Source organism: Eptatretus burgeri, chromosome 17, assembly GCF_056783735.1.
Source record: "Eptatretus burgeri isolate ZD-2024b chromosome 17, Ebu_testis_v1, whole genome shotgun sequence".
Lineage (NCBI taxonomy): Eukaryota > Metazoa > Chordata > Myxini > Myxiniformes > Myxinidae > Eptatretus > Eptatretus burgeri.
Window position 1 is genome coordinate 8,507,794 of NC_140977.1, and position 70,579 is coordinate 8,578,372.

General features: G+C 38.0%; 7 protein-coding genes across 7 annotated transcripts; 6 read left to right on the forward strand and 1 right to left on the reverse strand.

Annotated features, from left to right (window-relative positions):
- The first annotated feature begins 10,758 nt into the window (after positions 1-10,758).
- On the forward strand, positions 10,759-11,477 carry LOC147009231 (uncharacterized). The gene is made up of 2 exons (XM_085863362.1): positions 10,759-10,977; positions 11,069-11,477. The coding sequence occupies exons 1-2, from the start codon at positions 10,800-10,802 to the stop codon at positions 11,365-11,367; spliced, it is 477 nt and encodes a 158-aa protein (XP_085719488.1). The 5' UTR covers positions 10,759-10,799; the 3' UTR covers positions 11,368-11,477.
- An 8,095-nt stretch (positions 11,478-19,572) lies between these two features.
- On the forward strand, positions 19,573-20,931 carry LOC147009232 (perilipin-1-like). The gene is made up of 4 exons (XM_085860897.1): positions 19,573-19,755; positions 19,971-20,053; positions 20,208-20,430; positions 20,532-20,931. Exons 1-4 carry the CDS (start codon positions 19,674-19,676, stop codon positions 20,828-20,830), a joined length of 687 nt encoding a protein of 228 aa, XP_085717023.1. The 5' UTR covers positions 19,573-19,673; the 3' UTR covers positions 20,831-20,931.
- A 3,606-nt stretch (positions 20,932-24,537) lies between these two features.
- LOC147009233 (perilipin-1-like) lies at positions 24,538-25,863 on the forward strand. Its single transcript, XM_085860896.1, has 4 exons — positions 24,538-24,699; positions 24,917-24,999; positions 25,154-25,376; positions 25,462-25,863. The coding sequence occupies exons 1-4, from the start codon at positions 24,618-24,620 to the stop codon at positions 25,758-25,760; spliced, it is 687 nt and encodes a 228-aa protein (XP_085717022.1). The 5' UTR covers positions 24,538-24,617; the 3' UTR covers positions 25,761-25,863.
- Positions 25,864-29,939: 4,076 nt separating this feature from the next.
- On the forward strand, positions 29,940-30,662 carry LOC147009234 (uncharacterized). The gene is made up of 2 exons (XM_085861600.1): positions 29,940-30,158; positions 30,246-30,662. The coding sequence occupies exons 1-2, from the start codon at positions 29,981-29,983 to the stop codon at positions 30,542-30,544; spliced, it is 477 nt and encodes a 158-aa protein (XP_085717726.1). The 5' UTR covers positions 29,940-29,980; the 3' UTR covers positions 30,545-30,662.
- Positions 30,663-47,895: 17,233 nt separating this feature from the next.
- On the reverse strand, positions 47,896-50,063 carry LOC147009235 (uncharacterized). The gene is made up of 3 exons (XM_085862663.1): positions 49,717-50,063; positions 49,408-49,620; positions 47,896-49,311 (listed from the first exon to the last, which is right to left on the reverse strand). The coding sequence occupies exons 1-3, from the start codon at positions 49,828-49,830 to the stop codon at positions 48,688-48,690; spliced, it is 951 nt and encodes a 316-aa protein (XP_085718789.1). The 5' UTR covers positions 49,831-50,063; the 3' UTR covers positions 47,896-48,687.
- Positions 50,064-58,043: 7,980 nt separating this feature from the next.
- Positions 58,044-59,387, forward strand: LOC147009236 (perilipin-2-like). Its single transcript, XM_085862639.1, has 4 exons — positions 58,044-58,235; positions 58,453-58,535; positions 58,692-58,914; positions 58,998-59,387. Exons 1-4 carry the CDS (start codon positions 58,085-58,087, stop codon positions 59,309-59,311), a joined length of 771 nt encoding a protein of 256 aa, XP_085718765.1. The 5' UTR covers positions 58,044-58,084; the 3' UTR covers positions 59,312-59,387.
- Positions 59,388-61,295: 1,908 nt separating this feature from the next.
- LOC147009237 (perilipin-2-like) lies at positions 61,296-64,401 on the forward strand. Its single transcript, XM_085861540.1, has 5 exons — positions 61,296-61,501; positions 63,032-63,227; positions 63,445-63,527; positions 63,682-63,904; positions 64,001-64,401. Exons 1-5 carry the CDS (start codon positions 61,469-61,471, stop codon positions 64,297-64,299), a joined length of 834 nt encoding a protein of 277 aa, XP_085717666.1. The 5' UTR covers positions 61,296-61,468; the 3' UTR covers positions 64,300-64,401.
- The last annotated feature ends 6,178 nt before the right edge of the window (positions 64,402-70,579 follow it).

The following is a 70,579-nucleotide window of genomic DNA, read 5'->3' on the forward strand; positions in this document are numbered from 1 at the left end:
GGGGCGGGGAAAATAGGGTACACACGATGGACATTACAGGGACTTTCAGGAAGGAAAGCAGGGAATTTGAAGGAGGTGGGTTTGGGGTGGATTTATGGAGTATAAAGTCATCATGAAGAGGAGGGTGTTTGGATATGGACACCCAGCAGGATTAAAAACAAAACCTGTCAAAGGGCGGAGGAGCTCCTTGTGAGCCAACGACCATCCATATCTGGTGCCCAACTGTGTCTGCGGACGTCCTCCTGCAGTTGGGTCACTTCTTATTAGGAGGTTGGTGGCAAGATTTGCACTCCGGCCACCGTAAAACCCTTCATTCTGCAAAACGCAAAAACGCAAAAAAATCTGAAAACCCACTCCGTGGGAGTACCTCCTGTGCAGCTTCCCTTCGCAGGGCAGCTCACCGGATGACGGGATTGGGGCAAAGCCTTCGGGACCCCCAATCTTTGATAGGAGGGAAACCACGGGGTAACATCCCTGGGTCAGATTGCGGGAGAGTGTGTCGGAGTGGTGCTGAGGTGTCGTCCACCAGACGGCGGTCTCCTTGGGTTATCCTGAGGCGGTCCCTTCGGGTGGGTGCCTGGAATGTCCTATCCCAAATAGAGGATGATCACCTGTCTCTGTTATCATCTGAGCTCAAGCGTTTGGACATCGGGATTGCAGCTCTCTCTGAGGTTCGGAGACCGGATTGCGGCGAGATAATGGTGGGTGGTTACACCTACTATTGGTCTGGTCGCTCTGATGGTTACCATGCCCAAGGAGTTGCTGTAGCTGTGTCCAATAAGCTGACCCCAATGATAATTGAGGTAACACCGGTCAACGAGCGTATTATGAGATTAAGGATTCGTCACTCCTTAGGTGTCATTTCCCTGGTCTCTGTTTATGCTCCGACTGAGGCGAGTGATCTCACCGTGAAGGATGCATTCTACGCCACGCTCGAGTCTGTGGATGATCAGTGCCCCAGACGCGATACACTTCTAGTCTTGGGGGATTTCAATGCATCGACTGGAACTGATAGGGACGGTTATGAGGTGTGTGTTGGTCCCCATGGGTCAGGAACTATGAACCAGAATAGCACTAAGTTCCTTGACTTTGCAAGAAGTCATGGACTTAGGGTGGCTGGTTCATGGTTTCAGCGCCCACAAGCTCATCGCTGGACTTGGTATTCCAACGCTGGCGGTGTGGCAAAGGAGATTGACCATGTCCTCATTGACGGTCGTTGGAGGATGATCCAGAACTGCAGGGTCGACCGGAGTGCTCAGTTCCTCAATACTGACCACAGGCTTGTTGTAGCAACTCTAAAGCTGCACCTTAAATCCTGGAGAATGGTACCATCCCAGCCGAGGCTGGATGTTGCCAAGCTCAGGGATGAGAGAGTAGCTGAGGAGTTTGCGAACAGGCTGAGTGGACACTTGGGGGGTCTGGGTGCTTTGGGGGGTCCTGAAGAGTTGTGGAGCGCCTTCAAGACCACCGTCCTTGATGTTGCCGGTGGATGCCTTGGAGCTCACCGCAGGGCAAAAAAGAATTTTGTCTCTCAAGGGTCACTGGATACCATTGACCAGAGTCGCAGGGCCAGGCTGAATGGCAGAGCTGAGCTGTTCAGGGAGCTGAGGCGTAAAACTGTAGTGCACTGAGGGTGGACAAGGAGGCCTATGTGCGAGGAATCTGTGAGGGGGTAGAGCATCACCTGTGGACAGGTGATTGTCGTCCCGCTTACAGGGGAATTCGCGCATTATGTTCATCCAAGCCCATCCCTCGGAGCACTACAGTTTGAGCAGAGAGTGGTAGGCTCTTGACAAAGGAGTCTGAAGTGAAGGTCCGCTGGGCCGGTTACTTTGAGCGGTTGTACCAGGCTGATCCCCCAACTGTCGAGTTGGACGTCAAGGGTGTTACAATCCCTGTTGCTGACCCTCGAATCAACTGTGGTCCACCTACGCTTGTGGAAACACGGGCTGCGGTGAACCAGTTGAAACGGGGCAAAACCTCCAGGGATCTGTGGCATCCATGCCGAACTTCTCAAGGCTGGTGGGAATGCTGCACTCGTGTCGTTGCATGCAGTTTTGTGCTCTGCCTGGAACACAGGCATCATCCCAACTGATTGGAAGAGGGGCCTTGTTGTCCCTCTCTGGAAAGGGAAGGGTGATCGCCAAGACTGCAACAACTACCGAGGGGTGACGCTGCTCTCAGTGCCGGGCAAGGTCTTTGATCGGATAATTCTCGATAGGGTTCGCCACCATCTGCTTGAGCACCAGCGTCCAGAGCAGTCAGGCTTTACACCAAAGAGATCAACGATTGACCGTATCCTTGCACTTCGTGTCCTCACCGAACGCAGATGAGAGTTTCGGCAGGGGCTGCTTGCAGCCTATGTTGATCTCTGTAAAGCGTTCGATTCAGTGAATCAGGATGCCCTCTGGAGGATACTTGGTCTTCGTGGGGTGCCACCAAAACTGATCGATCTGATGTCTGAACTCTACTCTGGTACTGCGAGTGCTGTGAAGTGTGGTGGTACCATCTCTGACTTATTTCCAGTTGTTACTGGAGTTCGTCAGGGATGTGTACTTGCCTCCACACTTTTCAGCACTTGTATGGACTGGATTCTACGGAGGATGTCGGAGAGATCAAGTTGCGGTGTGTCATTTGGGAATGTCAAGATCTCGGACCTTGACTTTGCAGATGATGCAGTCATCTTTGCGGAGACTTTAGACATCCTCTTGGGGGCCCTCGAGGTGCTGAATGAGGAGTTGGAGCCGTTGGGATTACGGGTTTCTTGGGTCAAAACTAAGATCCAGGCTTTCGGTGACATCTTTGATGCTGCTGTCCTGTCTGTGTCTGTTTGTGGTGAGGATGTTGAGGTCGTGGAGAGATTCACTTACCTTGGCAGTGATATTCATGTCTCTGCTGGCTGCGAGTCAGAGGTCAATAGATGTCTGGGTCGGGCCTGGGGAGTCATGTATTCACCGGATCATGGGGTGTGGCGCTGCCGGTACCTGTGCGGGAGGACGAAAGTCCGAGTCTTCAGGTCCTTGGTACTTCCAGTCTTGCTCTATGGGTGCGAGACTTGGACTCTGACCAAGGATCTGAGACGGAGACTTAATTCCTTTGGTACCAGGTCTCTTCGGAGAATCCTTGGCTATCGCTGGTCGGATTTTGTGTCCAACGAGCGGTTGCTGAGAGAGACTCGGATGAGATTTGTTACCTGCATAGTCCGTGAGCGTCAGTTGCGGCTGTATGGACATGTGGCTCGTTTTCCTGACTCTGATCCTGCTCACCAGATTCTCTCAGCGAGGGAGTCTCATGAGTGGAGGAGGCCAGTGGGTCGACCACGTGCCTCATGGTTGCAACAGGTTGACCATCATCTCAAGGAGATGGGGATGGGCCTGGCATCTGCCTGGGGGATGGCCAGACGGAGGCCCCTGGAGTACCGGCGGAAAGTGGACGCAGCGACGTGCTGTTCTGGCACATGCTCCCATACCTGACCTGACCTGACCTGAAGTGATCACTCAGCACTGACACGTCCCTAATTTCCATCAATCCAAGATGGCCGCCTCTATGAAACATGTTCAACTTGAGAACATTATTTTGCACCTTCTGGATGGAATTTTTGAATTATCTAAAGTTTTAAAATAATCTCCACATTCAGGAGAAGTTTTTTTAAATGAGCAACTTTTTGATAGCATTTGCCCTTTATTTGCATATATCCAATATGGCTGTCACCATTATGATCATTCAATTCGAGGAAATCTGGCTCTTTTGGTGTTGAAACCGCGTGATTTGACTCCATTTGAAAACTTATTTTTGTTTTTCTTTTTCTTTTTATCTCCGCCACCGAGGGTGGAAGGAGGTTACATTTTCGTCCCTGTCTGTCTGTTTGTTTCTCTGGTGTTTGTTTGTCCGTTTGTTTGTTGAAATTTCAACGTCGAAGATTTTTCAAGTATATTTGTCGGTCGATTTGTTGTTCTGCTGTTTGTTACTTGGCAACAAAAATTTCACCAAGTATGTTGGTCTGTTGCATTTGTTTGTGTGTCTGTCTGTTAGTTTTTTGTCTGGCCACAGTTTTCACGTTCTGAAATGTTTTGTGTGTGGTGACCAGCCAAGGACGGCAACGCTTAATTCTGGGGAACATCCAGATCTGTATCCGGACGTGAGAATTTTTTTGAGTGATTCTTCACCATTGAGAGATAGGGCCAAAAACAATGTATGTGATATCTCCAAAAGTTGTGGACGACTTGTGACAAAATTAGGTGGAGGAGTTGGTTCATTAACGAGAACAAGCCGGTTCGATTTTGGTTTCCTCCGTCCCATCAGTGGGATACAAAATGTAAATTATCCAACCTGGTGGAGGTATCAGCTCCATGACGTGTCGTTCCGTTTCAGACAAGTGTGGCTCGAGGAGTGATTGTTTTTTCTGTCCGTCTGTTTGTCTGTCTGTCTGTCTGTCTGTCTGTTTGTCTGTCTGTCTCTTTGTCACACAATGTTGGGCCACAGTTTTCAAGCAATCGTTCTAAATTTGTTTTTTGTGTTTGTCGGTGACCGGCCAAGGATAACAAGAACAATGGTTAATTTTGGTGAATATCCAGATCTGAGAACTTTTTAACTGATTCTTCCCCATTGAGAGATCGGGCCAAAAACTATATAGTCCTGTGTAACATGATATTTCAAACATGTATTGGGCTCGATATGTTCTCGTGGATCAGGTATTACGTGATGGAGGTATGTACTCCACCGAGTGCCCTTCTCATCTTTACAATTTCCCTGCAAACTGCCATGTTGGAAAGAAGTGTTGAACACTGTTCAGTTGGAATGTTTCCTTGAGACCTTTGACTTAAGCAAACTGCTTGGCGAGCGGGAAGGAAGACGTGTCCGCCTGTCGTATGTGTTTCTTTGAACATCTTTATTAATGAAATAATAATGAAAGCAACTCTCCTTCACAGAGATGACGTCATCATCCCACAAATCACATTCAAATTCACATTGAGATTTTATTAAATAAATCATGAAATCAGAGACATTAAGTCCCACTCTGAGGCCATTTAGGGATGTAAAGCCGGTTGTCTCGTCTGCATGAAGTTGTGCACATGAAAATCCATTCGAAAGGAGAAGGCCAATGTGTACCGGTTCTCTGTCCTGGAGATGTTGAACGGGTCCATATGCTGTTTGAAGGTGTTTTGTGGGAATGGATTCACACATTGAACGACAGAAAATCGATAAAGCACAGGTATGGGGGACCAAACCACAACCTGCCGTGAGCAAGCACAGGTATAACGGGCCAAACGATCACTTGCCGTGTGTAGGTACAGGTATAGTGGGCAAATGACCACCTGTCGTGTGCGGGTTTTCTTTGACATGTTTATGATGACAAGATTGGAATAAAACACATAAACGGAGTCACGTGTAAACATCTAGAATATTCAATGTTTGTGTAAATATCATTGTTTTAATGAATCCTCGGAGTGAAATAAAATGATAATTTGGGTGAAATTCCTGATTGTGAGTGCGCACCGTTGTGACCTCAGAGGACCAGGTGTTCGTGTTTTTGTTTAAAAAGGTCAAAAAATCCATTCGTTTTGTCCATTCCAAAAAATCCATTCCCAGGTCGGAGCGGGTTTGGAGAGATCCAAGCAGGCCGTGTTGGACGGTACAGACTCTCTAATGAAAACCAAGTTTGGACAGGTGGTCATGTCTGGTGCAGATTCGATGCTTTCTCAAGTGGATGGATACCTGCTGCAAGATCAGACAGGTAAGATTGTGAAGTGTGGACATGATGATGTTTTTTTTTTTTTTTTTTTTTTTTTTAATAGTTCTTCTGTTGATACCAATACTTGTACATCCTACAGAAGGTGAGAGTAAGGAAGAGAAAGTTGTCATACCAAGCTCCTCAGCTCTTGACTTTTACCGTCGACTCTTTGCTGTGTCAAGCAAGGCCGGGCGAGAGCTGTTCAGGACGAGTTCTTCCGGGATCCAACTTGCTGCAGAGAGCGGTCGTGTCCATTTAACCGGCATTCTCAAATCTCTCAACACGGTGTTCTACTCGATGCAGAAGACCCCGTTGAACGGGGAAAAACCCGATTCCACTCGCTCTGGTGATATTTGTAAATCGAGTGGTGCAGAGGCTCTGGGTAAACAAAGCAAATGAGAAGGTCTGCAGGTGATTTCTCATTTTGTAAATGTTTGTTTGTGCAGCTTCACATTGGATTTCATGGTTTTGGAAATGGAAATAAAATTCTTGCTGAAGTTTTTTTTTTTTTTTTTGGTCCTCATTTCATTCTTGTCTTGCAGACCTCATCCAACAGCCCGTCATTCATGTATAAACACTTCCTTGTTAGTGAACCCCCCCTCCCAATTCAAATTCAGCACTGTGTTCATCAGGAGGAACCTGAAGCAAAAAAAGATGTTTGAGGGGAGGAGGGATGATTTTAAGTGACTTAATTTGTTCTTTATTATTTAAGGCTGGTGGATGTGGAGTTTTAGAGTGAGCAGGAGTTTATTTTATTTATTTTTGTTATGGTATCTCAAAAGGACTGAGTAACCTATAAAAAATTCTGACGCAGATTTTTTATTTATTTATTTATTTTTTTGCCTTTAATTATTTTGGGCAACTTGGTCTGATCGACAAAATATCTTGACCATCGAATGTATCTTTTTTATGGCATATCTAATTATGACGTCATAGGTGATGTGGTATGGCCTTTATCTTGGAAACAAAAAACCCCCAAACACTTGACCTCTATCTCAAACCATGCAATAGAAAAAAAATAATTCACTTCACATATGTTAATGAACGACCCAGGGGGAACATGTTTTTTTTTATTTTTTTTTTAGAAGTATCCCAGAAAATTTGACAATGCTGCGTGGGAAGAATTTGAAACTTCAGCGTCATCTATGCAACAATTCACTGCAGGAAAAAAATTATGACATCGGTGACTTTTCGGCAGCCATATTGTTTTAAAAAAAAATCATTTTTTAATCTTCAGAATGGCAAGACAGATGAAGGTGAAGCTTTACACACACATTCCGCATACCATCCTTTTACAAGTTTGTTAATTTATAATTGGAAGGTCACATGGTTTGGTGGTCAGATTGAACTTACCCTCAAACGTCTCCAGAATGATTGGTGAGATCAAGGGGAAACGACACAAACGTAATTTACTTGGTTCGGGAACACAAGTTTGTTACTAAATAATTCATAGGTCACATGGTTTGTCAGCCGTATTGGATTGAAGAAAATATTAAATATTTTCTCTGGAATGACAACCAATCGAAGTGAAACTTTGCAAGTATCATCGAACACAATGGTGATATTCATGGTAAAAACAATTATGACATCACATGGTTTGGTGGACACCTTGAAGAGAAAAATGAACCTCAACCGATGAACACAAAACTTCACATGTGTGTTTCCCGACCGCTTGGAGGCAGAATGAAAATTTATGTCAAAGGTCATAATTATGGTTTGTCAGCTTTATTGGATTGAACATTGATAAATTTTTTAAATCTTCTTCTCCGGCATGGCTGGACAGATTCAGGCAAAACGTCATGCAACCTTTCCCAAAGTCATTATTTTACTGACTTTTACTGACAAAAATTGCATTTTTGCCAAAGCACTTCTTCACTTTTGTCTCATATCGGTTTCCGAGCTCAAAGGATGGCTGAGATATTGTCCAGATGAAAGATAAAATAAATAAGTAATTAATAAATCGGTGATAATATCGCGGGCCAAATGACCACCTGCTGTGTGCTGGTACAGGTATAGAGGGCCAAATGACCACCTGCCGTGTGCTGGTACAGGTATAGAGGGCCAAATGACCATCTGCTGTGTGCAGGAACAGGTATCGTGGGCCAAATGACCACCTGCTGTGTGCAGGCACAGGTAGAGTGGACCAAATGACCACCTGCTGTGTGCAGGCACAGGTAGAGTGGACCAAATGACCACCTGCCGTGAGTCGGTACAGGTATACGGGCAAAATGACCACCTGCTGTGTGCAGGAACAGGTATCGTGGGCCAAATGACCACCTGCTGTGTGCAGGCACAGGGAGAGTGGGCCAAATGACCACTTGCCGTGAGTCGGTACAGGTATAACGGGCCAAATGATCACCTGCCATGTGCTGGTAAAGGTATACGGGCAAAATGACCACCTGCCGTGTGCTGGTTTTCTTTGACATGTTTATGATTATAAGATTTAAATAAAACACATAAACGGAGTCTCGTGTAAACATCGAGAATGTTCCATGTTTGTGTAAATATCATTGTTTTAATAAATCCTCGGAGTGAAATAAAATGATAATTTGGGTGAAATTCCTGATTGTGAGTGCGCACCGTTGTGACGTCAGAGGACCAGGTCTTCGTGTTTTTGTATAAAAATGTAAAAAAAAAATCATTCGTTTTGTCCTTCCCTTCTCTGTCACGTGGTTCAGGTTCCTGATCCCCACCTGGTGGTTTTCACCTTTTTTTTTTTTTTAACTCTTGTCGGTCCAGGTAATCCTCCCCCTTTCTCTCCCCCTTTCTCTCCCCCTTTCTCTCCCCCTTTCTCTCCCCCTTTCTCTCCCCCTTTCTCTCCCCGTTTCTCTCCCCGTTTCTCTCCCCGTTTAACGGTTCTCGGTTTGAACGTAATGGCCGTGGAGGTTGAGACCGTCAGTACCAAGGTGGGTTCGTTGGTTCTTCATCTGAACCTGGTGGATCGAGGTCGAGTTCGAGTTCGAATCTGATTAGTTGGGATAACTGGAGCAAATCCCCGGGGATTTAAACATGATTCGTTTGAATTGTTGAAACGTTTTAATGGACGTGAACTGATGGACAGGTGTGGTGGGTTGGGGTTTGGGTCCTTCCTGTATGTGTTACACCCTGAAGTTGTGGTTTGTTCAAACATCCAATTCCAATGTAAACGGTTCATGTGAATGTTCTGAAGGTTTGAATACTCATCCTCCATTAATCTACTAATCCCTCATTTGCAGAGCAAACCTTTCTAATCTTGCCTGACAGTGTTTGGTGATGAGACTCGATGGTTTATTCAAACAGACTCCTGCAGTTTAAAAAAAAAAAAATTGTGTGTGTGTGTGTGTGTGTGTGTGTGTGTGTGTGTGTGTGTGTGTGTGTGTGTGTGTGTGTGTGTGTGTGTGTGTGTGTGTGTGTGTGTGTGTGTGTGTGTGTGTGTGTAAAATTACCTCATTGTGCAGGTCCAGATAACTTTACAATGTTGGCCGTTGTTGTGCAAATGTCACAAAACCATTGGGTTGGTGTTGTCGTACCCGAACCCACACATTGTCAAGAGGTTCAAAGATCAATTTTAATTAGAAATAAATATAGTTGATTTCAAAATTGAAGTACGAGGTGTTAAAACGATTCATCTCCTGAAACATTTGTAGCGATATTTATATATATATATATATATATATATATATATATATATATATATATATATATATATGTATATATGTGTATATTAAACTGTACCACACGTACTTCCCCAACCACTGCAGGGTCAATGTATCTGGAGAAAAAAAAAACTATCACCAAAGGTCATGAACGCAAACATACTTTGAAGATCATCACACAAAACCACACTTGGTGTGAACAAGTAACACATTGTAACTAAATTAAATGTGTAAATTGTAAAACTCTCTGCCACCACCAAGTTATTGGGAGGTATCCGGTCCATTCACATCCCATGAGGCCCCAGCACATGGTACGTGTTACTCACATTGTAGTTTTTGTAATTTGAGAGATGTGTCTGTGTATAAATTATTTTTTGTTCTTTATTTTAAATTGTTGTTTCCACACTTTGTGAACTTTAACAGTTTAAAATGAATAATAAAAAACATGGAAGTGGACCAGTTGAGCCAGTGTGCTGGTGGTTTTACTCTGTGCTGGTTTCATTTTATTTTTCTCCAACAAAGGTTTTTGGGCAGGTCGAATGGGCAGCGTTTATTTTCGTACACATGTACATGACACAGTGTGAGTGAATACAGAAGACATGATGTTCAATGTGTGAGGTTGCCGAGCTCGTGTTCCATTGTGTTTCCTGATGAGTCTCTGCTTGTTTGCTCTGAGGTGTAAAGGCACAAACTAAATGATGGATGTTCATGTAACCTGTACTGATAAGGTGAGGTTGGGGCTTTGATATTTGATTCCCAGGATCAGATCTTTTTCACAAGAATATTAAAAGCTAATCCCTTGCTGTTTCAGAATGTCCTCATTGTTTTAACCTCGTTCTTGTCCACAGAATGTGGTGCAGAGATTGTATTCACTCCCGTTGTTCAGTTCTGCTATGGATGAGTTGGTTCAGTCCTACAAGAGAGGGAAGGAGTCTCGGCCTGTTCTTCTCTCTGTGGGTAATATGGTGGAACAGGGCGTTACGGGAGTAGCTGTGATCGTCTCCAGTGGGATCCAACCAATCGCCAGGATTCTTCATCCACAGAGTGAGTGATTCTGTGCACATCGGACGTATCTGATATTCTGTTTATATATTTATTTTTAATTGTAACTTTGTGGACTTTTTGTTATTTTTTTCCCCATCTATTCTCAGTTAAGTTTGTTGACGAACTCGCTTGCCGGGGTCTGGATCTTGTGGAAGCGAAGGTCCCGATCTTGCAGCAACCTGCCAACAAGGTATCGTGAATGGGGGAAGTGATTGTGAATCTTTCTGCAGTGAAATGTAATTTGGTGGAGACGTGTATATGTCTGTTTACAACTGGAGAAATAAATGAATCTTCCAATTTAAATTCCTCCGTGCAGTAATTGATGGACATGTCCTTGTCCGCAGGTTCTTGATGATGTGAAGAAGAACTTAGAAAATGCCCAAAAACAAATGGGAGTCTTTCTGGATTGGTCCAAGTCCCAGGTCGGAGCGGGTTTGGAGAGATCCAAGCAGGCCATGTTGGACGGTACAGACGCTCTCCTGAAAACCAAGTTTGGACAGGTGGTCATGTCTGGTGCAGATTCGATACTTTCTCAAGCGGATGGATACCTGCCACAAGATCAGACAGGTAAGATTGTGAAGTGTGGACATGATGCTGTCTTTTTTTTTTTTTTTTTTTTCGGTTCTTCTGTTGAGACTAATACTTGTACATCCTACAGAAGGTGAGAGTAAGGAAGAGAAAGTTGTCATACCAAGCTCCTCGGCTCTTGACTTTTACCGTCTGCTCTTTGCTGTATCAAGCAAGGCCGGGCGAGAGCTGTTCACGAAGAGTTCTTCCAGGATCCAAGTTGCTGCAGAGAGCGGTCGTGTCCATTTAACCGGCATTCTGAAATCTCTCAACAAGGTGTTCGACTCGGTGCAGAAGACCCCGTTGAACGGGGAAAACCCCGATTCCGCTCGCTCTGGTGATATCTGTAAATCGAGCGGTGCAGAGGCTCTGGGTAAACAAAGCAAATGAGAAGGTCTGCAGGTGATTTCTGATTCTCTAAATGTTTTTGTTCAGCTTCACATTGAATTGAATGGATTGGGTTTCCTGGTTGTTGGTAATGGAAATAAAATTCTTGCTGAAAGTGATTTGTTTTTGGTCCTCAATTCATTCTCGTCATGCAGACCGTCATTCTGTTTCGGTTTAACAGCCCGTCATTCTTGGATAAACCCGAATTCCTTTTGTGAATCCCCCCCCTTCCCAATTCAAATGGAACACCAAATGCAGTGCTGCATTGAAGTCAGGACGAACCTGAAGAAGCAAAAAGAAAAAAAAGAAAAAAAAAAGGGAAAGATGGTCATTTGAGGGGAGGAGAGATGATCTCGACTGACTTAATTTGTGGATTTGGAGTTTTATTTATTTATTTGTGTTTTTTTTATGGTATCCAGTGTAATGGACTGAGTAACCTAAATTGTTTATCCTTCTGTTTTTGTTCTTCCGTTGCAGATTTTTGGCTTAAAATTCTCGAACCCCAAGTCTGACAAAATATTTTCACCATCGTATGTATCGTTTGATAGCGGACTTGATTGATCTCACAGGTGGCTTGGTACAGCCGACATCGTGAAAAAAAAAAAAATATATATATATATATATATATATATATATATATATATATATATATATATATATAAACCCCCAAAAACTTCAACTCTGTCTCAAACCGTGCAATGGAAAAATGTCACTTCACACATGTTAATGAACTCCCCAGAGGAAGATTTTTTTTTTTTTTTTTTTTTTTTTTTTACTGATGAAGTGTCTCGGTAAATTTGACTGCTGCGTGGGAATGATTTGAGATTTCTTGAGCGTCATCTACGCAACAATTCAGTCGGAGGAAAAAAATTGACCATCGGTGACTGTTCGGCCGCCGTATTGTTTTGAAAAAAATTAAATAATTTTAATCTTCAAAATGGCAAGACAGATTAACGTGAAACTTTGCACACACACATTCCCCATAACATCCTTTTACAAGTTTGTTAATTTATAATTGATAGATAATATGGTTTGATGATCATATTGAATTTACCCTCAAACATCTCCAGAATGGTTGGTCAGATCAAGGAGAAACATCAAAAAGGTATTCTCCTTTGGGAGGGAATATAAGCTTGCTAAAGAATAATTAATAGGTCACATGGTTTGTCAGCCGGATTGGATTGAAGAAAACTATATATTTTCTCTGGAATGACAACCAATCGGAGTGAGACTTTGCAAGTATCTAACACCAAGGTTACTTTCATGGTAAAAAAAATTATGTCATCACATGGTTTGGCGGCCATGTTAGAGAGAGAAATGAACCTCAACCGATTAACACGAAACTTCACATGCATGCTTCCCTACCGGCTTCGAGGGACAATGAAAATTTATGATGTCATAAGTCATAGGGATTGTCAGCCATATTGGATTGAATATTAATAAATTTTTAAATTCTTCTCCAGAATGGGTGGACAGATTTTGGCAAAACTTCATGCACACTTTCTCCAAGACATTATTTTACAAGTTTGTTAATTTCTAATTGATAGATCACATGGTTTGGTGGCCATATTGAATTTACCCAAAAACCTTCAAACATCTTCTCCAGAACAGCTGGTCAAATCAAGGGGAAACTTCACTCACGTAGTCTGGTTGGTTGGTGGATATAAATTAGTTCATGAATAATTGATGGTCAGATGGTTTGGCAGCCATATTGGATTGAAAAAAAATTAAATGTTTTCTCTGGAATCACTTACCCAACCAAAGCCAAACTTGGCAAATATCATCGAACTCCATGCCTGCATATACGATAAAAATTACGTCACAAGTCACATGGTTTGGTGGCCATCTTGGATAGAAAGAGCCACCTTGTCCGATGAAACTTAACATGATCCACTACCCAATTCGAGGGCGAATTTAAATTCTACCAATGGCGCAAGACATCAAATCTATACTTATCAGATAAAGCCTTCAACTGGCATAAGTGACATAATGAAGGCACCTATGACATAAATCTTTCTCAATGGGGAGTTTTTGACATGTTCTGAGTAAGAAAAAAAAATTCCCATGGAGCAGTTTCAGAAAGAGGTCCAATGTTTTTCTTTTCCACCATGGCTGCAACACCAAATGACCTATGGCTTCACAATTATCACTGACAAATCTATATGAGTCACTCATGTTGAAAATTTTGTGTCTCACTCAAGCTGTTACAGAGAAAATGAATTTAAAAAGGAATAAACACCCAACATCACGTGGGAAAGATAATTGGACAACTGGGCCCTGGCCGAATGTTATCACCCAAATTTGGCAGCATTCTGACTGTTGGGTCTGGATAAGAAGATTTTTGAAGTCATTTATATATCCCCCCTCCCACCCCCCAAATTGATAAAATTAGGCAATTTTGACACATTTCTGGTCAAGTGATTGACATGACGAGCAATTTAGCATCCCTACCCTGGTCTAATGTAATAATCCAAACTTTGTCGGTCTGGAGAAGAAAATTTTGGAAGGAATTTGCATGACCACCATTTTTACACACTTCTGACCATGTGATCAGCATAGCCTCCACAATTTAGCATTACAATCCTAACCTAATGTCACCAAGATTTGGTAGCATTCTGACTGGAGGGTCTCGAAGATTTTTGAAGGAATTTATGCGGTTTCCCAAAAATTGACGAAGTTGGCCATTTTGACAAACTTCGGGTCATGTGATCAACATGGCCTCTGCATTTTAACATCAGGAGTGTGTTGTAATCCATCCATCCATTGGGACCATACTCTGTGCAGAGCGTTGGTGCTGCCTCAACAGTCTCCTGGGTTATTGGGCACAATCCTGGATGAATCCCCAATTCGACGTAGGATACCAGCATGCTGGCACTCATTTTGCCCACCTCAGATGGACGACAGGTTGAATCAACCCCACCTCGTATTACTTCAACATCCAAGCAGGATTCGCACTCAGGATCCTCGGATACTAAGCCCACCACTCACCACGAGCTATTAAGCCAACACCAGGCATGTGTTCTAATGTTTTAATCCAAATTTGGTTGCATTCTGATGGGTGGGCTTGCAGAAGAAGATTGTTAAAGGAATTTACATTATTTTCTAAACAATTGATTGTCGGCCATTTTGACACACTTTCGGTCACATGATCAGCATGAGTTGCGCAATTTAACATCCCAACGCTGACCTGATATTGTAACCCAAATTCTGTCGCATTCTGATTGGTGGGTTTGGAGAAGATTTTGGAAGGAATTTGCACGACCGCCATTTTGACACATTTCCGGTCATGTGATCGGCATGACATCCGCAATTTAAGATCCCTACCCTGGCTTAATGTTGTAACCCAAATTTGTAAGCATTCTGACTGGTGGGTTTGGAGAAGATTTTGGAAGGAATTTGTGTGACCGCCATTTTGACACACTTCCAATCACATGATAAACATGGCCTCCACAATTTAACATCAGGACGATATCCAAATGTTGTAACCCAAATTTGGTAGCGTTCTGTCTCTTTTGTCTGGCGGAGAAGATTTGTGAAGAAATTTACTCTGTCGGCCATTTTGACCTAAAGTCTTGTGACCAGAACGAGGTTTGCAATCCCTGTTGCCAGGAAGGAGAGAAACGTTGCTGTGAAATCTCTGCCGTTTCAGCCAAGCGGTTGGGTTGGCGAAGTTGAAAAAGAATATGGACGGATGGATGGACAGACGGTTCGTGATGACAATACCTTATCTGGAATATGAATTCCAGAGAAGCAAATAATGTGGAGACATCAAAGGGGCCTTTGAAGGGGGTATGTCTACCTAAGGTAGAACAAAGGCCAACCTCTGTTTTTTATCATGTATTTATTTATTTTTCAATTCATCGATGCGTCACATTTCTGAAATGGATTGTTGGCTAAAAATATTTTGGGTTTATCATTGTTTTTCAGCCGTTTCCATGGTTATGCTGAATTTTCTTTAAAGTCCTTAAAAAAATTAAGAAATGGAAATAACTTTCCCAATGAAGAACTTACAGACATGGATTTAAGCCAAAATTATGCTTTCTGTGTTTTCTACTTGTTCCAACACATTTTTCTTTTTTTATTTACCTTGTCGAGGCTCATATGAGAGCGAACACACAATGTACAGCAACGGGGGCTTGAGAAAAGAGGGGTGGGAGAGGGAAGGACAAAACAGTGAGGAGCAGAGACATAAGGAGATCTGTGGAAGGGAGATGGATGGGGTGGGGAATACGGGGAATACAAGATGGACACCACAGGGACTTTCAGGAAGGATAGCAGGGAATTTGAAGGAGGTGGGTTTGGGGTGGACTTATGGGGCATAAAGTCATCATGAAGTGATCAGTCAGCACTTACACGTCCCTAAATTCCATAAATCCAAGATGGCCGCCACTATTACACATGTTCAACTTCAGAACATTATTTTGCACCTTCTGGATGGAATTTTTGAATTATCTAAAGTTTTAAAATAATCTCCAGATTCAGGAGAAGTTTTTTTTAAATGAGCAAATTTTTGATAGCATTTGCCCTTTATTTGCATCAATCCAATATGGCTGTCACCGTTATGATCATTATATTCGAGGAAATCTGGCTCTTTTGGAGTTGAAACCGCGTGATTTGACTCCGTTTGAAAACTTATTTTTCTTTTTGTTTTTCTTTTTATCTCCTTCACCGAGGGTGGAAGGATGTTATATTTTCGTCCCTGTCTGTCTGTTTGTTTATCTGGTGTTTGTTTATCCATTTGTTTGTTGAAATTTCAACGTCGAAGATTTTTCAAGTATATTCGTGGGTCGATTTGTTATTCTGTCTGTTTTTTACTTGGCAACAAAAATGTCACCAAGTATGTTGGTCTGTTGCATTTGTTTGTGTGTCTGTCTGTTTGTTTTTTGTCTTGCCACAGTTTTCAAGCAATTTTTCTGAAATTTTTTGTGTGTGGTGACCAGCCAAGGACGGCAACGCTTAATTCTGGTGAACATCCAGATCTGTATCTGGACCTGAGAATTTTTTTGAGTGATTCTTCACCATTGAGAGATTGGGCCAAAAACAATGTAAAGCATGACATCTCCAAAAGTTGTGGACGACTTGTGACAAAATGAGGTGGATGAGTTGGTTCGGTAACGAGAACAAGCCGATTGGATTTTGGTTTCCTCCTTCCTATCAGTGGGATACAAAATGTAAATTGTCCAACCTCTCGGAGGTATCGGCTCCATGACGTGCCGATCCGTTTCGACAAGTGTGGCTCGAGGAGTGATTGTTTTTTTTCTGTCTGTCTGTCTGTCTGTTTGTCTGTCTGTCTGTTTGTCTGTCTGTCTGTCTGTCTGTCTGTGTGTCTGTCTGTGTGTCACTTGATGTTTGGCCACAGTTTTCAAGCAATCGTTCTCAATTTTTTTTGTGTTTGTGGGTGACGGGCCAAGGATAACAATCACAACACTTAATTTTGGTGAATATCCGGATCTGAGAACTTTTTAAGTGATTCTTCACCATTGAGAGATTGGGCCAGAAACGATATAGTCCTGTGTAACATGATATTTCAAACATGTATTGGGCTCGATATGTTGTCGTGGATCAGGTATTACGTGATGGAGGTATGTACTCCACCGAGTGCCCTTCTCATCTTTACAATTTCCCTGCAAACTGCCATGTTGGAAAGAAGTGTTGAACACTCTGTTCAGTTGGAATGTTTCCTTGAGACCTTTGACTTCAGCAAACTGCTTGGCGAGCGGGAAGGAAGACGTGTCCACCTGTCGTATGTGTTTCCTTGAACATCTTTATTAATGAAATAATAATAAAAACAACTCTCCTTCACAGAGATGACGTCATCATCCCACAAATCACATTCAAATTCACATTGAGATTTTATTAAATAAATCATGAAATCAGAGACATTAAGTCCCACTCTGAGGACATTGAGGGACGTAAAGCCGGTTGTCTCGTCTGCATGAAGTTGTGCACATGAAAATCCATTCGAAAGGAGAAGGCCAATGTGTACCGGTTCTCTGTCCTGGAGATGTTGAACGGGTCCATATGCTGTTTGAAGGTGTTTTGTGGGAATGGATTCATACATTGAACGACAGAAAATCGATAAAGCACAGGTATGGGGGACCAAACCACAACCTGCCGTGAGCAGGCACAGGTAAAACGGGCCAAACGATCACTTGCCGTGTGTAGGTACAGGTATCGTGGGCAAATGACCACCTGTCGTGTGCGGATTTTCTTTGACATGTTTATGATGACAAGATTGGAATAAAACACATTAACGGAGTCACGTGGAAACATCTAGAATGTTCCATGTTTGTGTAAATATCATTGTTTTAATAAATCCTCGGAGTGAAATAAAATGATAATTTGGGTGAAATTCCTGATTGTGAGTGCGCACCGTTGTGACGTCAGAGGACCAGGTGTTCGTGTTTTTGTATAAAAAGGTAAAAATTCGTTCGTTTTGTCCTTCCCTTCTCTGTCCCGTGGTTCAGGTTCCCAGTCCCCACCTGGTGGTTCTCACCTTGATTTAACCCTTGTCGGTCCAGGTAATCCTTCCCGTTTCTCTCCCCGTTTCTCTCCCCGTTTCTCTCCCCGTTTCTCTCCCCGTTTCTCTCCCCGTTTCTCTCCCCGTTTCTCTCCCCGTTTCTCTCCCCGTTTCTCTCCCCGTTAAACGGTTCTCGGTTTGAACGTAATGGCCGTGGAGGTTCAGACCGTCGGTACCAAGGTGGGTTCGTTGGTTCTTCATCTGAACCTGGTGGATCGAGGTCGAGTTCGAGTTCGAATCTGATTAGTTGGGATAACTGCAGCAAATCTCTGGGATTTAAATATGATTCGTTTGAATTGTTGAAACGTTTTAATGGAGGTGAACTGATGGACAGGTGTGGTGGGTTGGGTTTTGGGTCCTTCCTGTTTGTGTTACACCCTGAAGTTGTGGTTTGTTTCAACATCCAATTTCAATCCAAACGGTTCATGTGAATGTTCTGAAGGTTTGAATCCCCATCCTCCATTAATCTACTAATCCCTCATTTGTATAGCAAACTTTTTTTAATATGGCCTGACAGTGTTTGGTAGTGAGACTCATGCTGTTATAAAAACAAATTTGTGTGTAAAATTACCTCATTGTGCAGGTCCAGATAACTTTACAATGTTGGCCGTTGTTGTGCTAATGTCACAAAACCATTGGGCTCGTGTCGTAGTTCCCGAACCCACACATTGTCAAGAGGTTCAAAGATCAATTTTCATGAGAAGTAAATATAATTGATTTCAAAATTGAAGTACGAGGAGTTAAAATGGTTAATGTCCTGAAACATTTGTAGCGATATTTAAATATATGTATATGTATATGTATATATATATATATATATATATATATATATATATATATATATATATATATATATATATATATATATATATACATACACATTTTAAACTGTACCACACGTACTTCCCCAACCACTGCAGGGTCAATGTATCTGGAGAAAAAAAAATATGACAAAGGTCATTAACGTAAACTTACTTTCAAGATCATCACACAAAACCACACTTGGTGTGAGCTAGTAACATTGTAACTAAACAAAATTTGTAAATTGTAAAACTCTCTGCCACCACTAAGTTATTGGGAGGTACCCGGTCCATTCACACCCCATGAGGCCCCAGCACATGGTACGTGTTACTCACATTGTAGTTTTTGTAATTTGAGAGATGTTACTGTATATAAATTATTTTTTGTTCTCCATTTTAAATTGTTGTTTCCACACTTTGTGTACTTTAACAGTTTAAAATGAATAATAAAAAACATGGAAGTGGACCAGTTGAGCCAGTGTGCTGGTGGTTTTACTCTGTGCTGGTTTCATTTTATTTTCCTCCAACAAAGGTTTCTCCACTTCAAGGTAGAATGGGCAGCGTTTATTTTCTTACACATACACGTACATGTACATGACACAATGTGAGTGAATACAGAAGACATGATGTTCAATGTGTGAGGTTGCCGAGCTCGTGTTCCATTGTGTTCCCTGATGAGTCTCTGCTTGTTTGCTCTGAGGTGTAAAGGCACAAACTAAATGATGGATGTTCATGTAACCTGTACTGATGAGGTGAGGTTGTGGCTTTGTTTGATTCCCAGGATCAGATCTTTTTTTACAAGGATATTAAAAGTTAATCCCTTGCTGTTTCAGCATGAGACATCCTCTCATTTTAAACTTTGTTCTTGTCCACAGAATGTGGTGCAGAGATTGTATTCACTCCCGTTGTTCAGTTCTGCCGTGGATGAGTTGATTCAGTCCTACAAGAGAGGGAAGGAGTCTCGGCCTGTTCTTCTCTCTGTGGGTAATATGGTGGAACAGGGAGTTACGGGAGTAGCTGTGATCGTCTCCAGTGGGATCCAACCAATCGCTAGGATTCTTCATCCACAGAGTGAGTGATTCTGTGCACATCGGACGTGTCTGAAATTCTGTTTATATATTTCTTTTTATCTTTAACTTTGTGGACTTTCATTTTTTTTTAATTTTTTCCCATCTATTGTGGAGAAGGATTGTGGTTGTTTCAGGCAGTTGTTGAAGTTTTCCCTTCCGCATGTTCAATGTTAAGTTATTTCTCTGATCTTTGAGGTTCACACAGTGTTTTCTCAGTTAAGCTTGTTGACGAACTCGCTTGCCGGGGTCTGGATCTTGTGGAAGGGAAGGTCCCGATCTTGCAGCAACCTGCCAAAAAGGTACGGGGAATGAGGGAAGTGATTGTGAATCTTTGTCGTGAAATGTAATTTGGTGGAGACGTGTATATGTCTGTTTTCAACTGGAGAAATAAATGAATCTTCTTACTTAAATGTTCCACTGTGCAGTAATTGATGGACATTTCCTTGTCCGCAGGTTCTTGATGATGTGAAGAAGAACTTACAAAATGCCCAAAAGCAAATGGGAGTCCTTCTGGATTGGTCCAAGTCCCAGGTCGGAGCGGGTTTGGAGAGATCCAAGCAGGCCGTGTTGGACGGTACAGACTCTCTCCTGAAAACCAAGTTTGGACAGGTGGTTATGTCTGGTGCAGATTCAATGCTTTCTCAAGTGGATGGATACCTGCTACAAGATCAGACAGGTAAGATTGTGAAGTGTGGACATGATGCTTTTTTTTTTTTTTTTTTTTTTTTTTTTTTTTTTTTCTCCTTCTGTCGAGACTAATCCTTGTTCATCCTACAGAAGGTGAGAGTAAGGAAGAGAAAGTTGTCATACAAAGCTCCTCGGCTCTTGACTTTTACCGTCGGCTCTTTGCTGTATCAAGCAAGGCCGGGCGAGAGCTGTTCAGGACGAGTTCTTCCGGGATCCATCTTGCTGCAGAGAGCGGTCGTGTCCATTTAACCGGCATTCTCAAATCTCTCAACAAGGTGTTCGACTCGATGCAGAAGACCCCGTTGAACGGGGAAAAGCCCGATTCCGCTCGCTCTGGTGATATCTGTAAATCAAGCGGTGCAGTGTCTCTGGGTAAACAAAGCAAATGAGAAGGTCTGCAGCTGATTTCTCATTTTGTAAATGTTTGTTTGTGTAGCTTCACATTGGATTGAATGGTTTAGGAAATGGAAATAAAATTCTTGCTGAAGTTTTTTTTGGTCCTCATTTCATTCTTGTCTTGCAGACCTCATCCAACAGCCCGTCATTCATGTATAAACACTTCCTTGTTAGTGAACCCCCCCCCCCTTCCCAATTCAAATTCAGCACTGTGTTCATCAGGAGGAACCTGAAGCAAAAAAAGATGTTTGAGGGGAGGAGGGATGATTTTAAGTGACTTAATTTTTTTCTTTTATTTAAGGCTGGTGGATGTGGAGTTTTGGAGTGAGCAGTTTATTTTATTTGTTTATTTTTGTTATGGTATCTCAAAAGGACTGAATAACCTAAAAAAATTCTGCCGCAGATTTTTTTTTTTTTTTTTTTTTTGGCTTTAAATATTTTGGGCGACTTGGTCTGATCGACAAAATATCTTAACCATCGAATGTATCTTTTTTATGGCATATCTGATTATGACGTCATAGGTGATGTGGTATGGCCTTTATCTTGGAAACAAAAAAAAAACCTCAAACACTTGACCTCTATCTCACCATGCAATGGAAAAAAAAAAAAAATTTCACTTCACATGTGTTAATGAACGACCCAGGGGGAACATCTTTTTTTTTTTTTTTTTTTTTTTTTTTTTTTTAGTTGTATCCCAGAAAATTTGACAATGCTGCGTGGGAAGAATTTGAAACTTCAGCGTCATCTATGCAACAATTCACTGCAGGAAAAAAATTATGACATCGGTGACTTTTTGGCAGCCATATTGTTTTGAAAAAAAAAAAAACATTTTTTAATCTTCAGAATGGCAAGACAGATGAAGGTGAAGCTTTGCACACATATTCCACATACCATCCTTTTACAAGTTTGTTAATTTATAATTGGAAGGTCACATGGTTTGGTGGTCAGATTGAACTTACCCTCAAACTTCTCCAGAATGATTGGTGAGATCAAGGGGAAACGTCACAAACGTAATTTACTTGGTTCGGGAACACAAGTTTGTTACTGAATAATTCATAGGTCACATGGTTTGTCAGCAGTATTGGATTGAAGAAAATATTAAATATTTTCTCTGGAATGACAACCAATCGAAGTGAAACTTTGCAAGTATCATCGAACACCCTGGTGATATTCATGGTAAAAACAATTATGACATCACATGGTTTGGTGGCCATCTTGGAGAGAGAAATGAACCTCAACCGATGAACACAAAACTTCACATGTGTGTTTCCCGACCCCTTGGAGGCAGAATGAAAATTTATGTCAAAGGTCATAATTATGGTTTGTCAGCTTTATTGGATGGAAAATTGATAATTTTTTTAAATCTTCTTCTCCGGCATGGCTGGACAGATACAGGCAAAACGTCATGCAACCTTTCCCAAAGTCATTATTTTACTGACTTTTACTGACAAAAATTGCATTTTTGCCAAAGCACTTCTTCACTTTTGTCTCATATCGGCTTCCGAGCTCAAAGGATGGCTGAGATATTGTGCAGATGAAAGATAAAATAAATAAGTAATTAATAAATCGTTAATAATATAGCGGGCCAAATGACCACCTGCTGTGTGCTGGTTCAGGTATAGAGGGCCAAATGATCACCTGCCGTGTGCTGGTTTTCTTTGACATGAATATGATTATAAGATTTAAATAAAACACATAAACGGAGTCACGTGTAAACATCGAGAATGTTCCATGTTTGTGTAAATATCATTGTTTTAATAAATCCTCGGAGTGAAATAAAATGATAATTTGGGTGAAATTCCTGATTGTGAGTGCGCACCGTTGTGACGTCAGAGGAGCAGCTGTTCGTGTTTTTGTATAAAAAGGTTAAAAAAAAAAAATTCATTCGTTTTGTCCTTCCCTTTTCTGTCACGTGGTTCAGGTTCCCGGTCTCCACCTGGTGGTTTTCACCTTGATTTAACTCTTGTCGGTCCAGGTAATTCTCCCCGTTTCTCTCCCCGTTTCTCTCCCCGTTTCTCTCCCCGTTTCTCTCCCCGTTTCTCTCCCCGTTTCTCTCCCCGTTTCTCTCCCCGTTTCTCTCCCCCTTTCTCTCCCCCTTTCTCTCCCCGTTAAACGGTTCTCGGTTTGAACGTAATGGCCGTGGAGGTTCAGACCGTCGGTACCAAGGTGGGTTCGTTGGTTCTTCCTCTGAACCTCGTGGATCGAGTTCGGGTTCGAGTTCGAATCTGATTAGTTGGGATAACTGGAGCAAATCCCCGGGGATTTAAACATGATTCGTTTGAATTGTTGAAACGTTTTAACGGAGGTGAACTGATGGACAGGTGTGGTGGGTTGGGGTTTGGGCCCTTCCTGTATGTGTTACACCCTGAAGTTGTGGTTTGTTTAAACATCCAATTCCAATGTAAACGGTTTATGTCAATGTTCTCTGAAGGTTTGAATCCCCATCCTCCATTAATCTACTAATCCCTCATTTGTAGAGCAAACCTTTCTAATGTGGCCTGACAGTGTTTGGTGGTGAGACTCGATGGTTTATACAAACAGACTCGTGCAGTTAAAAAAAAAAAGTGTATGTGTGTGTGTGTGTGTGTGTGTGTGTGTGTGTGTGTGTGTGTGTGTGTGTGTGTGTGTGTGTGTGTGTGTAAAATTACCTCATTGTGCAGGTCCAGATAACTTTACAATGTTGGCCGTTGTTGTGCTAATGTCACAAAACCATTGGGTTGGTGTCGTCGTACCCGAACCCACACATTGTCGAGGTTCAAAGATCAATTTTAATTAGAAATAAATATAATTGATTTCAAAATTGAAGTACGAGGTGTTAAAACGATTCATCTCCTGAAACATTTGTGGCGATATTTATATATATATATTTTAAACTGTACCACACGTACTTCCCCAACCACTACAGGGTCAATGTATCTGGAGAAAAAAAACTATGACTAAGGTCATTAACGTAAAAATACTTTCAAGATCATTACACAAAACCACACTTGGTGTGAGCAAGTAACACATTGTAACTAAATTAAATTTGTAAATTGTAAAACTCTCTGCCACCACCAAGTTATTGGGAGGTACCCGGTCCATTCACACCCCATGAGGCCCCAGCACATGGTACGTGTTACTCACATTGTAGTTTTTGTAATTTGAGAGATGTTACTGTGTATAAATTATTTTTTGTTCTTTATTTTAAATTGTTGTTTCCACACTTTGTGAACTTTAACAGTTTAAAATGAATAATAAAAAACATGGAAGTGGACCAGTTGAGCCAGTGTGCTGGTGGTTTTACTCTGTGCTGGTTTCATTTTATTTTCCTCCAACAAAGGTTTCTCTACTTCAAGGTAGAATGGGTAACGTTTATTTTCTTACACATACACGTACATATACATGACACATTGTGAGTGAATCCAGAAGACATCATGTTCAATGTGTGAGGTTGCCGAGCTCGTGTTCCATTGTGTTCCCTGATGAGTCTCTGCTTGTTTGCTCTGAGGTGTAAAGGCACAAACTAAATGATGGATGTTCATGTAACCTGTACTGATAAGGTGAGGTTGGGGCTTTGATGTTTGATTCCCAGGATCAGATCTTTTTTTTACAAGAATATTAGAAGTTAATCCCTTGCTGTTTCAGCATGAGACATCCTCTCATTTTAAACTTTGTTCTTGTCCACAGAATGTGGTGCAGAGATTGTATTCACTCCCGTTGTTCAGTTCTGCCGTGGATGAGTTTATTCAGTCCTACAAGAGAGGGAAGGAGTCTCGGCCTGTTCTTCTCTCTGTGGGTAATATGGTGGAACAGGGAGTTACGGGAGGAGCTGTGATCGTCTCCAGTGGGATCCAACCAATCGCCAGGATTCTTCATCCACAGTGTGAGTATTTCTGTGCACATCGGACGTGTCTGAAATTCTGTTTATATATTTCTTTTTATCTTTAACTTTGTGGACTTTCATTTTTTAATTTTTTTTTCCCATCTATTGTGGAGAAGGATTGTGGTTGTTTCAGGCAGTTGTTGAAGTTTTCCCTTCCGCATGTTCCATGTTAAGTTATTTCTCTGATCTTTGAGGTTCACACAATGTGTTTTCTCAGTTAAGTTTGTTGATGAGCTCGCTTGCCGGGGTCTGGATCTTGTGGAAGCGAAGGTCCCGATCTTGCAGCAACATGCCAACAAGGTATGGGGAATGGGGGGAGTGATTGTGAATCTTTCTGTCGTGAAATGTAATTTGGTGGAGACATGTGTATGTCTTTTCAACTGGAGAAATAAATGAATCCTGTAATTTAAATGTTCCACTGTGCAGTAATTGATGGACATTTCCTTATCCGCAGGTTCTTGATGATGTGAAGAAGAACTTACAAAATGCCCAAAAACAAATGGGAGTCCTTCTGGATTGGTCCAAGTCCCAGGTCGGAGCGGGTTTGGAGAGATCCAAGCAGGCCATGTTGGACGGTACGGACTCTCTCCTGAAAACCAAGTTTGGACAGGTGGTCATGTCTGGTGCAGATTCGATGCTTTCTCAAGTGGATGGATACCTGCTACAAGATCAGACAGGTAAGATTGTGAAGTGTGGACATGATGCTTTTTTTATTTTTTTTTTAAGTTCTTCTGTCGAGACTAACACTTGTACATCCTACAGAAGGTGAGAGTAAGGAAGAGAAAGTTGTCATACCAAACTCCTCGGCTCTTGACTTTTACCGTCGGCTCTTTGCTGTATCAAGCAAGGCCGGGCGAGAGCTGTTCAGGACGAGTTCTTCCGGGATCCATCTTGCTGCAGAGAGCGGTCGTGTCCATTTAACCGGCATTCTCAAATCTCTCAACACGGTGTTCTACTCGATGCAGAAGACCCCGTTGAACGGGGAAAAACCCGATTCCGCTCGCTCTGGTGATATTTGTAAATCGAGCGGTGCAGAGGCTCTGGGTAAACAAAGCAAATGAGAAGGTCTGCAGGTGATTTCTCATTTTGTAAATGTTTGTTTGTGCAGCTTCACATTGCATTTCATGGTTTTGGAAATGGAAATAAAATTCTTGCTGAAGTTTTTTTTGGTCCTCATTTCATTCTTGTCTTGCAGACCTCATCCAACAGCCCGTCATTCATGTATAAACACTTCCTTGTTAGTGAACCCCCCCCCCCTTCCCAATTCAAATGCAGCACTGTGTTCATCAGGAGGAACCTGAAGCAAAAAAAGATGTTTGAGGGGAGGAGGGATGATTTTAAGTGACTTAATTTGTTCTTTATTATTTAAGGCTGGTGGATGTGGAGTTTTAGAGTGAGCAGGAGTTTATTTTATTTATTTTTGTTATGGTATCTCAAAAGGACTGAGTAACCTATAAAAAATTGTGACGCAGATTTTTTTTTTTTTTTTGGCTTTAAATATTTTGGGCAACTTCGTCTGATCGACAAAATATCTTAACCATCGAATGTGTCTTTTTTATGGCATATCTGATTATGACGTCATAGGTGATGAGGTATGGCCTTTATCTTGGAAACAAAAAAAAACCCAAACACTTGACCTCTATCTCACCATGCAATGGAAAAAAAATAAAAAAAATAATTCACTTCACATATGTTAATGAACAACCCAGGGGGAACATCTTTTTTTTTTTTTTTTTTGTAAGTGGTATCCCAGAAAATTTGACAATGCTGCGTGGGAAGAATTTGAAACTTCAGCATCATCTATGCAACAATTCACTGCAGGAAAAAAAATTATGACCGGTGAATTTTCGGCAGCCATATTGTTTTGATAAAAAAAATCATTTTTTAATCTTCAGAAGGGCAAGACAGATGAAGGTGAAGCTTTGCACACACATTCCGCATAACATCCTTTTACAAGTTTGTTAATTTATAATTGGAAGGTCACATGGTTTGGTGGTCAGATTGAACTTACCCTCAAACTTCTCCAGAATGATTGGTGAGATCAAGGGGAAACGTCACAAACGTAATTTACTTGGTTCGGGAACACAAGTTTGTTACTGAATAATTCATAGGTCACATGGTTTGTCAGCAGTATTGGATTGAAGAAAATATTAAATATTTTCTCTGGAATGACAACCAATCGAAGTGAAACTTTGCAAGTATCATCAAACACCATGGTGATATTCATGGTAAAAACAATTATGACATCACATGGTTGGTGGCCATCTTGGAGAGAAAAATGAACCTCAACCGATGAACACAAAACTTCACATGTGTGTTTCCCGACCCCTTGGAGGCAGAATGAAAATTTATGTCAAAGGTCATAATTATGGTTTGTCAGCTTTATTGGATTGAAAATTGATAAATTTTTTAAATCTTCTTCTCCGGCATGGCTGGACAGATACAGGCAAAACGTCATGCAACCTTTCCCAAAGTCATTATTTTACTGACTTTTACTGACAAAAATTGCATTTTTGCCAAAGCACTTCTGCACTTTTGTCTCATATCGGCTTCCGAGCTCAAAGGATGGCTGAGATATTGTCCAGATGAAAGATAAAATAAATAAGTAATTAATAAATCGGTAATAATATAGCGGGCCAAATGACCACCTGCTGTGTGCTGGTACAGGTATAGAGGGCCAAATGACCACCTGCCGTGTGCTGGTACAGGTATAGAGGGCCAAATGACCACCTGCTGTGTGCAGGAACAGGTATCTTGGGCCAAATGACCACCTGCTGTGTGCAGGCACAGGCAGAGTGGGCCAAATGACCACTTGCCGTGAGTCGGTACAGGTATACGGGCAAAATGACCACCTGCCGTGTGCTGGTTTTCTTTGACATGTTTATGATTATAAGATTTAAATAAAACACATAAACGGAGTCACGTGTAAACATCGAGAATGTTCCATGTTTGTGTAAATAACATTGTTTTAATAAATCCTCGGAGTGAAATAAAATGATAATTTGGGTGAAATTCCTGATAGTGAGTGCGCACCGTTGTGACGTCAGAGGACCAGGTGTTCGTGTTTTTGTATAAAAAGGTAAAAAGAAGTTCATTCGTTTTGTCCTTCCCTTCTCTGTCCCGTGGTTCAGGTTTCCGGTCCCCACCTGGTGGTTCTCACCTTGATTTAACCCTTGTCGGTCCAGGTAATCCTCCCCGTTTCTCTCTCCGTTAAACGGTTCTCGGTTTGAACGTCATGGCCGTGGAGGTTCAGACCGTCGGTACCAAGGTGGGTTCGTTGGTTCTTCATCTAAACCTGATGGATCGAGGTCGAGTTCGAATCTGATTAGTTGGGATAACTGGAGCAAATCCCCGGGGATTTAAACATGATTCGTTTGAATTGTTGAAACGTTTTAATGGACGTGAACTGATGGACAGGTGTGGTGGGTTGGGGTTTGGGACCTTCCTGTATGTGTTACACCCTGAAGTTGTGGTTTGTTTAAACATCCAATTCCAATGTAAACGGTTCATGTGAATGTTCTGAAGGTTTGAATCCCCATCCTCCATTAATCTACTAATCCCTCATTTGTGGAGCAAACCTTTCTAATGTGGCCTGACAGTGTTTGGTGGTGAGACTCGATGGTTTATGCAAATAGACTCGTGCAGTTAAAAAAAAAAAATTGTGTGTGTGTAAAATTACCTCATTGTGCAGGTCCAGATAACTTTACAATGTTGGCTGTTGTTGTGCTAATGTCACAAAACCATTGGGCTGGTGTCGTCGTACCTGAACCCACACATTGTCAAGAGGTTCAAAGATCAATTTTAATTAGAAATAAATGTAATTGATTTCAAAATTGAAGTACGAGGTGTTAAAACGATTCATCTTCTGAAACATTTGTAGCGATATTTATATATATATATATTTTTTTTTTAAACTGTACCCCACGTACTTCCCCAACCACTGCAGGGTCAATGTATCTGGAGAAAAAAAACTATGACTAAGGTCATTAACGTAAAAATACTTTCAAGATCATTACACAAAACCACACTTGGTGTGAGCAAGTAACACATTGTAACTAAATTAAATTTGTAAATTGTAAAACTCTCTGCCACCACCAAGTTATTGGGAGGTACCCGGTCCATTCACACCCCATGAGGCCCCAGCACATGGTACGTGTTACTCACATTGTAGTTTTTGTAATTTGAGAGATGTGTCTGTGGATAAATTATTTTTTGTTCTCTATTTTAAATTGTTTCCACACTTTGTGAACTTTAACAGTTTAAAATGAATAATAAAAAACATGGAAGTGGACCAGTTGAGCCAGTGTGCTGGTGGTTTTACTCTGTGCTGGTTTCATTTTATTTTCCTCCAACAAAGGTTTTTGAGCAGGTCGAATGGGCAGCGTTTATTTTCGTACACATACACATACATATACATGACACAGTGTGAGTTTATACAGAAGACATGATGTTCAATGTGTGAGGTTGCCGAGCTCGTGTTCCATTGTGTTTACTCATGAGTCTCTGCTTATTTGCTCTGAGGTGTAAAGGCACAAACTAAATGATGGATGTTCATGTAACCTGAACTGATGAGGTGATTTTGTGGCTTTGATATTTGATTCCCAGATTCAGATCTTTTTTACAAGAATATTAAAAGTTAATCCCTTGCTGTTTCAGAATGTACTCATTGTTTTAACCTCGTTCTTGTCCACAGAATGTGGTGCAGAGATTGTATTCACTCCCATTGTTCAGTTCTGCCGTGGATGAGTTGGTTCAGTCCTACAAGAGAGGGAAGGAGTCTCGGCCTGTTCTTCTCTCTGTGGGTAATATGGTGGAACAGGGCGTTACGCGAGTCGCTGTGATCGTCTCCAGTGGGATCCAACCAATCGCCAGGATTCTTCATCCACAGAGTGAGTGATTCTGTGCACATCGGACATGTCTGAAATTCTGTTTATATATTTATTTTTAATTTTAACTTTGTGGACTTTTTTGTTTTTATTTTTTCCCATCTATTCTCAGTTAAGTTTGTTGACGAGCTCGCTTGCCGGGGTCTGGATCTTGTGGAAGCGAAGGTCCCGATCTTGCAGCAACCTGCCAACAAGGTATGGTGAATGGGGAAGTGATTGTGAATCTTTCTGCAGTGAAATGTAATTTGGTGGAGACGTGTATATGTCTGTTTACAACTGGAGAAATAAATGAATCTTGTAATTTAAATGTTCCTCTGTGCAGTAATTGATGGACATGTCCTTGTCCGCAGGTTCTTGATGATGTGAAGAAGAACTTAGAAAATGCTCAAAAACAAATGGGAGTCTTTCTGGATTGGTCCAAGTCCCAGGTCGGAGCGGGTTTGGAGAGATCCAAGCAGGCCGTGTTGGACGGTACAGACGTTCTCCTGAAAACCAAGTTTGGACAGGTGCTCATGTCTGGTGCAGATTCGATGCTTTCTCAAGTGGATGGATACCTGCCACAAGATCAGACAGGTAAGATTGTGAAGTGTGGACATGATGCTGTCTTTTTTATTTATTTTTTCGTTCTTCTGTTGAGACTAATACTTGTACATCCTACAGAAGCTGAGAGTAAGGTAGAGAAAGTTGTTATACCAAGCTCCTCGGCTCTTGACTTTTACCGTCTGCTCTTTGCTGTATCAAGCAAGGCCGGGCGAGAGCTGTTCACGAAGAGTTCTTCCGGGATCCAACTTGTTGCAGAGAGCGGTCGTGTCCATTTAACCGGCATTCTGAAATCTCTCAACAAGGTGTTCGACTCGGTGCAGAAGACCCCGTTGAACGGGGAAAAGCCCGATTCCACTCGCTCTGCTGATGTCTGTAAATCGAGCGGTGCAGAGGCTCTGGGTAAACAAAGCAAATGATAATTTCTGCAGCTGATTTCTGATTCTGTAAATGTTTGTTTGTTCAGCTTCACATTGAATTGAATGGATTGGGTTTCCTGGTTGTTGGTAATGGAAATAAAATTCTTGCTGAAAGTGATTTTTGTTTTTGGTCCTCAATTCATTCTCGTCATGCAGACCGTCATTCTGTTTCAGTTTAACAGCCCGTCATTCTTGGATAAACCCGAATTCCTTTTGTGAACCCCCCCCCCTTTCCCAATTCAAATGGAACACCAAATGCAGCGCTGCATTGAAGTCAGGACGAACCTGAAGAAGCAAAAAGAAAAAAAAAAAAAAGGGAAAGATTGTCATTTGAGGGCAGGAGAGATGATCTCGACTGACTTTTAATTTGTGGATTTGGAGTTTTATTTATTTATTTGTTTTTTTTTATGGTATCCAGTGCAATGGACTGAGTAACCTAAATTGTTTATCCTTCTGTTTTTGTTCTTCCGTTGCAGATTTTTGGCTTAAAATTCTCGAACCCCAAGTCTGACAAAATATTTTCACCATCGTATGTATCATTTGATAGCGGACTTGATTGACCTCATAGGTGGCTTGGTACGGCCGACATCGTGAAAAAAAATATATATATAAACCCCCAAAAACTTCAACTCTGTCTCAAACCGTGCAATGGAAAAATGTCACTTCACACATGTTAATGAACTCCCCAGAGGAACTTTTTTTATTTTTTTTTGACTGGTGAAGCGGTGTCTCGGTAAATTTGACTGCTACGTGGGAATGATTTGAGATTTCTTGAGCGTCATCTACGCAACAATTCAGTCAGAGGAAAAAAATTGACCGTCGGTGACTGTTCGTCAGCCATATTGTTTTGAAAAAAAAAAATAATTTTAATCTTCAAAATGGCAAGACAGATTAAAGTGAAACTTTGAACACACATTCCCTATAACATCCTTTTACAAGTTTGTTAATTTATAATTGATAGATAATATGGTTTGATGATCATATTGAATTTACCCTCAAACATCTCCAGAATGGTTAGTCAGATCAAGGAGAAACATCAAAAAGGTATTCTTTGGGAGGGAATATAAGCTTGCTAAAGAATAATTAATAGGTCACATGGTTTGTCAGCCGTATTGGATTGAAGAAAACTATATATTTTCTCTGGAATGACAACCAATCGAAGCGAGACTTTGCAAGTATCTAACACCATGGTGACATGCATGGTAAAAAAAATTATATCACATGGTTTGGCGGCCATGTTAGAGAGAGAAATGAACCTCAACCGATTAACACGAAACTTCACATGCATGCTTCCCTACCGGCTTGGAGGGAGAATGAAAATTTATGATGTCATAAGTCATAGGGATTGTCAGCCATATTGGATTGAATATTGATACATTTTTAAATTCTTCTCCAGAATGGGTGGACAGATTTTGGCAAAACTTCATGCACACTTTCCCCAAGACATTATTTTACAAGTTTGTTAATTTCTAATTCATCGATCACATGGTTTGGTGGCCATATTGAATTTACCCAAAAACCTTCAAACATCTTCTCCAGAACAGCTGGTCAAATCAAGGGGAAACTTCACTCACGTATTCTCGTTGGTTGGTGGATATAAATTAGTTCATGAATAATTGATGGTCAGATGGTTTGGCAGCCATATTGCATTGAAAAAAAATTAAATGTTTTCTCTGGAATCACTTACCCAACCAAAGCCAAACTTGGCAAATATCATTGAACTCCATGCCTGCATATACGATAAAAATTACGTCACAAGTCACATGGTTTGGTGGCCATCTTGGATAGAAAGAGCCACCTTGTCCGATGAAACTTAACATGATCCACTACCCAATTCGAGGGCGAATTTAAATTCTACCAATGGCGCAAGAGATCAAATCTATACTTATCAGATAAAGCCTTCAACTGGCATAAGTGACATAATGAAGGCACCTATGACATAAATCCTTCTCAATGGGGAGTTCTTGACATGTTCTGAGTAAAAAAAAAAAATTTCCATGGAGCAGTTTCAGAAAGAGGTCCAATGTTTTTCCAACATGGCTGCAACACCAAATGACCTATGGCTTCACAATTATCACTGACAAATCTATATGAGTCACTCATGTTGAAAATTTTGTGTCTCACTCAAGCTGTTACAGAGAAAATGAATTTAAAAAGGAATAAACACCCAACATCACGTGGGAAAGATAATTGGACCACTGGGCCCTGGCCGAATGTTATCACCCAAATTTGGCAGCATTCTGACTGTTGGGTCTGGATAAGAAGATTTTTGAAGTCATTTATATATCCCCCCCCGCCCCCCAAATTGATAAAATTAGGCAATTTTGACACATTTCTGGTCAAGTGATTGACATGACTGGCAATTTAGCATCACTACCCTGGTCTAATATAATAATCCAAACTTTGTCGGTCTGGAGAAGAAAATTTTGGAAGGAATTTGCATGACCACCATTTTGACACACTTCTGACCATGTGATCAGCATAGCCTCCACAATTTAGCATTACAATCCTAACCTAATGTCACCAAGATTTGGTAGCATTCTGACGAGAGGGTCTCGAAGATTTTTGAAGGAATTTATGCGGTTTCCCAAAAATTGACGAAGTTGGCCATTTTGACAAACTTTGGGTCATGTGATCAACATGGCCTCTGCATTTTAACATCAGGAGTGTGTTGTAATCCATCCATCTATTGGGACCACACTGTGTGCAGAGCGTTGGTGCTGCCTCAGCAGTCTCCTGGGTTATTGGGCACAATCCTGGATGAATCGCCAATTCGACGTAGGATACCAACATGCTGGCACTCATTTTGCCCACCTCAGATGGACGACAGGTTGAATCAACCCCACCTCGTATTACTTCAACATCCAAGCAGGATTCGCACTCAGGATCCTCGGATACTAAGCCCACCACTCACTACGAGCTATTAAGCCAACACCAGGCATGTGTTCTCATGTTTTAATCCAAATTTGGTTGCATTCTGACGGGTGGGCTTGGAGAAGAAGTTCGTTAAAGGAATTTATATGATTTTCTAAACAATTGATTGTCGGCCATTTTGACTCACTTTCGGTCACATGATCGGCATGAGTTGCACAATTAAACATCCCTACGCTGACGTGATATTGTAACCCAAATTCTGTAGCATTCTGATTGGTGGGTTGGAGAAGATTTTGGAAGGAATTTGCATGACCGCCATTTTGAAATATTTCCGGTCATGTGATCAGCATGACATCCGCAATTTAACATCCCTACCCTGGCTTAATGTTAGTAGGGTAAGAATACTGATTCTGGCTCACTTTTCCCCATGTAAATGAATGGGGGATTTTCAGCGATTCCCTTTTTTTTTCCCTAAAAATAAACCCCCTTTATATCCCAAGGTATATTTATTTGTCTCCCCTTTTAACCTGGAGGTTTAACCTCATTGAATTGAACACCTGGGGGTTGAACAGCTCACTCATTGAACCTATAAAGATTTGTTCATTCTCAAATTCCTTCAATAGTTTAATTTTCTTTGCACAATAATCCCCATCTAAAATATTGACAAACAAAACATTTGAATCTATATATTTTTTAAGATACCCCATTTGTGCCATTACGAAATGATAAACTTCTCTTAATGCTCTTGTTTGACCACCTCCTGAGCCACCTATCATTTTGAGATTATAGTAAATTGTTTTTTCATTGTTCAATTGATAACCATCAAAGTTTTCAGTCCATTCAAGGATATTCATTTTTTTCTTTACATCCTCTAACTTACTACTTTTTAAATTGATTCGCTTATTTGTTTTATTTACCTTTGTTTTAGTTATTTTTTCAATAAGACTTATTTGATATTTTTCACATTCATGATGTTTTCCATTTATATACCAAGACTGAGATTTTCTCCACTCTTTAGTTTGATTAATACTTGCTTTAACCATTTATATATTGTGAAAAAACGCGGCGGTAGCCCTTAAAAAACCCTAACCCATCTTCCCATCGTTAAAACACAATCTATTCTATTCACTCTATCATACAATATCCAGATGGAACACAATCTCTTCCATTATCTAAAATAAATCTCTTATCATCAAAGGCTCCTAATGCCTTTTTATTTACTTCTTCACTATATATGTTGTGTTTATAACTTCTTATTGTATTCATTTTCCTATATTCTTCTTTCTTATTCATCAAACAATTATAATAATTTCTAAAAGTTATTGATTTCTTTATTACATATTTCTTTATTCCCTTTAACCTCTTATCAATCTGTTCACCATACTTATAAGCATATGCCTTTGCTCTCAATCCAATAAACTCACTCATTACTTTTCCACCCAACTCATCCTTAAACTTACCAATAACCTTTTCATTCTTTTTGGAAAATAACTCACTCTTCTTGCTGAAATTACTTGTATCATATACTGCAATATTTTTCTTCATATCTTCATAAACATCATCAGTTTTTATATCTAGGATAAAACTATCAGTGTCCATATACAACAATGAAACATTTTCACCATACTCTTTCTTTAAGTCATTATACAAATAATCATACATCAATATCTTTGATAAATCAAGAACTGCTGTTCCAATATAAATTGGTTTATCCATTACAATACTTTCCTTTTTCATATGAATTGCAGAAAAGTTCTCTGAAAAACCTCTTCTCTCTCAAAACTTGGTTTATTTATCAATCTCGAAGCTTCTTTCCAAGATGTTGCGAATCTAATGTTTTGCCTGTTTCTAACATTTTCCATAGTCTTTCCAAATACAGCATTATTCATTAATTTATAAAAGTCCCCTTCAAATTTTACTTTTGTATTTGCTCTCATATCTGTATTGAATTGAATATACTTTTTCACCCAAGGACTTTGTTTAAATTTTGAAACTCTATGAATTTTAGCTACTCTCAATCCTTCTCTCAAAAACTGTTTTAAGCTTCTCTGATGCAAAACATATCCCTCTTTATCATAGAATGTTGTTAACAACTTTTCTGTTGATTTGCCTTTAATATTAAAACTTTTATGATAATCACTGAACCATTCTTTCTTTGGGGTTTCTTTCTCACATGCAAAAGGAAGGTCTTTATGCTTATTATGAAGAACACTCGGGTACCTCAAATCAACTTCAAAATAATAACCTTCTTCTTCGTCATTCAATTCCTCTTGAGAAGAAATAACAATATTCATCAAAGCCTTTTCATAATCCTTTTCTTCCACCCACTCTAATTTACCATAAGGCAGAGATTGAGACATTGCCCATCCATACAAATTATTAGCATCAAAATACATCAAATAATTGCTATCTTTTTCACTATCATAATTTGGGAGATATTTATTATTTGCTTTCGCATATCTTTTTGAACATACTTGTGATATTCCACCTCTCTTGGACTTCTCAATCATCAAAAGCATATCAACATCACTGAATAAATCTATATCTTGTTTTGTCATTTTCAACATTGCACTCCAAGCTAAACCAGGAGCTGTGAAATAGTGGGCAGGATCTAATCCATAACAATTTTTATTATGACAGAGTGTTCTAAAAGCCTCAAACACATCAGCTAACAATAAAACATCTGTTTTTAGATATAAATCATGATATTCTCCAAGGTTCTTTATCTTAAATATTTTCCATATTGCTTGTGCATGTTTATATTCCTTATCACTTATCTCTTCTTCATGAAGGTTATTATAGAAACTTTCTTTTGAAGGAAGTTGTGTTTCTTTAAATCTCATAAATGAATCCATATAATCATAAGGATAAATTCCCTTACTTGTAAGAATTTTCTCTTTACTTTGAATTTCATTCCTTGTTTGAATTTCCTCTCTCGTAAGAATTCCTTCTTTAATCAGAATTTCATCTTTAATCCGAATTTCCTCTTTAGTTAGAATTTCATTCATTGTTCGAATTTTCTTTATAATTAGAATTTCATCTTCAGTTAGAATTTCTTCATTAATTAGAGTTTCCTCTTTACTTTGAATTCTCTCTTTAATCTGAATTTCCTCTTTAGTGAGAATTTCCTCTTTTGGAAAGAATGAATTAAGATTTGGAAAAGAGTCCGTGGGGCTTAGATTTGATGCGAGGTAGGCTAGTGGTGTTCCCATAAACTTGTAAGAATCTAGAAACCTAATACGAGTTAAAGGTTTTGTGAATATCATTTTTGAAAATGAAATATACTTTTGACTTGTGTTTGTTATAGCAGAAATATTCCCTGGTGTTTTTGAAAGTTCATTTATAAATAGATGTGTATCATAGTTGGCGCTGTTGTGAAGAAAGACTGGAATAAAAGAAGGTAATTTATAATTAAGATTACAACAGGAATGAGCGGGACCTCTATATTTACCAGTAAGATGACAATGGTCTCTAACTTTAGACTCCTTAATTTGCCCCTCACAAATATGACAGATATTGTTCATTCTAAATTCTAATTTTTCTTCTTTGGTTAATTTCATCGGTTCATTTGTTTCTTTCATTAATTTAGTGAGTCTTATACAATCCTTTTCTAATCGTTTTACAAACTCTTGTGAAGCATTTTTTCCACGATAATGTTCAAGTTTGTTATACTTTTCTCCAACAGATGATTTGATATAATAACAGAAACCACAAGGAATATGTTTTTGATATTTATTTGTATATGGTTCTTTTGGATTAGGAGAAGCAGTATTTATCTTTTTAAGGATACATTCAAAATCAGCGTATATCACAAATGGGTGCATGATAGATTTATTATAATCTTCAAAAGAAATCTTTTCACCAGGTTTAGGCATTGTAATTACAGCTGATTTATGATTACTACAATATTTTGAATGTTGTTCTAATCGTTCTTTTGTATGAAATGAATTAAGACATCGCTTACAAGGATATATTTTGTTTGCTGTTCTGAATACCTGAGAAGAGATAAATCTTGATAAATTATTGATGTATGTGTAATGTGAATTCTTTCCAACACTAAAATATAAAAGGTCAATGTGTGTTTCTTCATTTTTATAGTTGTTTGAAATTTTTAATATTTGAACTTTGTTTGTATCCGTTAATCCATATACATTAATAGAAAGATTATTCTTTTTCTCAAATTTAGGAATATCTGTTCGTGGCATTGGGAATTTAAAATCTTTAATGTCCAAGGTATTCTCATATTTCATATATTGTTTTACTCTTTCTGAATTACATTTTGGTGGATGAAAGTGAGCAAGAACAGACCAGAGAAAACATTTATTATCATTGTTCTTAATATTAACAACTGCCTTCTTTAGTTTTATTTCTTTTGGTAATTCAATATAAGAAGAAGCTTTAAGAGGGTTTGATTTTTAGAATGTGTATATCTAAAAAGATGATTTTTTTAATATTGAATCCACTTCCTACCACTGTATTATCAACATCCTCCTCTTGTCTTGATAGTTCTTCATAAACCCCACTATTCAAAAAATCTTGAAATGATGTTATAAAATGAAGACCTGTTCTCATATAAGGAGTATGTTCTTCATCTTGTCTTTTCATATTCATTTTCACTCCCATATAAAACTTTAAAGTTTTCATTTCTTTTAATGTCTTTTTAATAAATTTTTCAACATCGGGTTTCACTATTTCAATTGATTCAGCTATTGATGATGGACCGGGTTCTCCAAATTGAAAAATCCTTATTTTTATATGCCCTTTAAATGCCCCATCAGTGTTTTCAATATAATAGTCTCCCTTTACTTTAAACTCATTTTTCTTGTGTTTTTGTGATTGAAGATGTTTATTATAACTACTCTTCAAAACATCCTTTGAACAGATATCACAATGTTTTCTTTCCAACTCAAGAGGAGATATTTGATGAAATAGATTAAATGTGTGTTTGTTGGTTCGGAGGTGTTTTCTATAATGTTTATATTCGTGATTACAAACATCGCAGTACGTTGTATTCACCATATTTATAGAATAAAACTTTGCTTAAACTAAAATTTTCTTGATGAAAATTTCATTTAATTTATAGGTGAATCTGTGCTTCAAAACATTTTATCCTCCAACTTTTTCACTTAATAAATACAATGTTTCAAGACACAAAAGACAAGTTTCAATCAATCTCTTCATCTGTTAAAGATACTGAGAAATATGTCAAGGATGTAAAATTGAACAAAGATAAATATAACAACTATTGGATAAAAACTATTATGGTAAATAATATGAGTTCTTCAATTTCCTTCAGTGGAAGGGCTTTTAGTATACCTGGTAGAACATCAATAAAAGTATCTCTTACAAAAGTTTCTCCTCTCCTTCTAGTAATATATTCAAAACTAGAAAAAGCAATGAAACAAGAAAAAGTATCAAAGAACAAAAACCTTATGGATGAAGCTTTAGAAAGAAAAGATAAGACCATCTGTAATATGCAATGAGAAATTTGTATTTTTTTCAACAACCCTAAAGATGTAAATCCTGATGAAATAAAGGATGTTAATATATCAGGTGAAATGACATTTCGTTCAATAGTAGTTAACGATAATTTTGAAATTACCTTTAATATAAAAAATGTTGTCGTTGAATCTGATAATGAAAAAAGTATATCGATATCGATGGTAATATACAACTGAAAGTATAGATGAATTTCAGTTTAAGTAAAGTTTTACTTTATAAATATGCTAGACTTTCCTGATTCTTCATATGACAAATTTGAGAATTGTCCTGCGTGTGAAAGAGGGGGATTAAACACAGAGTCAAAAGCCTATAAACAATGTATATTCTGTGATTATCTTCTAATTAATGATAATAAAAAATATAAAAAGGAAAATAATTCTTTTAGATTTACACCAAAAATGAATTACTTTACAAGATTGATTAGAGAAATGAATGTAAAGTATGAGGGTGATAACACACCTTTCCTTACAAGGGAAGAAACTGAACGTATAAGAGAAATGTTCAAAGGATTGTTGTTATATATTATTCATGGATGTAATTTTCAGGTAAATATCAACACAAGATATTGTATAAATAAAATAATGGATTATCTTGAAATTAAACCTGAACTTAGGATAAAATATAGAGTTTCTAAAAAAGCCAATAATAAATTAAATAACTTGTTTTCTAAATATATAAATGAATGATTTTTTACCTATTTGGGAAAATAAGATAAAATTTAACAACCATAAAAATCTCCCAAATTCATTAAGATGTCTCATAGTTGGTTCAAGTGGATGTGGAAAAACCTGCTTACTTTTAAAAATGCTCCTCACTCCCAACTTTTTAGATTATGATAATTTAATAATTTTCACAAAGTCGAGTTTTCAACCAGAGTATCAACTACTCTCACAAGGTTTTAATGCTGGTCTTCAAAAAGAAGATATAATCGGTTTATTTAAACGTCAAAAAAACCTAAATGATTATAACATTGAAGATATAATTCAACTATTTTGTGATACACAGAGATGTAAAAAGAAATCAAATCCTATAACTTGTATTCTTAGTGATAATACGGATGATATACCGTCTCCCCAAGATTTGGATAAATCAAAAAGAACCTCGTTATCTTTGATGATTGTGTTAATGAGAGAAACCAAACGGTAATGGACAGCTACTACACAAGAGGGAGACATTCTTCTTGTAATTGTATTTATCTTAGTCAATCGTACTTTCAACTTCCTCGTCGTTCCATCAGAAACAATGCTAATACTTTTATTTTATTCAAGTTAAATTCAATAGATATCAATAATTTTTGGAGAGATAATTGTTCTACATTATGTAGTAAAAAAGAAATTTGAGGATTACATGAAGCACACGACTGAAAAATATAAATATATTGTTGTGAAACAAGATGAGATATTAAGGGATATATTTTTTGTTTTATAAACAATTACATATATAAATGACAACTATTATTATAAATCTTGTGGGTAAATCTGCTTCTGGAAAAAACTTTCATAAATCAAGGTTCTTGTGTAGTACAAATGAGAATATTGTAAATTTACTTAAAAAACACCCCGTGATACGCATTGTATCAACAACAACTAGAGCAATAAGACCTGGAGAAGTAAAAGGTGAAGATTATCACTATATTTCAGTGGAGGAACATATGCGATTGAGGAATGAAGGACAAATATTTGAGGAGGTTTCTCTTGGTACAACAAAATATTCACATTGTAAGAGTGAGTTAAGGAAACTAAAATCTGGTGGTGTTGGGATATTAGAAACTAATCCAGAAGGAACGAGACAAATTATTAAATATCTGAGCGGGGTGAAGATTTTATCATTCGGTTTTGATGTTGATGAAGAAACTCAACGCAAACGTATGAAAAGCAGAGATGCAAGGATTAGTGAAGAAGAAATTACAACTCGCATTAATGTTAATAAAGAATTTGATGAAATATTTAAAGAAAAGGATTTATTTGAACACATCTACTTGAATGATGAAGAAAAGGAAAATTTCCCTGTTAATCTTTACAATACATTAAATGATATTTTACAATAAATAAATGGATACAAAAGAAAGAGCAAGAAGATTTAAGGAACATCAAGAGTTGGTTTCAAAAGTTGTAAAACAGCAGGAAGACATAAAGAAGAAACGCAGACAGAAACTAACGGGCGAAGAAGTATTTGAAAGAAAACAAGAGAAATTTTTTAAACCACTTTTAAAAACTTCCCAAGAAAAAATGAAAGATGTTTTCACAGTTCCCACAGTAGAATATTCTCCCAGAAAGCTCCAAATGTTAAAAGATTTCAGTCAAATGACGGAGGAAGAATTAGAGCATATTGGAGAATTAGAATATGATGAAGGTTTATTTCAACAACTGGAAGAGATTAATCAACCCCCTGATTATATTGTGAATGCTGTTCAAAACAATGAATATTCAGCGGATTCAATAACCAAAGCAGGACTCATTCCAACAGAACAACCAGCAATATTTCATCTTGTTCAAGAAAAGGTATTGATATTTAATGATGAATTAAGGTTCTTAAGTTCTGCTCAACCCCCTGTTAAACTAACTCCGAGATTAATGTTTCTTCTCACAAAAGATGGAAGACAAGGTTCAACTGTGAGGGATGAATCAAAGTATATTGATAAACCATTGAATATGGAAAATAATGATGATAGAGTATATATTGATTTGCTGAACACTCTAAATTATAAGGTTATTCTTTCTGGTAAAAGTAGGAAGAATGAGAAGGAGAAACACATTATTCAGGCTTTAAGTATCCTTGGTTCAGGCATTAGTTTTCTTCCAAATGACCCATCGCAATAGGTTAATAGACTGTTATTGTTGTTAGGCAGTAAGAAGGCTGGAAATAACAATTGTTTTAATGAAGCATCAGCCATTTTAGACCAGTTGATGAACATGAAAATAATGAATAAATCTCAATATAAAGACATTTTATCTCATATTAAATAAGATGAGAAGCACAATCCTGAGTTTTAATTTCACAACAAGCGACCACACATCTTCATTCCCATACCCACTACAACTTGACACAACAAAAGAATATGAGGCATCTTTATTGTCCATGGAAACTTATAATACCTTATTTAATATAACCGAGAAAAATGACAAGTTTAGTTATAATCCGGGAAGTGGATACAAAACGATAACAGTCTCACCCGGAGCATACGAGATTTCTCAAATATCTTCCGAAATTGCTCGTCTTATGAAAGAACAGGGTGATGAACCAAAAAATATTGTTATAAACATTCAAAAACATACTTCAAAATCAACGATTAAAGTTAAAAATAACTACAAGGTTGATTTCACAATTGATAATTCATTTAGAGAGTTATTGGGTTTCTCCTCAAAAAGGATTGAAACTAATGGGACGTTTTACAGTGATAATGTCATTCAAATATCCTCAGGAATAAATTCGGTGTTAATTCACTGTGATTTGATTGATGGTGCTTATAATGATGGAAAAAAAACAAATACAATATTTTCATTCAGCGCATACTCAACCCCAATTGGTTATAAATTCAATATGGAACCTAAAAATTTGGTTTATCTACCTGTGTCAGGAAAAACCATACACAGAGTAAATTTTAGGATAACTGACCAAGATAATCGTGTGATTTCTTTTAATGGAGAAGTTATATCCATCAGAATTCACCTACGTGAAGTTTTCCAATAAATAAATACGATGGTTATTGTGAGGAAACACGAGTTGGGAAAATATAAAATAATTACAGGGGATGGGATGTTCCTTTCCCCGTACTACAAGGGTGAAGGTATGTATCTTGGTAGAGGATACTATAAACCTAAGAGACAAAGGGGTGTCGGACATCAATTTAGAGGAGATGGGATAATTGATACTCTCATGGGTATTGGTTCAACTATTCTTGAACATAAAGACCTAATTGGTTCAACTGCTTCTGCTGTGGGAAATGTAGCAGGTGCTGTAAAGAGTATAAAAGATGCTCAGAAGGAATCTCATAAATTACAAGCAATAAAAGAAATTAAGAAAGGTAAAACTCAGTTGTCCCCCAAGAACGACAGAAAATAATTCAAATACTTGGATCAGGGTTTCAAAAGTTTTAACATCTTTTTTCCTAAATAAATACAAGTATGGAAGCAATTGATAGTATCTATGATTTGGATGATACTATTATTATCTCAAACTCCACTAAAAAGAAGATTACTTCAAGGTAAATGCAATAAGTGGAACAGACTGGAATACAAATGGTACAAAAAGTTTTGAAATAAATAATCAACAAACCTATTTGAATCTCTCCGAAAGTTTCTTGTTGTGTAAATTTAAATTCACTAAGGCTGGGAATAACACAAACGCTACACTTGTAAATGATTTCTTCTGGAAAATGTTTGATAGTGTGCGATTGTATATTGGAACACAAGAAGTTGAAGCGGTTGATTATGTCTCTGCTGTATCTGAAATGATGAAATTTACACTCTATACATTCAGTGATAGAATGGGAAAGGGGTCTGTCGAAGGTTTTATTCCTGATATGTCAACGGGAACAAACACAGACCCTGGATATATTCAAAGGAAAGGAATGTATAATGATGATACAAAAGCAGAAAATAGTTTTACTGTGGCAGTTCCTCTTAAAGGTATATTTGGATTTTGTGATTATGATAAAGTTCTGTATGGTCTTAAAATTAGATTTCCACTACAAAGGAATGATAATGAAAATAGATTGCTTTTTGGTGTTGGTAGTGCTTTTGGTGAACAGAATAAATTTGTAATTGAGGAGATGAGTTGGTATATCAGTGAATATACTCCTAATCTTAAAACAGAAGAGATGTTGAATCGAAGACTTAACTCAAAGAAACCACTCAGTGTATCATACCTCAAAAGAAGATGTCAACACGTTAAACTCAACCAAACTACTTACACGTGGAATTTGGGTGTTCTGGAAGGAAAGCCACGATATCTGTGGATGATTTTTAAAAAGCCAGATGGTGATACTGCGACTGATAAGAATAATGCATTGAGTGATAATGCTAAGGTGAAACAACTTCGCGTTTCTCTAGATGGAACATTTTATCCACGAGATAGATTGGAAATTAATTGGGAAAAAAATGATTTTGCTGAAGCATACAAGTCTTACCAAAAGGTGTGTGAAAGTAATGGAAATAAAGAACCTATTTTGGATATGACAGCATTTAAAAGTTTGTATACAATCTATGCGTTTGACCTGAGCGCTCAAAAGGAAACTATAAAGTCTAATCGAGTGGATACTTCCCTATACATTGAAAGAGGAGAGAGTGAAGAAGTTGATACATATTGTTTGCTTTTGGAAGAAACAGAATTGCAGATTAATACAGATAATGGTGTGATGATTAGTCTCACATAATTTTTTGTTAAATAAATGAGTGGCAAAGTACCAACTGGGGTATATGTTAATCAAATCAATCTTCATAAACTATCATCTTGTGTTCAAAATCAAAAGCCTTGTACGATTAACGTTAATACAATTCAGAGAAAAGGAGCAGTAAGAATTGATGTTTTGCTCACAAGAGAACAGGTTAAAATCTTGAATGACACTGGCTCACTTAAAATTAAAATGACAAAACCAATGTTGAAAAAATATTCAATAAGAGAGACGAGTGGAGGATTTCTCCCATTTCTAATTCCTTTATTTGCTGGTTTAAGTGCGGTTGGAGCATTGACGGGTGGTATTTCAACAGCGGTGAAAACTGCCAACGAAAGGAAGGCTCAACTCCAGGCTCAAAAAGAATTGGAAAGACATAACAAAGAGTTGGAGAAACAAATTAGTGGAATTGGTGTAATTGTAGATTTTGCTGAAAAACTTGAAGGTCTGCCTGATAAAGCGAGATTGTTAGTTGGAGATATGCTTTCTTCTATAGCACAAGCAGGTGTAAAATTAACGAAAAGAGGTAATGGATTATATCTTTCTAATAAATAAATGAGCATTGATGAGTGGTTGAAAGAATTTGGAAAGAATACAACATCAAATTTACAACTTGCCAAATATTGTAAGAAATTTAAAATTCATAATGTGGTTATTTGTATGAGACATGAATTAACAAATGTGCCGAAACATACAAAGAATATTATTATGAACTTAGAAGATAATGATGGGAACGGTTCTCATTGGGTTTGTATTTTTAATAGTCAAGACAAATATTATTTTGATAGTTTTGGTCTTCCACCACCTGTTGAAGTCATAAAATTCTTACAGAATGGTGTTTATCAAACATTTCAAGTCCAAGAATTAAATTCCAAGTGTTGTGGTCAATTATGTCTATATGTGTTATTTCAACTCAACAAAAATAAAAAATTTTATGATATTATTTTTAATCTAATATAAATGACATGTTGGTAAAGATGGTTCTATCTTTTGTGTATCTCAAGAACTGGATATTGATTTATCAAATTATTATGCAAAGGCACAGGCTGAACGACATAAATATAATATAAACAAAAATATTAACATGAAAAATGCTTATAAATTAAAAAATTATCCAAGCCCGACTGACCCGAATGACTTGGTGAGATTAAGCGATTTATCACAATATATATACTTAAATAAAACGGCTGTGTATTCCAAAGATACAGAAGTGTTGATATTATCTCCAGGTCATACAGAATTCACAGTTCGAATTAAAATAAATTTTTATAAAGAAGGGCGTATCGTTTGTATGAGAATAGAACAATGGGGGTATGATATGAATGATTTCGGGTATAATTAGTCATTTAAAATTAACCTCGAAGACCTGGAACAATTAAATCAGTCTCGTAAGGAAGAATATTATGCACTTGGTATCGAGAATGAGTTTTGTGGAGCCACGATTAGTAAACAACAAATAAAAGAATTTAATAAGGGTAAATATAATAATGGTTTTGCCCTTGTTTATCTCATGAAAACAGAAAAAACAGGATTATATATAATAAGTAAGGAAATACAAAATGATTTAACTATGGGAAGATGGGGAGGTGTTTCGTGCCATAATATTATTCTAACATATATTTCTAATACATAAATGACAGCAAGAAGGCTTCAAGAAAATTATCATTTCTGTGTCCAAGCATACCTTCAAGAAAAGGGTATTCGGTATTTTAATAAATATGTTCTACAACATAAGAATGAGGTATTTACAATAAAAGATTGGCATTATGCTGATGTTGATAAACCGACAACTTTAGATTTAATTAGAATGTTAAATAATGAAAAAATTATAAGGTTAAGAAAAGGTAAGGCTCTTTTAGAAATTCAAAAGAAATTTTATTGGTTTCCTGTTGTAAAAAAAATTATTTTGGATACAGGAATAACAAGAAATCCTGATGAATATATGTATAATATTCTATGGGGTGTAAGCGATTCAAGGATAGTAAGGGATGAGGAAGGAGTTGAAGAAGAGAGGGAAGAGGAGGAAAAGGAGAAGGAGGAAAAGGAGAAGAGAGAGAAGGAGGAAAGAGAGAATAGAGAGAGGGAGGAAAGAGAGAAGAGAGAGAGGGAGAAGAAAGAGAAGGAGGAAAAGGAGAAGAGAGAGAGGGAGGAAAGAGAGAAGAGAGAGAGGGAGGAAAGAGAGAAGAGAGAGAGGGAGAAGAAAGAGAAGGAGGAAAAGGAGAAGAGAGAGAAGGAGGAAAGAGAGAAGAGAGAGAGGGAGGAAAGAGAGAGAATGAATAAATATCAAAATATGGAAACCAGTGAGATTCAAAAAAGATTGGTGGTATTACAGAAAATAACTCAACCCACCGAGGAGGAAAACAAAGAATTGACAAGTCTATTTGCAATACTTTCGACAAGAATATTGACATCGACAAGATATGGATTTTAATTCAAGTTTTTCATTTTTTTTTTCTTAAATAAATGGAGGAGAGAGTGAAGGCATTTCTTAGGATTCTTTATGTTTTAAAAATTAAGATTCAAATGTGCATGTTGGAAACTAAAAAGGTTTTTGCACTCTGCAGGAATTTTTCTCATAAATAAATGAGTTATTGTCTCAAATCTAAAAAGAAAACTAATACGAAAAATATTTCATATATTAAAAGTAAAAATAACAGGGTTATACAAAAAGGTATATGTTCGGTGTGTGGTTCAAAAAAAAATCAATTTATCTCCAAACACAAACTCGGAGGAGATATACAAAAGTTTTTATCTGGAAGTAAATTTACAACTACTGGAATACCAGGGGAATTACATCTTCCAGGGTATTCTTTCTGTGGTCCAGGCACAAACTTGGATAAAAGATTAGATGAGGCAGACAATCCTAAATCCTGGAGTAAACCAATCAATAGAGTTGATGAAGTGTGCATGAGACACGATATTGATTATGGGAATACCACAACGTTGGAAGAAAAGCATGAAGCCGATGGAGAAATGTTGTATAATTTGTCTCTGATACAAAATCCAACCTTGAGAGAAAAAGTTGATAGGTTCATCGTGAAGAAGATGATTAGTGCTAAATTGAAACTTGGACTTGGAAATTCAAAAAACTTATAGGCTCTAATGATGCCATTAAGACTGAAGAGCAATTAGCTGATGAATTACATAAACCAATATTCACAAAGTTTCAGAGAAGGAAAGTTTATTCCAAGGAAGTTGATTATATCTGGTCTGCTGATTTGATTGAACTCAATAATGATAAGGGGTACAAGTATGCTTTAACCGTTATTGATTTGAGGAGTAGATATGCGTGGGTTGTCCCTTTAAAAAACAAAACAGGTAATACTCTTATGTTAGCTTTTCAACAGATATTTAATAAAAGTAAGAGAAAACCTAAAAAATTGTGGACTGATGAGGGTAGAGAGTTTTATAACAAGACATTTATGAATTTTCTAAAAAAATAACAGTATTACATTATACAGTACTTTTAATGAAGGGAAGGCAGTTGTTGTTGAACGTTTTAATCGTACCTTAAAAGAGAGACTATATAAAAAATTCACACAACTCGGTTCACAACAATGGTCATCTTTTATTCAGGATATTGTGGATAAGTATAATGACACGATTCACACGTCAACAAATATGAAACCATCAGAAACATTTACAAAATTAAAATATGAAAAAGAGATTAATGTCAGAAAACCTAAGTTCAAAGTTGGTGATATCGTAAGAATATATAGGTGGAAATCTCATTTTGAAAAGGGTTTTACTGAACGATGGACGAAAGAACTTTTAAAATTGTTGATGTAATAGATACGGTTCCTTGGACTTATAAAATATATGATTTGGAAGGGGAAGAGATTTTAGGTTCATTTTATTCACAGGAATTACAAAAGACAAAACTAAGCAGATAATACACCTTTGTGGACACTAGAGGGACAAGTCCGAGGTGTATTACAGTATATAATGTGTGTCAAGGGGGACGTTCTTAGATCTGTGAACCCCAAACACAGAATCCTCAACTGAATAGTCAAGGTTTAACTTTTGTTTGTGTGTGTGTGTGCAATGGGAGCAATAGGTTGGCGCTTCACTCCCTCCTACTATACACCGTTGTGGACACTCGAGGGCCAAGTCCGAGGTGTATAACAGTATATAATGTGTGTCAAGGGGTGGACGTTCTTAGATCTGTGAACCCCAAACACAGAATCCTCAACTGAATAGTCAAGGCTTAACTTTTGTTTGTTGATGTGTATGTGTGTGTGTCCCAACCCTCACATTCAAAATCTCAACCCCAACCCTCACGTTCAAAATCTCAACCCCAACCCTCACATTCAAAATCTCAACCCCAACTCAATCCTCACCCAACACAATGTCTTTTTCAAAATGAGATTTCCACCTATATATATATATATTTTACGTTTTTTTTTTTTTTTCTCTTCTTCCAATTCTGTCTTTTAAGGCTTTCAGGTTTGATGACATAGAAAGAGGGAGTAAGAACTTTCTTGATAGGTTTAAATCCCAAAGAGTGGTAGCATTTCAAGTCTTCAAAATAACCCCAACTTTCCAAGTCTCCTAGGTAGTTATTTAAACCATCAAGGCAGAACTCATTTACTGATTTTTTCAAAATTTGTGAGTCTCCAAGGTAGTTCCCATATTTAGAACCATCTTGGCAGAACCCTTTTCCTGAGTCTCCAAGGTAGTTATTTAAACCATCAAGGAAGAACTCATTTACTGATTTTTTCAAAATTTGTGAGTCTCCAAGGTAAAACTTGTATTCTGGCTCATCAACGTATAACTTGTTCAGTGGGTATTGTCTTGATAACTCACAATGAGTACTATTGCTGTAAAACTCTTTTTCAGGATTTTGCTGGTCTCCAAGGTATAACTCTTTGGTTGGGTCATCAAGGACGAACTCGTTCTGTGGGTCTTGGTCGCTCATAAGGTCTTCAACCAAGTCAACAATTTCGCCCCAAGTTGTAGCAAAAGCAGTATTTTCATTTCGTATTTCAGACACAATTTCCTGTGAGAGAAAATAATAATGTATTAATTAAGTTATTTAATTATTAAATGAGTATGCTTCAATCAAAGTTTGGAAATAGGAAAATAAAAATCTTACCTCAACAGATAAGAGGTTTGAATCCAGTTCATCAACTTGAAGGTTTAGTTCCATACAAGACAGAGAGTTCCAAGGAACCCCAAAGTCATCCCACTCAAGGTCTTGCTCGTTCTGTAGGTCTTGGTCGCTCACAAGGTCTTCAACCAAGTCAACAATTTCGCTCCAAGTTGTAGCAAAAGCAGTATTTTCATTTTGTATTTCAGATACAATTTCCTGTGAGAGAAAATAATAATGTATTAATTAAGTTATTTAATTATTAAATGAGTATGCTTCAATCAAAGTTTGAAAATAGGAAAATAAAAATCTTACCTCAATGGATAAGAGGTTTGAATCCAGTTCATCAACTTGAAGGTTTAGTTCCATACAAGTCAGAGAGTTCCAAGGAACCCCAAAGTCATCCCACTCAAGGTCTTGGTCGCTCATAAGGTCTTCAACGAAGCCAACAATTTCCCCCCAAGTTGTAGCAAAAGCAGTATTTTCATTTTGTATTTCAGATACAATTTCCTGTGAGAGAAAATAATAATGTATTAATTAAGTTATTTAATTATTAAATGAGTATGCTTCAATCAAAGTTTGAAAATAGGAAAATAAAAATCTTACCTCAACAGATAAGAGGTTTGAATCCAGTTCATCAACTTGAAGGTTTAGTTCCATACAAGACAGAGAGTTCCAGGCAAGCACACAGCACACCATCGCCAGCAAAAACAAATGTTTAAAATGGAGCCTGGGCTTGAAGCTTTTATAGGGAAAGACTGGTGGGTGTGGTTTCCTTTGGAAATTCCCTGGGCAAGCCTAGGCAAGCCTTCATTGGGAAATTTTTCAAAACCATAACATCCTGTAATTTTCTAGTGATTTCTTTGTGAGTCAGAGATGAACTGGAAATGATGTAAGAGTGGGTGGGGCTTAGCAAAAGTAGGCGGGGCTTAGGAAAAGTGGCCGTGGCTAAGAAAAAAACCTCATGAAAAGTGGGCGGAGCTTAGCAAAGTGGGCGGGGCTTAGAAAAAGTGGGCGTGGCTTAGAAAAAATACCTCACGAAAAGTGGGTGGAGCTTAGCAAAAGTGGGCGGGGCTTAGAAAAAGTGGGCGTGGCTTAGAAAAAATACCTCGTGAAAAGTGGGTGGGGCTTAGCAAAAGTGGGCGGGGCTTAAAGAAAAGTGGGCGGGGCTTATTGAATACCTTGTTGAAAGTGGGCGGGGCTTAGCAAAAGTGGGCGGGCTTAAATAAAAGTGGGCGGGGCTTAACAAAAAATAACCTGTGGCTCAGGAGGTGGTCAAACAAGAGCATTAAGAGAAGTTTATCATTTCGTAATGGCACAAAAGGGGTATCTTCAAAAATATAAAGATTCAAATGTTTTGTTTGTCAATATTTTAGATGGGGATTATTGTGCAAAGAAAATTAAACTATTGAAGGAATTTGAGAATGAACAAATCTTTATAGGTTCAATGAGTGAGCTGTTCAACCCCCAGGTGTTCAATTCAATGAGGTTCAACCTCCAGGTTAAAAGGGGAGACAAATAAATATACCTTGGGATAAAAAGGGGGTTTATTTTTAGGGAACAAAAATAGGAATCGCTGAAAATCCCCCATTCATTTACATGGGGAAAAGTGAGCCAGAATCAGTATTCTTACCCTACTAATGTTGTTACCCAAATTTGGAAGCATTCTGACTGGTGGGTTTGGAGAAGATTTTGGAAGGAATTTGTGTGACCGCCATTTTGACACACTTGCAATCACATGATAAACATGGCCTCCACAATTTAACATCAGGACCATGTCCGAATGTTGTAACCCAAATTTGGTACCGTTCTGACTGTTTTATCTGGCGGAGAAGATTTGTGAAGAAATTTACTCTGTCGCCCATTTTGACCTAAAGTCTTGTGACCAGAACGAGGTTTGCAATCCCTGTTGCCAGGAAGGAGAGGAACGTTGCTGTGAAATTTCTGCCGTATCAGCCCAGCGGTTGGGTTGGAGAAGTTGCAAAAGAATATGGATGGATGGATGGACAGACGGTTTGCGATGACAATACCTTATCTGGAATATGAATTCCAGATAAGCAAATAATGTGGAGACATCAGAGTGGCCTTTGAAGGGGGTATGTCTACCTCGGGTAGAACAAAGGCCAACCTCTTTGTTTTTTTATCATGTATTTATTTATTTTTCAATTCATCGATGTGTCACATTTCTGAAATGGATTGTTGGCTAAAAATATTTTGGGTTTATAATTGTTTTTCAGCCGTTTCCATGGTTATGCTGAATTTTCTTTAAAGTCCTTAAAAAAATTAAGAAATGGAAATAACTTTCCCAATGAAGAACTTACAGACATGGATTTAAGCCATAATTATGTTTTCTGTGTTTTCTACTTGTTCCAACACATTTTTCTTTTTATGTTTACCTTGTCGAGGCTCATATGAGACCCAACACAAAATGCACAGCAAGGGGGGCTTGAGACAAGAGGGGTGGGAGAGGGAAGGACAAAACAGTGAGGAACAGAGACATTAGGAAATCTGTGGAAGGGAGAGGGATGGGGTGGGGAACATAGGGTACACAAGATGGACATTACAGGGACTTTCAGGAAGGAAAGCAGGGAATTTGAAGGAAGTGGGTTTGAGGTGGATTTATGGAGTATAAAGTCATCATGAAGTGATCACTCAGCACTTACACGTCCCTAATTTCCATCAATCCAAGATGGCCGCCTCTATGAAACATGTTCAACTTCAGAACATTATTTTGCACCTTCTGGATGGAATTTTTGAATTATCTAAAGTTTTAAAATAATCTCCACATTCAGGAGAAGTTTTTTTAAATGAGCAACTTTTTGATAGCATTTGCCCTTTATTTGCATCAATCCAATATGGCTGTCACCGTTATGATCATTAAATTCGAGGAAATCTGGCTCTTTTGGTGTTGAAACCGCGTGATTTGACTCCGTTTGAAAACTTATTTTTGTTTTTCTTTTTATTTTATCTCTGCCACCGAGGGTGGAAGGAGGTTATATTTTCGTCCCTGTCTGTCTGTTTGTTTCTCTGGTGTTTGTTTGTCTGTTTGTTTGTTGAAATTTCAACGTCGAAGATTTTTCAAGTATATTTGTCGGTCGATTTGTTATTCTGCTGTTTGTAACTTGGCAACAAAAATTTCACCAAGTATGTTGGTCTGTTGCATTTGTTTGTGGGTCTGTCTGTTAGTTTTTTGTCTGTCCACAGTTTTCACGCAATTTTTCTGAAATGTTTTGTGTGTGGTGACCAGCCAAGGACGGCAACGCTTAATTCTGGTGAACATCCAGATCTGTATCCGAATCTGAGAATTTTTTTGAGTGATTCTTCACCATTGAGAGATAGGGCCAAAAACAATGTTTGTGATATCTCCAAAAGTTGTGGACGACTTGTGACAAAATGAGGTGGAGGAGTTGGTTCGGTAACGAGAACAAGACGATTGGATTTTGGTTTCCTCTGTCCCATCAGTGGGATACAAAATGTAAATTGTCCAACCTGGTGGAGGTATCGTCTCCATGACGTGCCGTTCCGTTTCAGACAAGTGTGGCTCGAGGAGTGATTGTTTTTTCTGTCTGTCTGTTTGTCTGTCTGTCTGTCTGTCTGTGTGTTTGTCTGTCTGTCTGTTTGTCTGTCTGTCTCTTTGTCACACAATGTTGGGCCACAGTTTTCCAGCAATCGTTCTAAATTTGTTTTTTGTGTTTGTCGGTGACCGACCAAGGATAAAAATAACAATGCTTAATTTTGGTGAATATCCAGATCTGAGAACTTTTTAACTGATTCTTCCCCATTGAGAGATCGGGCCAAAAACTATATAGCCTGTGTAACATGATATTTCAAACATGTATTGGGCTCGATATGTTGTCGTGGATCAGGTATTACGTGATGGAGGTATGTACTCCACCGAGTGCCCTTCTCATCTTTACAATTTCCCTGCAAACTGCCATGTTGGAAAGAAGTGTTGAACACTCTGTTCAGTTGGAATGTTTCCTTGAGACCTTTGACTTCAGCAAACTGCTTGGCGAGCGGGAAGGAAGACGTGTCCACCTGTCGTATGTGTTTCCTTGAACATCTTTATTAATGAAATAATAATAAAAACAACTCTCCTTCACAGAGATGACGTCATCATCCCACAAATCACATTCAAATTCACATTGAGATTTTATTAAATAAATCATGAAATCAGAGACATTAAGTCCCACTCTGAGGCCATTTAGGCACGTAAAGCCGGTTGTCTCGTCTGCATGAAGTTGTGCACATGAAAATCAATTCGAAAGGAGAAGACCAATGTGTACCGGTTCTCTGTCCTGGAGATGTTGAACGGGTCCATATGCTGTTTGAAGGTGTTTTGTGGGAATGGATTCATACATTGAACGACAGAAAATCGATAAAGCACAGGTATGGGGGACCAAACCACAACCTGCCGTGAGCAGGCACAGGTAAAACGGGCCAAACGATCACTTGCCGTGTGTAGGTACAGGTATCGTGGGCAAATGACCACCTGTCGTGTGCGGATTTTCTTTGACATGTTTATGATGACAAGATTGGAATAAAACACATAAACGGAGTCACGTGGAAACATCTAGAATGTTCCATGTTTGTGTAAATATCATTGTTTTAATAAATCCTCGGAGTGAAATAAAATGATAATTTGGGTGAAATTCCTGATTGTGAGTGCGCACCGTTGTGACGTCAGAGGAACAGGTGTTCATGTTTCTTGTATAAAAAGGTAAAAATTCGTTCGTTTTGTCCTTCCCTTCTCTCTCCCGTGGTTCAGGTTTCCGGTCCCCACCTGGTGGTTCTCACCTTGATTTAACCCTTATCGGTCCAGGTAATCCTCCCCGTTTCTCTCCCCGTTCAACGGTTCTCGGTTTGAACGTAATGGCCGTGGAGGTTCAGACCGTCGGTACCAAGGTGGGTTCGTTGGTTCTTCATCCATCTTGCTGCAGAGAGCAGTCTTGTCCATTTAACCGGCATTCTCAAATCTCTCAACACGGTGTTCTGCTCGATGCAGAAGACCCCGTTGAACGGGGAAAAACCCGATTCCGCTCGCTCTGGTGATATCTGTAAATCGAGCGGTGCAGAGGCTCTGGGTAAACAAAGCAAATGAGGTCTGCAGGTGATTTCTCATTTTGTAAATGTTTGTTTGTGCAGCTTCACATTGGATTGAATGGTTTTGGAAATGGAAATAAAATTCTTGCTGAAGTTTTTTTTTTTTGGTCCTCATTTCATGCTTGTCTTGCAGACCTCATCCAACAGCCCGTCATTCATGTATAAACACTTCCTTGTTAGTGAACCCCCCCCCCTTCCCAATTCAAATGCAGCAATGTGTTCATCAGGAGGAACCTGAAGCAAAAAAAGATGTTTGAGGGGAGGAGGGATGATTTTAAGTGACTTAATTTGTTCTTTATTCTTTAAGGCTGGTGGATGTGGAGTTTTGGAGTGAGCAGGAGTTTATTTTATTTATTTTTGTTATGGTATCTCAAAAGGACTGAGTAACCTATAAAAAATTCTGACGCAGATTTTTTTATTTTTTTTGCCTTCAAATATTTTGGGCAACTTGGTCTGATCGACAAAATATCTTAACCATCGAATGTATCTTTTTTTATGACGTCATAGGTGATGTGGTATGGCCTTTATCTTGGAAACAAAAAAAAAAACCCAAACACTTGACCTCTATCTCACCATGCAATGGAAAAAAAATAAAAAAAATAATTCACTTCACATATGTTAATGAACGACCCAGGGGGGAACATCTTTTTATTTTTATTTTTTTTTTTTGTAAGTGGTATCCCAGAAAATTTGACAGTGCTGCGTGGGAAGAATTGGAAACTTCAGCGTCATCTATGCAACAATTCACTGCAGGAAAAAAATTATGACATCGGTGACTTTTTGGCAGCCATATTGTTTTGAAAAAAACATTTTTTTTAATCTTCAGAATGGCAAGACAGATGAAGATGAAGCTTTGCACACACATTCCGCATACCATCCTTTTACAAGTTTGTTAATTTATAATTGGAAGGTCACATGGTTTGGTGGTCAGATTGAACTTACCCTCAAACTTCTCCAGAATGATTGGTGAGATCAAGGGGAAACGTCACAAACGTAATTTACTTGGTTCGGGAACACATGTTTGTTACTGAGTAATTCATAGGTCACATGGTTTGTCAGCAGTATTGGATTGAAGAAAATATTAAATATTTTCTCTGGAATGACAACCAATCGAAGTGAAACTTTGCAAGTATCATCAAACACCATGGTGATATTCATGGTAAAAACAATTATGACATCACATGGTTGGTGGCCATCTTGGAGAGAAAAATGAACCTCAACCGATGAACACAAAACTTCACATGTGTGTTTCCCGACCCCTTGGAGGCAGAATTAAAATTTATGTTCAAGGTCATAATTATGGTTTGCCAGCTTTATTGGATTGATAATTAATAAATTTTTAAATCTTCTTCTCCGGCATGGCTGGACAGATACAGGCAAAACGTCATGCAACCTTTCCCAAAGTCATTATTTTACTGACTTTTACTGACAAAAATTGCATTTTTGCCAAAGCACTTCTTCACTTTTGTCTCATATCGGCTTCGAGCTCAAAGGATGGCTGAGATATTGTGCAGATGAAAGATAAAATAAATAAGTAATTAATAAATCGTTAATAATATAGCGGGCCAAATGACCACCTGCTGTGTGCTGGTACAGGTATAGAGGGCCAAATGACCACCTGCCGTGTGCTGGTTTTCTTTGACATGAATATGATGATAAGATTTAAATAAAACACATAAACGGAGTCACGTGTAAACATCGAGAATGTTCCATGTTTGTGTAAATATCATTGTTTTAAAAAATCCTCGGAGTGAAATAAAATGATAATTTGGGTGAAATTCCTGATTGTGAGTGCGCACCGTTGTGACGTCAGAGGACCAGGTGTTCGTGTTTTTGTATAAAAAGGTTTAAAAAAATATTTCATTCGTTTTGTCCTTCCCTTATCTGTCCCGTTGTTCAGGTTCCCGGTCCCCACCTGGTGGTTTTCACCTTGATTTAACTCTTGTCGGTCCAGGTAATTCTCCCCGTTTCTCTCCCCGTTTCTCTCCCCGTTTCTCTCCCCGTTTCTCTCCCCGTTTCTCTCCCCGTTTCTCTCCCCGTTTCTCTCCCCGTTTCTCTCCCCGTTAAACGGTTCTCGGTTTGAACGTAATGGCCGTGGAGGTTCAGACCGTCGGTACCAAGGTGGGTTCGTTGGTTCTTCATCTGAACCTGGTGGATCGAGTTCGGGTTCGAGTTCGAATCTGATTAGTTGGGATAACTGGAGCAAATCCCTGGGGATTTAAACATGATTCGTTTGAATTGTTGAAACGTTTTAATGGAGGTGAACTGATGGACAGGTGTGGTGGGTTGGGGTTTGGGTCCTTCCTGTATGTGTTACACCCTGAAGTTGTGGTTTGTTTAAACATCCAATTCCAATGTAAACGGTTCATGTGAATGTTCTGAAGGTTTGAATACTCATCTTCCATTCATCTACTCATCCCTCATTTGTAGAGCAAACCTTTCTAATGTGGCCTGACAGTGTTTGGTGGTGAGACTTATGATGGTTTATACAAACAGACTCATGCAGTTAAAAAAAAAAAAAAATTGTGTGTGTGTCTGTAAAATTACCTCTTTGTGCAGGTCCAGATAACTTTACAATGTTGGCCGTTGTTGTGCTAATGTCACAAAACCATTGGGTTGGTGTCGTCGGACCCGAACCCACACATTGTCAAGAGGTTCAAAGATCAATTTTAATTAGAAATAAATATAATTGATTTCAAAATTGAAGTACGAGGTGTTAAAACGATTCATCTCCTGAAACATTTGCAGCGATATTTAAAGATATATATTAAACTGTACCACACGTACTTCCCCAACCACTGCAGGGTCAATGTATCGAGAAAAAAAAATGACTAAGGTCATTAACGTAAACTTACTTTCAAGATCATCACACAAAACCACACTTGGTGTAAGCAAGTAACACATTGTAACTAAATTAAATTTGTAAATTGTAAAACTCTCTGCCACCACCAAGTTATTGGGAGGTACCCGGTCCATTCACACCCCATGAGGCCCCAGCACATGGTACGTGTTACTCACATTGTAGTTTTTGTAATTTGAGAGATGTCTGTGTATAAATTATTTTTTGTTCTCTATTTTAAATTGTTTCCACACTTTGTGAACTTTAACAGTTTAAAATGAATAATAAAAAACAAAGAAGTGGACCAGTTGAGCCAGTGTGCTGGTGGTTTTACTCTGTGCTGGTTTCATTTTATTTTCCTCAAGCAAAGGTTTTCGGGCAGGTCGAATGGGCAGCGTTTATTTTCTTACACATGTACATGACACAGTGTGAGTGAATGCAGAAGACATGATGTTCAATGTGTGAGGTTGCCGAGCTCGTGTTCCATTGTGTTTCCTGATGAGTCTCTGCTTGTTTGCTCTGAGGTGTAAAGGCACAAACTAAATGATGGATGTTCATGTAACCTGTACTGATAAGGTGAGGTTGTGGCTTTGATATTTGATTCCCAGGATCAGATCTTTTTTACAAGAATATTAAAAGTTAATCCCTTGCTGTTTCAGAATGTCCTCATTGTTTTAACTTTGTTCTTGTCCACAGAATGTGGTGCAGAGATTGTATTCACTCCCGTTGTTCAGTTCTGCCATGGATGAGTTGTTTCAGTCCTACAAGAGAGGGAAGGAGTCTCGGCCTGTTCTTCTCTCTGTGGGTAATATGGTGGAACAGGGCGTTACGGGAGTTGCTGTGATCGTCTCCAGTGGGATCCAACCAATCGCCAGGATTCTTCATCCACAGAGTGAGTGATTCTGTGCACATCGGACATGTCTGAAATTCTGTTTACATATTTATTTTTTACTTTAACTTTGTGGACTTTTACTTATTTATTTTTTTCCCCCATCTATTGTGGAGAAGGATTGTGGTTGTTTCAGGCAGTTGTTGAAGTTTTCCCTTCCACATGTTCCATGTTAAAATATTTCTCTGATCTTTGAGGTTCACACAATGTGTTTTCTCAGTTAAGTTTGTTGATGAGTTCGCTTGCCGGGGTCTGGATCTTGTGGAAGCGAAGGTCCCGATCTTGCAGCAACCTGCCAACAAGGTATGGGGAATGGGGGAAGTGATTGTGAATCTTTCTGTTGTGAAATGTAATTTGGTGGAGACGTGTATATGTCTGTTTTCAACTGGAGAAATAAATGAATCTTGTAATTTAAATGTTCCACTGTGCAGTAATTGATGGACATTTCCTTGTCCGCAGGTTCTTGATGATGTGAAGAAGAACTTACAAAATGCCCAAAAACAAATGGGGGTCCTTCTGGATTGGTCCAAGTCCCAGGTCGGAGCGGGTTTGGAGAGATCCAAGCAGGCCGTGTTGAACGGTACAGACTCGCTACTGAAAACCAAGTTTGGGCAGGTGGTCATGTCTGGTGCAGACTCCATGCTTTCTCAAGTGGATGGATACCTGCCACAAGATCAGACAGGTAAGATTGTGAAGTGTGGACATGATGGTTTTTTTTTTTTGTTGTTGTTGTTCTGTCGAGACTAATACTTGTACATCCTACAGAAGGTGAGGGTAAGGAAGAGAAAGTTGTCATACCAAGCTCCTTGGCTCTTGACTTTTACCGTCGGCTCTTTGCTGTATCAAGCAAGGCCGGGCGAGAGCTGTTCAGGAAGAGTTCTTCCGGGATCCATCTTGCTGCAGAGAGCGGTCGTGTCTATTTAACCGACATTCTGAAATCTCTAAACAAGGTGTTCGACTCTGTGCAGAAGACCCGTTTAACGGGGAAAAACCCAATTCCGCTCGCTCTGGTGATATCTGTAAATCGAGCGCTGCAGAGGCTCTGGGTAAACAAAGCAAATGAGAAGGTCTGCAGGTAATTTCTCATTTTGTACATGTTTGTTTGTGCAGATTCACATTGGATTTCATGGTTTTGGAAATGGAAATAAAATTCTTGCTGAAAGATTTTTGGTCCTCAATTCATTCTTATCTTGGTTGTAATCTCGTCTTGCAGACCTCATTGAACAGCCCGTCATTCATGTATAAACACCAATTCCTTGTTGGTGAACCCCCCTTTCCAATTCAAATGGAACACCAAATGCATCACTGTGTTCGTCAGGAAAAACCTGAAGCAAAAAAAAAAAGATCTTTCAGAGGAGGAAGGATGATTTGGACTGACTTTTAATTTGTGCCATGTATTCTTTAAGGCTGGTGGATGTGGAGTTTTGGAGTGAGCAGGAGTTTATTTTATTTATTTGTTTATTTTTGTTATGATATCTCAAGGACTGAGTAACCTTAAAAAAAAAAAATTCTGTTTGTTATTCTGATGGAGATTTTGTGTTTTTTTTTTTTTTTTTGGGAACATTAAGTCTGATCGACAAAATATTTTAACCATCGTTTGTCTTTTTTTTTTTTTTAATGGCATAGATGATTATCACGTCATAGGTGACGTGGTACGGCCTTCATCTTGGAAACAAAAAACCCCAAACACTTGACGTCTATCTCAACATGCAATGGAAAAAAATTCACTTCACATATGTTAATGAACGACCCAGGGGCAACATCTTCATCTTTTTTTTTATTTTATTTTATTTTTTTTATTATATTTAAGTGGTATCCCAGAAAATTTGACAATGCTGCGTGCGAAGAATTGGAAACTTCCTCAGCGTCATCTATGCAACAATTCACTGCAGGAAAAAAATTATGACATCGGTGACTTTTTGGCAGCCATATTGTTTTGAAAAAAAAAAAAAACATTTTTTAATCTTCAGAATGGCAAGACAGATGAAGGTGAAGCTTTGCACACACATTCCCCATAACATCCTTTTACAAGTTTGTTAATTTATAATTGGAAGGTCACATGGTTTGGTGTTCATATTGAATTTACCTTCAAACTTCTCCAGAATGATTGGTGAGATCAAGGGGAAACGTCACAAACGTAATTGACTTGGTTCGGGAACACAAGTTTGTTAATGAATAATTCATGGATCACATGGTTTGTCAGCAGTATTGGATTGAAGAAAATATTAGATATTTTCTCTGGAATGACAACCAATCGAAGTGAAACTTTGCAAGTATCATCGAACACAATGGTGATATTCATGATAAAAACAATTATGACATCACATGGTTTGCTGGACATCTTGGAGAGAAAAATGAACCTCAACCGATGAACACAAAACTTCACATGTGTGTTTCCCGACCCCTTGGAGGCAGAATGAAAATTTATGTTCAAGGTCATAATTATGGTTTGTCAGCTTTATTGGATTGAAAATTAATAAATTTTTTAAATCTTCTCCGGCATGGCTGGACAGATACAGGCAAAACGTCATGCAACCTTTCCCAAAGTCATTATTTTACTGACTTTTACTGACAAAAATTGCATTTTTGCCAAAGCACTTCTTCACTTTTGTCTCATATCGGCTTCCGAGCTCAAAGGATGGCTGAGATATTGTCCAGATGAAAGATAAAATAAATAAGTAATTAATAAATCGGTAATAATATAGCGGGCCAAATGACCACCTGCTGTGTGCTGGTACAGGTATAGAGGGTCAAATGACCACCTGCTGTGTGCAGGCACAGGGAGAGTGGGCCAAATGACCACTTGCCGTGAGTCGGTACAGGTATAACGGGCCAAATGATCACCTGCCATGTGCTGGTTTTCTTTGACATGTTTCTGATTATAAGATTTGAATAAAACACATAAACGGAGTCACGTGGAAACATCGAGAATGTTCCATGTTTGTGTAAATATCATTGTTTTAATAAATCCTCGGAGTGAAATAAAATGATAATTTGGGTGAAATTCCTGATTGTGAGTGCACACCGTTGTGACGTCAGAGGACCAGGTGTTCGTGTTTTTGTATAAAAAGGTAAAAAAAAAAAAAAAAAAATCATTCGTTTTGTCCTTTTCTTCTCTATCCCGTGGTTCAGGTTCCCAGTCCCCACCTGGTGGTTCTCACCTTGATTTAACCCTTGTCGGTCCAGGTAATCCTCCCCGTTTCTCTCCCCGTTAAACGGTTCTCGGTTTGAACGTAATGGCCGTGGAGGTTCAGACCGTCGGGACCAAGGTGGGTTCGTTGGTTCTTCATCTGAACCTGGTGGATCGAGTTCGAGTTCGAATCTGATTAGTTGGGATAACTGGAGCAAATCTCTGGGATTTAAATATGATTCGTTTGAATTGTTGAAACGTTTTAATGGAGGTGAACTGATGGACAGGTGTGGTGGATTGGGGTTTGGGTCCTTCCTGTATGTGTTACACCCTGAAGTTGTGGTTTGTTTAAACATCCAATTCCAATCCAAACGGTTCATGTGAATGTTCTGAAGGTTTGAATACTCATCTTCCATTCATCTACTCATCCCTCATTTGTAGAGCAAACCTTTCTAATGTGGCCTGACAGTGTTTGGTGGTGACTCGATGGTTTATACAAACAGACTCGTGCAGTTCAAAAAAAATAAAAAAAAAATTATGTGTTTGTTTGTGTTTTTGTGTGTTTTGTGTGTGTGTAAAATTACCTCATTGTGCAGGTCCAGATAACTTTACAATGTTGGCCGTTGTGCTGATGTCACAAAACCATTGGGTTGGTGTTGTCGTACCCGAACCCACTCAGTGTCAAGAGCTTGAAAGATCAATTATAATTATAAATAAATAAAATTGATTTCAAAATTGAAGTACGAGGTGTTAAAACGATTCATCTCCTGAAACATTTGCAGCGATATTTAAATATATATATATATATATATATATATATATATATATATATATATATATATATATATATATATATATATATATATATGTGTATATTAAACTGTACCACACGTACTTCCCCAACCACTGCAGGGTCAAAGTATCTGGAGAAAAAAAACTATGACTGAGGTCATTAACTTAAACTTACTTTCAAGATCATCACACAAAACCACACTTGGTGTGAACAAGTAACATTGTAACTAAATTAAATTTGTAAATTGTAAAACTCTCTGCCACCACCAAGTTATTGGGAGGTACCCGGTCCATTCACACCCCATGAGGCCCCAGCACATGGTACGTGTTACTCACATTGTAGTTTTTGTAATTTGGGAGATGTGTCTGTGTATAAATTATTTTTTGTTCTCTATTTTAAATTGTCGTTTCCACACTTTGTGAACTTTAACAGTTTAAAATGAGTAATAAAAAACATGGAAGTGGACCAGTTGAGCCAGTGTGCTGGTGGTTTTACTCTGTGCTGGTTTCATTTTATTTTCCTCCAACAAAGGTTTCTCTACTTCAAGGTAGAATGGCAGCGTTTATTTTCTTACACATACACGCACATATACATGACACATTGTGAGTGAATCCAGAAGACATCATGGTCAATGTGTGAGGTTGCCGAGCTCGTGTTCCATTGTGTTACCTGATGAGTCTCTGCTTGTTTGCTCTGAGGTGTAAAGGCACAAACTAAATGATGGATGTTCATGTAACCTGAACTGATAAGGTGAGGTTGTGGCTTTGATATTTGATTCCCAGGATCAGATCTTTTTTTACAAGAATATTAGAAGTTAATCCCTTGCTGTTTCAGCATGAGACATCCTCTCATTTTAAACTTTGTTCTTGTCCACAGAATATAGTGCAGAGATTGTATTCACTCCCGTTGTTCAGTTCTGCCGTGGATGAGTTGGTTCAGTCCTACAAGAGAGGGAAGGAGTCTCGGCCTGTTCTTCCCTCTGTGGGTAATATGGTGGAACAGGGAGTTACGGGAGTAGCTGTGATCGTCTCCAGTGGGATCCAACCAATCGCCAGGATTCTTCATCCACAGAGTGAGTGTTTCTGTGCACATCGGACGTGTCTGAAATTCTGTTTATATATTTCTTTTTATCTTTAACTTTGTGGACTTTAATTTTTTAAAAAATTTTTCCCATCTATTGTGGAGAAGGATTGCGGTTGTTTCAGGCAGTTGTTGAAGTTTTCCCTTCCGCATGTTCCATGTTAAGTTATTTCTCTGATCTTTGAGGTTCACACAATGTGTTTTCTCAGTTAAGTTTGTTGATGAGCTCGCTTGCCGGGGTCTGGATCTTGTGGAAGCGAAGGTCCCGATCTTGCAGCAACCTGCCAACAAGGTACAGGGAATGGGGGAAGTGATTGTGAATCTTTCTGTCGTGAAATGTAATTTGGTGGAGACATGTGTATGTCTTTTCAACTGGAGAAATAAATGAATCCTGTAATTTAAATGTTCCACTGTGCAGTAATTGAGGGACATTTCCTTATCCGCAGGTTCTTGATGATGTGAAGAAGAACTTACAAAATGCCCAAAAACAAATGGGAGTCCTTCTGGATTGGTCCAAGTCCCAGGTCGGAGCGGTTTTGGAGAGATCCAAGCAGGCCGTGTTGGACGGTACAGACTCTCTCCTGAAAACCAAGTTTGGACAGGTGGTCATGTCTGGTGCAGATTCGATGCTTTCTCAAGTGGATGGATACCTGCTAAAAGATCAGACAGGTAAGATTGTGAGGTGTGGAAATGATGATTTTTTTTTTATTTTTTTATTTTTTTTTTAAGTTCTTCTGTCGAGACTAATACTTGTACATCCTACAGAAGGTGAGAGTAAGGAAGAGAAAGTTGTCATACCAAACTCCTCGGCTCTTGACTTTTACTGTCGGCTCTTTGCTGTATCAAGCAAGGCCGGGCAAGAGCTGTTCAGGAAGAGTTCTTCCGGGATCCATCTTGCTGCAGAGAGCGGTCGTGTCCATTTAACCGGCATTCTCAAATCTCTCAACACGGTGTTCTACTCGATGCAGAAGACCCCGTTGAACAGGGAAAAACCCGATTCCACTCGCTCTGGTGATATTTGTAAATCGAGTGGTGCAGAGTCTCTGGGTAAACAAAGCAAATGAGAAGGTCTGCAGGTGATTTCTCATTTTGTAAATGTTTGTTTGTGCAGCTTCACATTGGATTTCATGGTTTTGGAAATGGAAATAAAATTCTTGCTGAAGTTTTTTTTGGTCCTCATTTCATTCTTGTCTTGCAGACCTCATCCAACAGCCCGTCATTCATGTATAAACACTTCCTTGTTGGTGAACCCCCCCCCCCTTCCCAATTCAAATGCAGCACTGTGTTCATCAGGAGGAACCTGAAGCAAAAAAAGATGTTTGAGGGGAGGAGGGATGATTTTAAGTGACTTAATTTGTTCTTTATTATTTAAGGCTGGTGGATGTGGAGTTTTAGAGTGAGCAGGAGTTTATTTTATTTATTTATTTTTGTTATGGTATCTCAAAAGGACTGAGTAACCAAAAAAAATTCTGACGCAGATTTTTTTTTTTTATTTTATTTTATTTTTTTTTTGTTGGCTTTAAATATTTTGGGCAACTTGGTCTGATCGACAAAATATCTTAACCATCGAATGTGTCTTTTTTTATGGCATATTTGATTATGACGTCATAGGTGTTGAGGTATGGCCTTTATCTTGGAAACAAAAAAAAAACCCCAAACACTTGACCTCTATCTCACCATGCAATGGAAAAAAAAAAAAAATTCACTTCACATATGTTAATGAACAACCCAGGGGGAACATCTTTTTTTTTTTTTTTTTTTTTTTTTTTGTAAGTGCTATCCCAGAAAATTTGACAATGCTGCGTGGGAAGAATTTGAAACTTCCGCATCATCTATGCAACAATTCACTGCAGGAAAAAAATTATGACATCGGTGAATTTTCGGCAGCCATATTGTTTTGAAAAAAAAAAATCATTTTTTAATCTTCAGAATGGCAAGACAGATGACGGTGAAGCTTTGCACACACATTCCGCATAACATCCTTTTACAAGTTTGTTAATTTATAATTGGAAGGTCACATGGTTTGGTGGTCAGATTGAACTTACCCTCAAACTTCTCCAGAATGATTGGTGAGATCAAGGGGAAACGTCACAAACGTAATTTACTTGGTTCGGGAACACAAGTTTGTTACTGAATAATTCATAGGTCACATGGTTTGTCAGCAGTATTGGATTGAAGAAAATATTAAATATTTTCTCTGGAATGACAACCAATCGAAGTGAAACTTTGCAAGTATCATCAAACACCATGGTGATATTCATGGTTAAAACAATTATGACATCACATGGTTTGGTGGCCACCTTGGAGAGAAAAATGAACCTCAACCGATGAACACAAAACTTCACATGTGTGTTTCCCGACCCCTTGGAGGCAGAATGAAAATTTATGTCAAAGGTCATAATTATGGTTTGTCAGCTTTATTGGATTGAAAATTGATAAATTTTTTAAATCTTCTTCTCCGGCATGGCTGGACAGATACAGGCAAAACGTCATGCAACCTTTCCCAAAGTCATTATTTTACTGACTTTTACTGACAAAAATTGCATTTTTGCCAAAGCACTTCTGCACTTTTGTCTCATATCGGCTTCCGAGCTCAAAGGATGGCTGAGATATTGTGCAGATGAAAGATAAAATAAATAAGTAATTAATAAATCGGTAATAATATAGCGGGCCAAATGACCACCTGCTGTGTGCTGGTACAGGTATAGAGGGCCAAATGACCACCTGCTGTGTGCTGGTACAGGTATAGAGGCCCAAATGACCACCTGCTGTGTGCAGGAACAGGTATCGTGGGCCAAATGACCACCTGCTGTGTGCAGGCACAGGTAGAGTGGGCCAAATGACCACTTGCCGTGAGTCGGTACAGGTATACGGGCAAGTAGGGTGGATATACTGGTTCTGGCTCACTTTTCCTCATGTAAATGAAAAGGGGATTTTCAGCGATTCCCTTTTTTTTCCCTAAAAATAAACCCCCTTTTTATCCGTTTTTCCCTGCTGTGCAGGGGTTTGGCTTTTTGTGAGGCAATGTTTTATGGCCGGATGCCCTTCCTGACGCCAACCCTGGTCGCCTCTTACGACACACAGGGATATGGTACACCTGTTCTAACTGGGGCATACACCAGGACCAGTACACTGGCACTCATTTCGCCAACCTCGGAAGGATGACAGGCTGAGTCAACCCCCTGGTGTTAATTCAGCAGCCAACGGGGCTTGAACTCAGGACACTGGGATCCCAAGCCGCCACCCTAACCACTAAGCCAACACCAGGCTTAGCCAACACCAGGCTTAGTAGTTATATATATATATATACATATATATATACATATATATATATATATATATATATATATATATATATATATATATATATATATATATATACATATATATACATATATATATATACATATATATACATATATATATATATATATACATATATATACATATATATATATATATATACATATATATACATATATATATACATATATATATACATATATATACATATATATATACATATATATACATATATATATATACATATATATATATACATATATATATATATATATACACACACAAGTTATTATATTATATATATATATATATATATATATATATATATATATATATATATATATATATATAACCAGGCTATCCCAAGGTATATTTATTTGTCTCCCCTTTTAACCTGGAGGTTGAACCTCATTGAATTGAACACCTGGGGGTTGAACAGCTCACTCATTGAACCTATAAAGATTTGTTCATTCTCAAATTCCTTCAATAGTTTAATTAACTTTGCACAATAATCCCCATCTAAAATATTTAAAAACAAAACATTTGATTCTTTATATTTTTTAAGATACCCCTTTTGTGCCATTACGAAATGATAAACTTCTCTTAATGCTCTTGTTTGACCGCCTCCTGAGCCACATATCATTTTGAGATTATAGTAAATTGTTTTTTCATTGTTCAATTGATAACCATCAAAGTTTTCAGTCCATTCAAGGATATTCATTTTTTTCTTTACATCCTCTAACTTACTACTTTTTAAATTGATTCGCTTATTTGTTTTATTTACCTTTGTTTTAGTTATTTTTTCAATAAGACTTATTTGATATTTTTCACATTCATTATGTTTTCCATTTATATACCAAGACTGAGATTTTCTCCACTCTTTAGTTTGATTAATACTTGGTTTAACCATTTATATATTGCGAAAAAACGCGGCGGTAGCCCTTAAAAAAACCCTAACCCATCTTCCCATCGTTAAAACACAATCTATTTTATACACACGATCATACAATATCCATATGGAACACAATCTATTCCATTATCTAAAATAAATCTCTTATCATCAAAGGCTCCTAATGCCTTTTTATTTACTTCTTCACTATATATGTTATGTTAATAACTTCTTATTGTATTCATTTTCCTATATTCTTCTTTCTTATTCATCAAACGATTATAATAATTTCTAAAAGTTATTGATTTCTTTATTACATATTTCTTTATTCCCTTTAACCTCTTATCAATCTGATCACCATACTTATATGCATATGCCTTTGCTCTCAATCCAATAAACTCACTCATTACTTTTCCACCCAACTCATCCTTGAACTTACCAATAACCTTTTCATTCTTTTTGGAAAATAACTCACTCTTCTTGCTGAAATTACTTGTATCATATACTCCAATATTTTTCTTCATATCTTAATAAATATCATCAGTTTTTATATCTAGGATAAAACTATCAGTGTCCATATACAACAATGAAACATTTTCACCATACTCTTTCTTTAAGTCATTATACAAATGATCATACATCAATATCTTTGATAAATCAAGAACTGCTGTTCCAATATAAATTGGTTTATCCATTACAATACTTTCCTTTTTCATATGAATTGCAGAAAAGTTCTCTGAAAAAACCTCCTCTCTCTCAAAACTTGGTTTATTTATCAATCTCGAAGCTTCTTTCCAAAATGTTGCGAATCTAATGTTTTGCCTGTTTCGAACATTTTCCATAGTCTTTCCAAATACAGCATTATTCATTAATTTATAAAAAGTCCCTTTCAAATTTTACTTTTGTATTTGCTCTCATATCTGTATTGAATTGAATATACTTTTTCACCCAAGGACTTTGTTTAAATTTTAAAACTCTAATAATTTTAGCTACTCTCAATCCTTCTCTCAAAAACTGTTTTAAGCTTCTCTGATGCAAAACATATCCCTCTTTATCATAGAATGTTGTTAATAACTTTTCTGTTGATTTACCTTTAATATTAAAACTTTTATGATAATCACTTAACCATTCTTTCTTTGGGGTTTCTTTTTCACATGCAAAAGGAAGATCTTTATGCTTATTATGAAGATCACTCGGGTACCTCAAATCAACTTCAAAATAATAACCTTCTTCTTCGTCATTCAATTCCTCTTGAGAAGAAATAACAATATTCATAAAAGCCTTTTCATAATCCTTTTCTTCCACCCACTCTAATTTACCATAAGGCAGAGATTGAGACATTGCCCATCCATACAAATTATTAGCATCAAAATACATCAAATAATTACTCTCTTTTTCACTATTATAATTTGGAAGATATTTATTATTTGCTTTAGCATATCTTTTTGAACATACTTGTGATATTCCACCTCTCTTGGACTTCTCAATCATCAAAAGCATATCAACATCACTGATTAAATCTATATCTTGTTTTGTCATTTTCAACATTGCACTCCAAGCTAAACCAGGAGCTGTGAAATAGTGGGCAGGGTCTAATCCATAACAATTTTTATTATGACAGAGTGATCTAAAAGCTTCAAACACATCAGCTAACAATAAAACATCTGTTTTTAGATATAAATCATGATATTCTCCAAGGTTCTTTATCTTAAATATTTTCCATATTTCTTGTGCGTGTTTATATTCCTTATCACTTATCTCTTCTTCATAAAGGTTATTATAGAAACTTTATTTTGAAGGAAGTTGTGTTTCTTTAAATCTCATAAATGAATCCATATAATCATAAGGATAAATTCCCTTACTTGTAAGAATTTTCTCTTTACTTTGAATTTCATTCCTTGTTTGAATTTCCTCTCTCGTGAGAATTCCTTCTTTAATCAGAATTTCATCTTTAATCTGAATTTCCTCTTTAGTAAGAATTTCATTCATTGTTCGAATTTTCTTTATAATTAGAATTTCATCTTCAGTTAGAATTTCTTCATTAATTTCCTCATTACTTTGAATTCTCTCTTTAATCTGAATTTCCTCTCTAGTGAGAATTTCCTCTTTTGGAAAGAATGAATTAAGATTTGGAAAAGAGTCCGTGGAGCTTAGATTTGATGCGAGGTAGGCTTGTGGTGTTCCCATAAACTTGTAAGAATCTAGAAACCTAATACGAGTTAAAGGTTTTGTGAATATCATTTTTGTAAATTAAATATACTTTTGACTTGTGTTTGTTATGGCAGAAATATTCCCTGGTGTTTTTGAAAGTTCATTTATAAATAGATGTGTATCATAGTTGGCGCTGTTGTGAAGAAAGACTGGAATAAAAGAAGGTAATTTATAATTAAGATTACAACAGGAATGAGCGGGACCTCTATATTTACCACTAAGATGACAATGATCCCTAACTTTAGACTCCTTAATTTCCTCCTCACAAATATGGCAGATATTGTTCTTTCTAAATTCTAATTTTTCTTCTTTGGTTAATTTCATCGGTTCATTTGTTTCTTTCATTAATTTAGTGAGTCTTATACAATCCTTTTCTAATCGTTTTACAAACTCTTGTGAAGCTTTTTTTCCACGATAATGTTCAAGTTTGTTATACTTTTCTCCAACAGATGATTTGATATAATAACAGAAACCACAAGGAATATGTTTTTGATATTTATTTGTATATGATTCTTTTGGATTAGGAGAAGCAGTATTTATCTTTTTAAGGATATACTCAAAATCAGCGTATATCACAAATGGGTGCATGATAGATTTATTATAATCTTCAAAAGAAATCTTTTCACCAGGTTTAGGCATTGTAATTACAGCTGATTTATGATTACTACAATATTTTGAATGTTGTTCTAATCGTTCTTTTGTATGAAATGAATTAAGACATCGCTTACAAGGATATATTTTGTTTGCTGTTCTGAATACCTGAGAAGAGATGAATCTTGATAAATTATTGATGTATGTGTAATGTGAATTCTTTCCAACACTAAAATATAAAAGATCAATGTGTGTTTCTCCATTTTTATAGTTGTTTGAAATTTTTAATATTTGAACTTTGTTTGTATCCGTTAATCCATATACATTAATAGAAAGATTATTCTTTTTCT

Bases quoted from the DNA above. Each gene is read 5' to 3' on its own strand.
- LOC147009231 (XM_085863362.1), top strand. From the start codon at position 10,800: ATGGGAGTCTTTCTGGATTGGTCCAAGTCCCAGGTCGGAGCGGGTTTG. The intron at 10,978-11,068 runs GTAAGATTGTGA...TACATCCTACAG, and splicing joins CCTGCCACAAGATCAGACAG to AAGGTGAGAGTAAGGAAGAG.
- LOC147009232 (XM_085860897.1), top strand. From the start codon at position 19,674: ATGGTGGAACAGGGAGTTACGGGAGTAGCTGTGATCGTCTCCAGTGGG. The intron at 20,054-20,207 runs GTACGGGGAATG...CCTTGTCCGCAG, and splicing joins TGCAGCAACCTGCCAAAAAG to GTTCTTGATGATGTGAAGAA. The intron at 20,431-20,531 runs GTAAGATTGTGA...TTCATCCTACAG, and splicing joins CCTGCTACAAGATCAGACAG to AAGGTGAGAGTAAGGAAGAG.
- LOC147009233 (XM_085860896.1), top strand. From the start codon at position 24,618: ATGGTGGAACAGGGAGTTACGGGAGGAGCTGTGATCGTCTCCAGTGGG. The intron at 25,000-25,153 runs GTATGGGGAATG...CCTTATCCGCAG, and splicing joins TGCAGCAACATGCCAACAAG to GTTCTTGATGATGTGAAGAA. The intron at 25,377-25,461 runs GTAAGATTGTGA...TACATCCTACAG, and splicing joins CCTGCTACAAGATCAGACAG to AAGGTGAGAGTAAGGAAGAG.
- LOC147009234 (XM_085861600.1), top strand. From the start codon at position 29,981: ATGGGAGTCTTTCTGGATTGGTCCAAGTCCCAGGTCGGAGCGGGTTTG. The intron at 30,159-30,245 runs GTAAGATTGTGA...TACATCCTACAG, and splicing joins CCTGCCACAAGATCAGACAG to AAGCTGAGAGTAAGGTAGAG.
- LOC147009235 (XM_085862663.1), bottom strand. From the start codon at position 49,830: ATGAGCGACCAAGACCTTGAGTGGGATGACTTTGGGGTTCCTTGGAAC. The intron at 49,621-49,716 runs GTAAGATTTTTA...TTTCTCTCACAG, and splicing joins CAAACCTCTTATCCATTGAG to GAAATTGTATCTGAAATACA. The intron at 49,312-49,407 runs GTAAGATTTTTA...TTTCTCTCACAG, and splicing joins CAAACCTCTTATCTGTTGAG to GAAATTGTGTCTGAAATACG.
- LOC147009236 (XM_085862639.1), top strand. From the start codon at position 58,085: ATGGATGAGTTGTTTCAGTCCTACAAGAGAGGGAAGGAGTCTCGGCCT. The intron at 58,236-58,452 runs GTGAGTGATTCT...GTGTTTTCTCAG, and splicing joins CAGGATTCTTCATCCACAGA to TTAAGTTTGTTGATGAGTTC. The intron at 58,536-58,691 runs GTATGGGGAATG...CCTTGTCCGCAG, and splicing joins TGCAGCAACCTGCCAACAAG to GTTCTTGATGATGTGAAGAA.
- LOC147009237 (XM_085861540.1), top strand. From the start codon at position 61,469: ATGGCCGTGGAGGTTCAGACCGTCGGGACCAAG. The intron at 61,502-63,031 runs GTGGGTTCGTTG...TCTTGTCCACAG, and splicing joins TTCAGACCGTCGGGACCAAG to AATATAGTGCAGAGATTGTA. The intron at 63,905-64,000 runs GTAAGATTGTGA...TACATCCTACAG, and splicing joins CCTGCTAAAAGATCAGACAG to AAGGTGAGAGTAAGGAAGAG.